The sequence below is a fragment of the Uloborus diversus genome, chromosome 2 (genome assembly GCF_026930045.1).
Source record: "Uloborus diversus isolate 005 chromosome 2, Udiv.v.3.1, whole genome shotgun sequence".
NCBI classification, from domain to species: Eukaryota; Metazoa; Arthropoda; class Arachnida; order Araneae; family Uloboridae; genus Uloborus; species Uloborus diversus.
Genome location: NC_072732.1, coordinates 140,947,831 through 141,008,778, shown reverse-complemented (window position 1 = coordinate 141,008,778; position 60,948 = coordinate 140,947,831). Strand labels below are relative to the sequence as shown.

The 60,948-nt window shown below is 33.3% G+C and overlaps 2 protein-coding genes across 2 annotated transcripts; one reads left to right on the top strand and one right to left on the bottom strand.

Annotated features, from left to right (window-relative positions):
* Positions 1–685: 685 nt before the first annotated feature.
* On the bottom strand, positions 686–1,561 carry LOC129217420 (gastrula zinc finger protein XlCGF8.2DB-like). The gene has a single exon (XM_054851719.1). The coding sequence runs from the start codon at positions 1,493–1,495 to the stop codon at positions 686–688; it is 810 nt and encodes a 269-aa protein (XP_054707694.1). The 5' UTR covers positions 1,496–1,561.
* Positions 1,562–2,269: 708 nt separating this feature from the next.
* LOC129217376 (protein odr-4 homolog) lies at positions 2,270–44,290 on the top strand. The gene is made up of 11 exons (XM_054851666.1): positions 2,270–2,523; positions 2,613–2,771; positions 13,338–13,433; positions 14,996–15,093; positions 23,343–23,379; positions 23,476–23,802; positions 29,895–30,017; positions 32,202–32,289; positions 41,499–41,681; positions 42,849–42,941; positions 44,076–44,290. Exons 1-11 carry the CDS (start codon positions 2,428–2,430, stop codon positions 44,144–44,146), a joined length of 1,371 nt encoding a protein of 456 aa, XP_054707641.1. The 5' UTR covers positions 2,270–2,427; the 3' UTR covers positions 44,147–44,290.
* The last annotated feature ends 16,658 nt before the right edge of the window (positions 44,291–60,948 follow it).

Here is a 60,948-nt window from a genome sequence, read left to right as displayed (position 1 = left end):
GATCCCCTCTCTTCTAAAAAGAACCAGATATAGTCTGCAATTGTGCTTTTCAAGTTTCAATTCAAAAAATAGCTGGGGGAGCACCCTCAAACCTTTTCTTCTCCAAATGTAACCAAAGAGTCTTAAATGCACTTTAAGCCTACAAATTAAAAAAAACTCCCTTGAAACTCTTCTGCCACTAACATTACCAAAGAGTGTCGAAATCTGCATTGTTAGAGCTACAATTTCAAAAAACAGATGGAAGAGCTCCTGCATATCTCTTCTTCCCCTAACATTACCAATGATTATCTAAAACGCCTTTTTAAAATCATATGCCAGAGAGTTGCATTATTAAATGGAAAACATCATGTATAATGATATTGCGCTATTCTAACACAGAAACATTATTTAAAAGCAATGTTTATATCATAATGGATGAACGAACAAAATTGATAATTGAAGGTTTAATACTATGATTGGTAACACAGATAGTTTTACAAAAATTTGGTAATAAATTATTCAATTATAAATACAGCAGTTCAGTCATTCTTTTCTGCTGACAGTAGCAAAATTTTCAATTATAGCTAGAGTGTGAATTACGTTTAACATCCAAAGTAATAAAGAAAATAAATCAAAAATCTTTTTTGTGAGGACAAACAGTTAATTTTTCAAAAATATGGCATGCAAATCAAAAAAGAAAAGAAATTCATAATCTATGTGTTAGTTCATGCTTCTGTAATTTTTCTTCTCTAATAAACTTCTTTGGACAGTGATGACAATAATGAAATTTCTTTTCTTTTAAGTGTGTTGTATAATGTCTTTTGAGATTACTCTTTTGAGTAAAACCTCTTGAACATATATCACATATGTGTCTTTGACCAGAATGAATTGATTTATGAACTTGGAAAGTATAGTTATCAGCGTAACTTTTCCCACATTCTTCACAAGTGAAAGGTTTGTCAGCAAAGTGAAGCATATAATGGCGTTTCAAATTAGATTTCTGGGTGAAACCTTGAAAGCAAACATCACAAACGTATTTCTCTCCAGTATGAATGGCTAGATGAGTCTCTAAAGTGTATTTATCCGTAAAACGCTTTCCACATAATCCACAGCCGTGAGGTCTGTATTCCGAGTGATTAGTATAGTGCCTTTTTAAATTTGATTTTTGAGTAAACTCTCGGTAACATATGTCGCAAACGTGTTTTTCACCAAAATGGATCGATTTATGCATTTGAAAAGTATACTTATCAGCGAAACCTTTGCTACAAACTTCACACGTAAATGGTTTTTCTGCACTATGAGTTAATCTGTGTCGTTGAAGGTTACTTTTGTTGGCAAAACCTTTCAAACAAATTTCGCAAACATGGGGTTTGATACCGGAGTGAATAAGATAATGTTCTTGAAATTTCTCTTCAGTACTAAAGCTTTTGTCACATAATTCACATACATTACTTCTTTCCCGGACAGTCCCTCGTTTTTTATTCTCTTTTTGACAAACTTGATTTTCATGCACCATATTAGCTTCATTTGTGCAAAGAGGACTTTCACATACGACAATAAGGTTTCCATGAGAATCAATTTGGCCCTCGGTTATAACATGAATTTCTTGTTGGCGCATTTGATTGTTAGACATTTCATTCAGTATGAGATAGCAGATAGCATCAAAATTCTATGATACCTTAAACGTAATTATGAAAATCATTCAGTAACCAATGATGAAGTTGCAGCACAATTTGATAAGGATATCACTACGCAACTTGAAGTGCTTCAAACTATGACAAAAACGGTACCGGAATAAAATTACTACTGTTTAAAAAACAATAGTGAAAAAACTACAGACAAAATATTATTTCAAAACTTTACTACCACGCCTGATTTCAATTCAGTTCCATAGTAGCTTCAGGTTCAGAATTGATGATTGCCAAAACACATTTGGCTATATTTATGCAAAAATAAAAAGTTGATGTGAATATTAATTTGCTTCCTACATTCATTGAAAGAACTTAAATAAAATGTATGTTACATTTTCAATTATTCTATTAACGTTTAAAACTCGTTAAAGCTAAAGTTCTTTTGTCTGTTAATTTTATAACCATACTATGGGAAAAGCAACTTTTGCAAAGCATGCTTTAAAATTAAATTAGGGATTAAGCTTTAAAAAATTGAAATGCCTCTTTATAAATTAATATTTAAAATGATTTTGGATGAATGTTTGTTGAAATATTTGTATAATTTTTCACTGCTTTGGCAACGCTACTGACCGCGACGTTGTTTCGTTATTTTTGTTTTTATTCTTGAGTTTTCCCGTTTTCCGCAAAACAGATGTTGGCTACAGTTCCTCTGTTGTGAACGTAAATTGCAGCTATTACGTAATGATTCCTTAATTAATTATTGAAATTTTTATACATTTCTATTGTTATTGTTATTTAATTTTTGTGCGAATACAAAATGGGCAGGCTTATTGTTTTCGATAACGTTGTGGAAGATAAGTTGAATATAATATTCCGAAATAAAGGTTGTCAAACGGGGTTGATTATTGGGCAGGTAAATTGCTCGTTATATTTCATTAAAGACTCGTTTTGCTGGTATAGTTACTAAATTGATTTTCTAATATATGCATGTCTTGTTTGTAGTGCACCGATCAAAAAGATATTGCTATTAGGTTATGTTCAACTCCAACTAAAGATGATGATGTTCATGCAAGCACTGCAGGTGATGCTGATAATTCGAGAAAAAGTAAAACTAATGTGCCTGATATTGATGAACAGTGGATCTGCCAGCATGCAAAACAAGTAAAGTAAAATTTTCAAAACGCCTTTTTTTTTCATGGGACAGTTGTAACAACATAAGTTGCACACAGGGGCGGATGGGCCCGGCGGGCAGCCGGGCATTTGCCCGGTGGGCCGCCTTTGTTTGGGCCGCGTTGACTTTTAGTATGGAATAGTAAAAAAAAATGTTTTTCTTTTCTTTTCCTTCTTTCTTCCTCTCTTAAAAAAAAATCTATGGTAATATCATAATAATTTGGTACATTTCTCAACGATTTATAAGGAAGCAAGAAAATCAAAGGTTGCAAAATTAAGATATAAAAAACAATAACTCTACAAACTCATGCTGTAAGTAATAAGATGATTTTCTGTGTGTCGGGCCGATAAGACAATTTTTTTGCATAACTATCCAGGACCTTCTAAGGTCTTAACAACTGCCTCTGGTTTGTATGGGATAATGAACACGTCAAGGCAGGGCCGTCACCAAAGGAGGCGGCCGAACCGAAGCTGCCAATTTGAATTCAGTGAAGACTAAAATAATAATAATAATAATAATAATAAATAAATATAAGGAAAATAGAAAACGTTCTCAGTTTTAAAATATTGAAATAGTAATAATAAATTAACAGGTAGAATTCCAGTGAAAAAAAGTAATTTTCAGCAAAATTTTAAAAGAAAATGAAACCTTTGAATATTTAGCAATTAAACCTTTGAATATTATTTAGGAACATCCACGTTTCTTTGTTGTAATTTACCTAACTGAAGGCCGCTGAAATGTATGTTTCGAACCTTTTTTTTTAACGAAAAAAAGTATCCAGTACAGAGTACATAGCACAAACCCATGATAAGCTTCAGCTTAATACAAGAAATGGACAGATAAATAACAATGACCATTTCATAGGGGCCGCCGAAGCATGTTTTGAATAGAAAAAAATTTAAAATGCTGTAAGGGTGATTTGAAATATAGTAATGAATAGTCACACCAGTAGTTCTAAGTGTTTGAATCTACGAAACGAAAGTAAACCGAAACTTTATCAAGAGATTTAGAAGACACGTTGGTTAAAAAAAATTAAGTTGGGAAAAGAAGACTTACGGTGTCACTCAAAAGTACCACATCAGTTCAAAATGGTAAAAGATTATTTTAATGAACCCCTAAAACTTTAATTTCAAACATGTACAAACATCAGACTGGAAGTTGGAAATTTCACTATGGAAAAACCTTGGAAAAAAAATACTGAGGGAGGTTTTCCCACAAAATTTGTATCAACAATTTAAATCAAAAAACATAGGGACTTAGCCAAGAATGGGGAAGGGAGGAGGACCTCGAACCTTATCCCTTCTTTTTACACCACCAAAAAGCAGGAAAAACGTGTTTTAAAACTTTTATTTTGAAAGAGTGCCGGGGAAGAGTTTCCAAATCGGAACCTTGTCCCTTCTTCTATCGCCTACCGCCATCAAAGACAGCCTACACTTTTTATTCAAGACTTCAAATTCGAAAAGTTTACAGAAGAGTGATCACCTAAATCCTGCAGAAACGTCTGTACCCCATCCTTAAAGATCACCAAAAATTTAGTTTTTACGACTTCTATTTAGAAGCTTTTCAGAGGTCACCTACCCTGTCCTCCCTCTTTTAACCTAAAAGATGGTCTGAACTTTCGTTTTTAGGGTTCCAAAGCAAAGATTATCTACAACTTCATTTAAGAATTCAAATTTCGCAAAATTACCAAAGGAGTATAATCGAACAGCTTCACCCACTAACATTACCAAAAATCGTCTAAAAACTGAATTTTAAAAGATATAACTTCGAAATATTTTCGTTGGAGCATTCTCAACACGATCACCAGCATCATTAAAGGTCTTCTTAAATTTCTTTTTATGGGCTTCAATTTCGAAAGATTTCAGGGGAGGTCTCCCGAAAACTCCTCCCGTTCACGTCATTGAAAATCGACTTAAATAACGCTTTTTAAGCTTTAACTTCGAAAAATTGTCGGTCCCTTTTACGTTATTAAAGAAGAGCTGAAGTCCCATTTTTTAGAATGCAATTTCAAAAAATTTCCTGGGGAACATCTCCGAACCTCTTCACTCCATAACATTACCTAAAATCATCTAGAATGTATTTTTAACCCAGAAGCTGAACTCATTCTTTACCTCTGTATTTAAGATAAGTCTGAAATAATTAAATGACTGCCCATTTCATACACGGGAAGTGTAAAAACGTAGAAGGTGTTTTTTAAATCTTGCGACGGGCATAGTTCAGAAGATATCTGCTGATCTTAACACACAGGGCTTATGTTTCCATGATGCCTTAACATGTCCTCCACTTGGAGCCCTACCTTCCTTTTGGCTAATATAAAGCCCTGGATCCTTCTCTTAAGTGGCGACACACTTTGATCCATGCACTGCGCGCCGCTTTCGACTGCGATTGGAGGCGGGCAGTCACGTGGGTTCAGTCCGCCATTTTGTGTCGTTGCCTGTGTGATTTCACTGTGCGGAATACTATATATTTTTTCTTTGCTATTCATATTTTTCATCAAACGCTATCTTTAATGTGAAGATGCCTTGGTGTAGTGCATTAAGATGTTCTAACAATTCAAAATTTCTATATCGAAATACATTGAAAGATTATTTATGTATTTTAAATGTTTTTATCAATTACTGCTGTGCAATTCAGATACTTTTTGAAACTCTTGTTGAAATTGCAATATTTTTTACTTTTCATGAAACTGTCTGATGGTTTGTTAATTTTCATGGGATAATAAGGACATTCACTAAAATCATCATAAATAGTTCCTTCAAATATTGTAAAGCTCAACTATGTAACGGCACCTAATAAATTGCTAGCAGTAGTAAAATATTTGCCCTATTTTTAAAACTGATTTTTATGAGATTAAGATAACAAAGCCGTCAAAATTTAAATATACTGATTATTTTATTTATTTTTAATGTGAATTTTCAATTGTTTAGTTAGTTTCAAAATGTCTCATAAATGTAGCAAAATTATTTTAAGAACACGTCATTTTGCTTTTAATTGTGTCATAGCCATGAGTTTCAGTGTGTTGCCAAGTTAATTATTTATCTATTTTGCGCATAAAAATTAAGATTTTAAAAGTATGAAATTATTCATTACAAAATTAAGCATCTTTGAGATTATAGCAACATGTAACTCAAGCCAAGTTAATTATGTGAAGATTTTTTTTTTGTCCGGAAAATATCTGTTTTCGTTTAATTTTTACTTTGATGTGAAAACCTTTTCAATGATAAAAATATATATATGATTTATCCCAGTACCTGTTAATTTACTATTGCTATTTATAACAGTTCGTCACAGATGTAATCTGCACTCTTCTATTTGAATTCCTATTGGTATCAATTATTATTTTGTTTTATATTGATTTAAAACTGGTTAAAATATTTTATTATCAGTTTGAATTTTTAAGAACTAGTAGTATCCTTAAAAATCTGGTTTAAATGAAAAGCATTTTTTAATTCAAAATCGTCATGAGAAACATGAAAGTGTTGGTTAAATTAATGTAAAAAAAAAATAATAATTTGAATTTTTGGCATGTTGAATTCAAATTATGTTTTTCGCAATCACGAGCGTGTGTGTTTGTGTAGGTGCATGTGTGTGGGTGCGTAAGTGTATGCATGCATGCATGTGTGTGAGTGAGTGTTGTGTACGTGCATGTACGTGTATGTGTTCGTGTGTGTGTGTCTGTGTAGGCGTTCGTGTGTGTGTAGGCGTTCGTGTGTGTGTGTGTAGGCGTTCGTGTGTGTGTGTAGGCGTTCGTGTGTGTGTGTGGGCGTTCGTGTGTGTGTGTGTGTAGGCGTTCGTGTGTGTGGGACATGGACGCCACCGCCCAGCAAAAGTGGATTCCGGTGCACAGTGCTCAGGACCAGCCGCGCCGCCGCTGGTGGACGGTGGTGCTGCAGGCCTGGTCCAAGCTGAAAAAGGTACCACAACGCCAAAGACAGTCAAATGAAAGCAATAAGCAATCGTGATTGCTCAAAAAAAAATTGGAAAAGTCCTGCTTAGTTAAGACAAAAAGAAATTTTGCAATTTTTTAGAAGTGAATAATTTTTCATAAGAAAACTACACACATTGGTAATATAAATGATACTGCTTTGCATGAATAAGTTCAAACTGTTGCCCAAGTTACAAACAATTTATGACATAGTTAATTTAGCTCACTACCGTTCTACTCAGTAGTGGATTTAAGGGGGGGAAGGGCAGGAGCCCCATGTCCCTTCCAAAAGGATGAATTTATTGAACTGTTTTTTTTTTCACTATTTTTTATATAGTTAATTAAACAGAACACAAAACACACATAGAGCATATTTTGAAGAATAGCATTTTTGTTTGCTAAAGATTTTTTTATTGAATAACCATGCCCTCGTGCTATAGTCATTACGACATTGTTCTTAAAATTAAAGCTGCTCATTGTATAGCATTTCGGTAACATTATATTTGGTTTAGTATTTAATTGGCTTGAAACGTTAAAGATGCTTTACGTCCACATTCAAAGTACATTGGTACATAATATGTATGTACTTAGAAGTGGATAATTAGTTTAAGGGATCCTAAAAAAAAAAGACATTTTAAAATAAAGTAATGAAAACTTAGTTATGAAACATCGTATGTGGCAGGGGGGAGGAGGTGCTATTCAATTTCTCGGGCCCCCTCCGAGAGATTTTTTTGTATCTGCCCCTGGTTCTACTACATCTACTTTCTAATAATAAAACGCATATTTAAAACACTTCAAGTAATTTGCAATTCAAAAGGTCTATATGGGGAAAAAAAATTACTCTTAAAAATGGTCGAAAATTTCTTCAAAACACCTTTTTACTAATATTCGGTTTAATAATAAAAAAAAATACTTTAATAAGGTAAAAATTCAACATTAATTTGTATGTATATTGTCAGTTGCATAGGTTACGATTAAAAATCTGTTAACATTCGTTGATAAAAAGATACTTTTCAATGAGCAAAACTGTATTTTTCTACTGTTGAGATAGGGAGAAAGTTGCGGAACGACACAAAATGGCAGACGCCGGAGCGTGTCGCCACTTAAGAGACGGATAGGCTAATATACCATCTGCTCCTCGGATGATTCTTTACCTTATCCATTTTCCTCCGCCATCAAAGATAGCCTATATGTATGTTCTTAGAACTGAAAATTTCAACAATTTTCTTGGGGATCGCTTCTAAATCCTCTTCTAATATAATTAATAATCTTCTGAATTTTTGTTTTGCATGTTCATTACAATTATACATTCTGTTTTCACGCGATATCACATAGAAAGCTCCCCCTCTTCAAGCGTTATTGCAAGGTGTGACTACAGAGACAGTCTTGGGCGAGGAGGGGGAGGGGTTCAGTTTATCGTTAACAAACTTGTTAAAGAACAAATTTCAAGAAACACACCCTCACCCCAAAAGCGTCAATTATCTTCTAAATTTGCGCTTTGGGAACTTCAATTGAGAAATTTTGCTTAGAGAGAAATCTTGAACCCCACCTCTTCTCCTAGTGTTTCCAAAGATAGCATTACATGCGCTTTTAAGACTCTAATTTCGAAAATTTTCATGGCGAATTCTCCAATCCCCCCCCCCCCCAGACATCGTTCAAGATCATTTAAAAATAGTTTAACAGTGCGTTTTTAGAGCTATGAAATTTCGAAATTTTTCCCCGAATCCCCCATTATCTACATGGATATTTAACTTTTTACTATGCAAGTGTTTGTATTACTAATTCTTTTTCTCCACATTCGTAAAACGCAATTCTCCTAATTTGAGTCATCAGACTCTAGTGATGAATCCCTCCTAAAACTAGAAGCTAGATCCATTATTTTTTTTTATATTTGAAACAAACTAGAGAGGGGGCGTCTCCTCTTCAAAGAGGAACTCTTAAAAGGCCGGCCGGTCTGTACATGCCAGAGCCGGTTCATGCTGTCCCATCCGCCACTGGTTGCACAGGTCTAACACTTGTTCTTTTTCTGTATGTATTTAGACATTAATTTACACATATAAAACATGAGATACATTTAAAGAGCATTTTAAAAACAAATTCAAATAAAATTGAAAGAAAAATGAAAAAATAAATTCCAAAGTGTACACTGTAATGCCAGCGCAAAGCTGCTAAAAACATAAACAATGCAAATATATTCATGAATAAACAAGCAATATAAAATGGAAATTGCAAAAAGCAAGAACACGGAAACAACACCAAAATGAAAAACGTGAACCAGGGACTGATACTTTCTCAAGGAGAGGCAGGGCCGATCCTAGCAGGTGTGCAGAGTGTGCACCGCACAAGGGCGGCCGCAGGCCGAATCATATAGTTCTTTTAATCAAGCAAAATTCCTCAAGAATTTCTCAAAAGATAACTTATAATAAGTCAAATAAATGTGCTGAATTTTAAATGATTAATTATCAAAGTAAGTGCCGATTTCCCGACAGCATAGCTTAGTTTAAGAAAAATAGATTGTTAGGGAACATTGTGTTGGTTCATTGTCCATTAATATCTACTCTTTACACACATGCTTCATTTGGTTGCAAAATTTATGCCGGAACCGGTAATCAGGCATCGATACAGGGGAGGGGAGATGAGGGAAATGGCCCCCTCCTGAAGCATGAAAGGGTGCCTTCTAAAAGGAGCACTCAGGACAGGACCCAGGGCGGCCACTAATGTTTACCACCCAAGCTTTTATAGACCTAAACAATGAAGATATATTTTATATATTATATTTTTAAAAGCTATACTGATGAGATACTCTCGCAAGTATTTCAAACAACAAATTCTGTTTTCAACAATCGCGGCTGCGTAGAAAGACAGTGGAAAATTGCAACTCTCCTGTGAGTCAAACATATATGAATGAACTAAAATTTTGTATTTGTCCCCCTTACAGCATTGTTTTCGAATTAAAATCACGAATGAAGTGCCCGGTTTCAGATCAGGGCTCTTGCCCCGGGTAGTAAATTTAAACGTAGCTCCAAAACGAAGATGTAAAAGGATGCCAAGACCTCCTTGATGAGACTAAAGAAGGCTTAAAATGGCGTTTTTAGGACTTTAATTTCGGAAAATTTTGCTGTTTGAACCACCGATCTTAAGGACCCAATTAAATCTTTGATTCACCCCTTCCAACTTAACTTAATCACACATAGCCTGAAAATGTTGGCTTTAAAATCCAAAATGTGTTTTTAGAGGACAGGCCTTCTTAATGTCATCAAAAATTGCTTAATGGTATTTTTCGTATTTCTTTTTCGAAATTTTTGCGATGGAGGATCCCGAAATCCATTTCCAAACATTACTACCAAATATAGTCTCAATTAGCGTCTTTAGAGAGGCTCCTAATCCACCCCCTCAGTTTGAAATTGACTTCAGTTTCAAAAAACAGTTCGTGAGGGCACACTGAACCTCCGCCCGCTCTTTGTCCCATCGTAATCAAATAATGCCTAAAATACGATTTTGGGACTTCAATTTCTAAAAAACTCTAGAGGAGAACTGCCTGGCTTATGTAACTTTTCACGATGCTAGGGCATATATACCCATCAATTGTCGAAGTGAGGTGGACAAAAGTCTATAGTTGTGTTTTTCAGATATTAATATCGAAAAATATCCGAAAGATCCGCCAAAGCTTCCCAGTTTTGTTAACGTCACCAAAGTTGCATAAAATTGCGCTTTTAGACATATCCGCTTGGGAGCCCTAAAACCCTTCCCTCCCAAAAATAGCCTAAAATGGATTTTAGTTCCGAAAAATATTTCGGTTCGGAATTTTTTCACATTTCCCATATCGTTTTCAAACATAGCCAAAAATGGGTTTTTGAAACTCTTGCCGAGAAATTACCGGAAGAAAGCCGCCAGATCCCTTACAGTCACCAAAGACAGCCTAAATTTGCATTTTAAACTTCAATTTCGAAAACTTTCTATGGGAGATGATTGAATCTCCCTCCCTCTAGTAACGTCAATAAAGATACAGTAAAAACTGTAAAGTTGACCACCCTTGTAAGTTGACCACCTGTCTATGTTGACCGCTTTTGTCAGGAACGGAATTAGTCCTATCTCATATAAATGAAGGAAAACCTCTGTAACTTGACCACCTGTCTATCTTGACCACTAATGTTCGCCGAATTTGGTTAGGAGTATTGTAAAAAACCCTTTGTAAGTTGATCACTTGGTTTTTTTTTTAACTTTCTTCAGCAAATTATTTTATTTTATTATTTATTTATTTATTTTTTTTACTATTATTATTTTTCATAGCTTTCGAAGAATGTTTTTAATGCTTTGATGACGGAACAGCATTTTACTAACTAAACAGCAGCATAAAGCTTAACGCTGCTCTTTTTCTCCAAACTTGTTTTCCATTTGTTGTTCTATTTGAGATAGCTTTTTGTACTCTGTTCAATGAAAATAGGTGTGAGTAGTAAAGTTCAAAGTCTTTTCTTTCAGTTGCAATTGTTGTGACAATACAGGAACTATGCTAAAAAGAGAAGGCCCGGATCTATACATTTTGATTCCCCTGCAACAAAATATGTAGGGCCCATACTACAGGCCAGCAGTGTCTCTTAGTAAAGTGAAGAAGTCCTAGTACTAGTTTTTTCCTATTTTTTCTTCAATTTCTAGGGTCGTTAGCCCCTTTAAGGACGCGGGCCTCTCGCACTACGGGTACGCAGATCTGGGCTTGCTAATGAGTCAAGTTAAAAGGTTTCTGGTGCAAGGGATTAAGAGATAGGACATTTTGATTTTGCCTTTATGAATTGGGATAGTCGAGCTTGTTGCTCTTTGTGCTATAAGTTTTACATAAAAGGCTTCAAAAAGAAAATCAGCTGAACTTGAGATTAATAAAAAGTATGAAATATTAGTATTAACTGAAAATGGAAAAAGCCAGAGAATATTAGCTGGCATATAAGGAATTTCCAAAACTAAAGTGTCTAATGTAGTTAAAAACAAGGAAAAACTAACAAAATTATTTGAATAGTATTTTTAATTATTGTTTCACTTTCAATAACATTAAACTATGAAAATGAGTTGAACAGAAAGAGTAAGGGTGAATTCCTCAAAAAATGAATACATAGTGCAAGAAATGACAAAAAAAAAAAAGTATTACCGCCCTTTATAAGTTGACCGCCAAAGTACTGCACTGCGAGTGGTCAACTTACACAGGTTTCACTGTAACTTAAAACTGCTTGTTTAAAACTTCAATTTCAGAAAATTTTCGGGAAGAGCCCCGATCTTTCCTAAGCTACGGTCAAAAAAATAGCTTCGAATTGATTTCAATTTTGAAAGAATTTTAGGAGAAAACTCCATTACTTTTCCCCTGAAGTCTAGAAAAAGTTCCTAAAATAGCGATATTTGACGTCAATTTCGAAAATTTCTCCATGCACCTTGAGTATACCCGACTCTTTTCTCCTTGCAACCAAACACAACCAAAGATTACTAAAACTATTTTTCGTACGAGAATTTTGATAATTTTCTGGGAGCAATCCCCCCCCTCCTCCGTCCTTTCTCTGATGTCACCTAAATGTCACCGAAGACAGACTATAAAATGCGTTTTTACGACTAGTAAATTTCGATATCTATTACTTTCTTCAAAGATATAAATTGTACCTAAGAAGTTTCTTACTATGAAGCTTTTCTTCCTTTTTATAAGTTCATCATTCTTGTTTTTTTTTTCTTCTTTCGTAAATTAGAACTTGATATAGAAATTTGAAGAAATATTTATATGAACGTCAAAAATTAGTCAAAATATGCAAATTACTCTTGAGGGGCGGCACATTAGGTCTTTGCACAAGGGCGGCCGACACCCTAGGATCGGCCCTGAGGAGAGGACCAATCCCTCAGTTCACAAGACCCTTTCTGTTTAGCAAGAGGGAAGGTCCCAACAACATGCTACTCTTCCCGAGAGCCTTGGAGGAAAATTGAACATGAAAACATACCTGTAAATAAACGAACAAAAGAGTTTTCAAGTGAACCTTCGCGTTTGATTGTTGCAGGATTGTTATTTATTGTTTTCATGCTTGAGGTTTCAATCCTGTTGCGTCCTGAAAATATTTCTGTTCTTTTGGAAGTTAGAAGAACAGTAAAACCTGTAAAGTAACCACCTATCTAAGTTGACCGCTATTTTCAAGCACAGAATTAATCTTTATCATATAAATCAACGTCTATAAGTTGACCACTAAAGTAGTGCACCGCAAGTGGTCAACTTACACAGGTTTCACTGTAATTTCAACCAAAACTACTTTAAGTCAATTTATTTCAAGCTTTATTGTAGGAAGAAGTGTATTATTATTATTTTCCTGAAACTTGATGTAACATTGCTTTTTATTTCCGGTGTTGAAATGAATGTAAAAATAAACAACATACCAATACAATGAAAATCAGTTTACAATGAACTAAGCAACTGTGTCATGAGAAATTACTTGTTATAGTAATACATTGAGTCTACAAAAAGTTTGTCACCTAAAATCTTTTTAACTGTAAAATGAAAGATGGTAGAGAAAGAGGAGATGTGTGCAATTTGATTTTTAACATTTAAAATGTTTAAAATTTTGTATCACACCCTGCTTATTTAAATAATTAATGTTTTCTATATTTCTTCTAGCTTATCAGAGCTCTTCCTGGAGGACTTGATATTTTAGGCCTTTTTATTGTTGCTCCTTCTGAATTTACTACAAAAAATCAACCTCTTCTGAGACAGGTTAGTAAATATTTTTTGTAAATTTGTTTAAAAAATTACTTAATGAACATGAGAGCTAATGCTTGCTTTCATCACACGAGCTGATGAGTGCTAATAAGCACGAAACTGCAGTCCTTGACTGGAAATGACTGAGCTGGCGGTGTATTTCATGTATTTTTGCTTTAGCCCTGGCTGATGGGCGGTAATTTACTGAAGATGGAAAGTCTTTGGATCAAGGACCTAATTCTGTTATTCTTCTGAAATTATTTAAGTCAATGCCTTTGTTCAGCAGGAAGTATATTAAAAAAAAAAATGTCTTTTTCATTTTTTTTAATGATACTTTTTCTCCTGTGCTTCTCAGATTTTAATTGCCACCTCTGCTACTGGTTCTTCACTTTCAGGTTGGGAGTGTAGCACATGGACTTTTATAAAGAGGTTTTTGGACATTATTTTCTCTTACCTCATTGTATTTTTTCCTTTTAGCCTGCTATCCCATAAAAACAGAAAGAAGAAAAATGCATAAAAAAAAGCATAATGCATCTTTAAAATGTTTCAAAAAACGAAGAGTCAAATTCAATTAAATTAATATGTAAAATTAAATTAGAAAGTAGGGTTTTGAGATAAGGAAAATGTATGTCAGAAGTTGGTCTGCCCTGCTCCTAATAACTTTTAAGGAAATTGTTGAAATCAAACTTTTTTTGTTCAGATGGACTTCAGTGATTTTAGAAATAGGGAGATTGAATGTAAAGGAATTAAAAGTGAGGGACTCATTTGTAATTTTTCGAAAAGTGGAGAAAGTTGTCACTCCACTTCTACCCACACTTCTATCTCTGCATATTGTTATATGTACTCACACTCAACTACTAAATTGTCAGTTCAAAAAATCTATTTATAAAGTTGTCATTATATTGTAATTATGCTGGCAATACTGTGTTACAATTTTCATATTTTTAAATACAAATATAAATATGATGACCAACAACAGGCTATAGTGCCCAGCTAGGCTGGTCCTAATCAGTTTATAGTCCCAATGAAGATCAATGAGCCTCTTAAGGCTATCTACCCCCTTACAAATTACAGCATCTTCCGATAAGATGTTCCAAGTGCCCACAACCCTACTAAAGTAATCATTTTTCCTAACTTCAAGATTAGCCTGAGATTTGAATAGCTTAAGACAATGTCCCCTTGTTCTGCTTTCCACACAAAAATTTAACCTATTTATATCTTTCACATTACTTTGTAAATGACTCATATTTTGTTAATTGTCTTACAATTTTTTTTTTTTTTTTACTTTAAGGTTTTTCTTTTTTGCAGGATGTTTCAGACAGGGCTTTTCTACTTTGAAATGACTTAATACGTCTTTTCCATTTCTACATAACATGGCATAGATAATGTTCGCATTACAACTTATGAAATTAATTAAACAACTAAATTAATAAAAATCTGGTTTGCTTCTATTTTTTACCAATATTGGAAGAAAATTTTATTTTAAAGATGAGTTAGTGGTTTTCTTTTAAGTATAGTATTTTTTGTATTTTTATGACATGTTCTTAAAAATGTATTTTTGAAATATTTCCTCACAGGTGTTGTTTTCAATTTTCAAAATTCTTGGGAAAAATCGAAGTTTCAATTTGTGCTCTTCTGAAAGAATTTTGCTATTTATTTGTCCTGTCACAATGAAGTATCCTTTTTAAATTTTTCTAAACTTTTATGTATACAGTCTGAGTAAAAGCTTTAAGGCTAGTGCACTTTTTTGAGAAATTGGACGCACTCTAATCTTAGGATCAAAAAGTCATATGAGTGATAATTATTAATCTTAAATGCAAGTAAAAAAGATAAAAGAAATACAATTGTAAGTGTTTCATTATCAGAAAATATTACAGATCAATATTTGAACCTGAGTAAAATCCTTAAGGCCAACATAGAAAAAAGCAGATGAGGACAAAAATTCAAACATTTGTAAGCTTGTGTAGAAGCCAATTCTTGAAATTACTTCAACGTGAAAGAAACTAGTTTTTGACAAAATTCAGGATGTATTTTTCCAATTCATCCTGGATAGTCGATTTCAGCTCTATTGATGAAGCAAAATGTCTGTCATTTGCATAAGGGCAGTTCTCAAAAGGTGGGAACAAAAAAGTTAACTTTGAGCAATTTCAAAAATTTTCAAATTTGACATCAATTTTGCTTTTATTCTACAGCATGCATACCTAGAACACAATATATGAACATGAAAAGACAGCAGGTATTTGTAAAAATTGTTAATTAGCAAATCAAATCAGCAGTCTGTAGGTAACAGATTTTGGACATTGTTGTCCTGTAGGTAACGGATTTTGGACATCATCATAATGTAAGTTTCACCATTTTTGACAATTGTTAATCTGATTTTTAACTTTTCCAATGAAAATTTTATTTACTACTTTTTGAATTTTGAAATTTAATAATAAAGAGGATAATAATGAAGTACTTGAATGGCTATACATACTGCTCTTTACATATAATAAAGTTGATGAAAGGTAAAAAAAAGCTTCATGGAAATAACTATACAAACTCGTAGCTTCTTTTATTAAATGACATTTGTATTTCTCTGGATTATTAACTTTAATTTCTGCAGATATTTTCCAAACTTAGTACTTCTACCAGAACCTCACTTTTTGTTCTACTTCTAGGAGACATAATCTCGTGTGAGCATTAAACTTTGCAATAAATCCTTTTGCAAATAGGTATTAAAAATCAATAATATCAATCAATAAAATCAAAAGCATATAAATACAACACAAATTCCATAAAAGAACTTGATTAAATTGTTTAAAGCACTTTTTCAAAACATGTTGTTAATTCAAAAGGCTTACTATCTCTGATATTTGTTTACAAATCAACTGCAGACTTTTTTTTTAGCTCTAAAAAATTTAAAATAAAAAAATTGCTAGCGCTGGTGATAAAGTCGCCAAAACTGGTGCAGCTGACGATAAACTACATTTGTCAAACTGGAATTCTCCTCTGGTAACCTTTAGCTTATCGTATACTGTGTTGTCGCCAATGGAGGTTTGCTTGGCGATTTTAGCGCAAAATGGCTTTTGTTACGAACATAACCAGCCATGTTTCTACTGTAATTTATGTATTGTTCAATGTGTAACGTATTAATTAGGCAAAATACCAGTGGATTAAAGAAGATAACATTATAATAACCTTTTTTATTGAGGTTAGAAGACAGTGGATCATTAAAAATTATGAATAAACGGACAGAATTATCGGTGTCAAGATCGTAACGCCATTTGGACATCTCACATGTATGTTTAAGAAAAATCATTTTTCTTCTAAGATACTGCATAAAAGCTTATGAAAACACTTTTAAACAATTAAAAATTGATTCTGAGGATCGATAAATACCTTTAAAACGAAAACATCATATACTTAGTTCTCAAATAATAGCATTGTAAAGATCGTAACTTTTGGACATACATCAAATTTCAAACTTAGGTTTTTTTTAAATCGTTTACAAAGTAAATAATCTATCTTTACTTTTGTTATTTGTGTAAAATATTTACAAAAAGTTATTCAGTGTAAGATTCATACCTTGAATTTTTTTTTTTTGAAACGTATGGAAATAATTAAAAAAAAAATTTTTTTAATGGTACATTTGCTCAGTTAACGTTTTGGTATGTCCAAAATTATGCCTTTTAGCAAAGAAAATATTTTTTTAAGGGCATTTGAAGAGCATTTTTTCCGTAATTTATGTCCATTCTTGTCTCTATACAGTATTATAGTTTAACTAAAAAAATTTTGAGTTAATTAAAATGAAAGTTATTTGGTGTTGAAGCTTCAAAGTTGAGGTCTGTGTTTGCTCCCACCTTTTGAGAACTGCTCATAAACTCTTCTTGCTAAGTCACCCCATAAGTTGTCTATTGGGTTAAGATTTGGAGATTTAGTTGGTCATTTCAAAGTTTAAACATTGTTAACTTGGAACCTATTTTTTGCACTGTTACTTGGATGGATAGATGCATTGTCTTGCTTATATTTTCAGTTTTTTCCAGCAATAAATTCAGCATTTGGTAAATATGACTCAGGAGGATATTTTGATATGCTTGTGAGTTCATTTCACCTGAAACAAACTCAACTGAGCACACACTATTGTAAGCAAGGCACTACCAAGTTCTGACAGAGCCTCCATCTAATTGGCGCTTGGAGAATATTTCTTTTCCTTTTCGTAAATCATGCCAATAGTACTTCTATCCGTTTGATCCATCCAAACTCCACTTCTTTTGGTTAGAAAAAGTTATTTGTGTCCATTGGTGTTCCCTGGTCATGATTTCCTAGCTAAAGTTGAAACACTCTGTATTGTGCCCATTCAATAACAGATGTTTAAGCAATTTTACAGCATTAATAAAACTTCCACATCTTCTAATTGTGCTATATATCGTGTTTGACAAACATTTAAACCTAGTGTCTAAAGTTTCCTGGTTGAGTACTTTTCGGGTGATGTAAGTTTCCAAACTCTTCTTCCATGACGCGAGGACAAAACTTTAGGTTTTCCCGGGTTTTCTTTTTACCCAAATTGAGTTTCAATCAAACAAAAATATTGACTTCAGTCTTCGATCTTCCTATTTTTTTGCAATAGTACGGCTACTTGTCCTTGTTGAAGAAAAAGCTTCAAGCTGCCCTCGTTCTTGAACAGTTAACTTTTTACCTTGCGATATCTTCACAAAGAGGACAAAAACTGTGAAGAAATTAATAACAAAACTGCTTGTTGAAGGGTTTTCACAATCTTGTTAACTGCGGTGACATTTATTCCAGTATAAGTACTTGCAGTTTTTTAGAAATAGTGTCCTTAAAGTTTTTACTCAAGCTGAAATACTAACTTTGAATAAACCACTGCTTTTCTGGTTATTGCATGCTTTACAAATCCTGTCTGCTGCATTATTTTTTACCAATACAATAAAAATTACAATACAAATACAAAAATTACAATAATGTTAAAATCCCTTTAATTTCATTTTCCTTTTTTCACAGAAAAATTATACTGGCCTTAAAGTTTTTACTCAGGCTGTGTATATATGTATATATATATATATATATATATATATATATATATATATATATATATATATATATATATATATATATATATATATATATATATATATATGTGTGTGTGTGTGTGTGTGTATGTATGTATATAATGGTAAGTAACAAAAAATTGAAAAAAAAAAAAAACATTTAAAAAGGGGGGAGGAATTTAATATATATAAACAAAGCCTAAGAAAAAGAAAAGAAAAACTGCCGCTTCAAAATATGGATTATTTGGATTTTATAGTGCGTTTGCCTAACTATCTATTTGGTGTTACTTTGTAGTTCTGGTAATTTATACTTTAGATTTTCCAATGCTGATGAGTTCAATCTTAAAGCAGCCTTTCTTTTTCTTTGGCTTTGTTTATATATATATATATATATATATATATATATATATATTTTTTTTTTTTTTCAATTTTTTGTTACTTACCATTATTATACTTAACTTTTGACTTTGAAATTGGTTATGCAACCTCTCTATTGTTTGTTTGTTTTTAATTCTATAAATTATTTTTAAAGTTATTGTACTTATTTTGTTGATACGATTTGAGTTCATTAAAAATGTTCTGAGAACAATGTAATATAATAAGTATGAAAAGATTGTGTTGGGAAAAAATGGATTTCTACTTTTGTAGAGCTAAGCAGTTTTTTTAAGAAAAGTCAAAACGCTTTTGAAGCTCCCCCCCAATTTGAATATTAAATAAGCATAATAACAGGGAGAGGCGGGAGATCAGGGAAAAGTCAGGAAACTTTATTAATCAGGGAAAAGTCGGGGAAATATCAGGGAATTTCGAAAAAATAACGAAAAATCAGGGAAAATTGATTTCATGAAGAATTTTTTTTTTTGTTTACAAAATTAAGTATCCTAATTCCCTACAAATTTTCCACCAATTATCTGTCAAAAAAAAAAAAAAAAAAAGTAAAATGAGGTGCAATTATACACTGCCGCATGTTTGTGCATCTTTTTTCCTCAACGTCTAAGTATTGAATCTTACTTATTAACCACAGGATGATTGCTTCTGTGTCTGTTAGGTTTTTTATTTTAACTAGCTTGAAATTTCCTTTCATGCTTTCAATGTGACGTAAAATAAACAACCATACAGGCAAAGAGGAAGCCTTCATTATATCCTTAGCTCCTTTGCCTTTATTTCATTGTCTCCAAGTGATTAGCATACTGTAATCACGATTTTAAGAAGAATGATAAAAGCTTAAAAGTTATTACTTCATGTTTTTCATTTAATTACTGAAATTGAACTTTCAATCAAAAAACTTTTTTTTGCCGTTATATTATTTGCTGTCGCCGCAGATTATAAAGGTTTTCCTTTCTTCAGATTCAAATGATTCTTTTATTTTATAACCAAGTTGTATTGTTCTTTTATATATTTTAAAATTAGCTATTTGCTTTTTTTTTTTTTTTTTCATTTCAAAGTTGTTTGTTACAAAAGCAATCTAAGATTTTTTTTGTTACCTGCTTTAATCATTTGAAATAGAGGTAACTTGTGTACTTAAGTAAAGATCTTAATTTTTTTATTGTTAAAATGCTGTATTCATTCATTAAAACCTATGTTCTTGATTAGAGAAAAGCTCCCTATGAATGGATGTCAAAAGGTTTCATCTGTTTTGCATAAATATGTCAATTAGTTATATAATAGTAACTACATTACTTCTATTCTTTCACTATTACTTGTTATTCTTGCAACAATTATTATACTGTTTGAAAATTTAGTTCAAAATAATTTCAATTACTTTTTAGTTCAAGCATAAATACACATATGTTTTTGAGAGTGATTTTAATAGTTTCCTAAAATTCTTATGCTAAGTGGTTTCCGGAAGTAATTTTTTAAAAATTTTCTATAATCTTTCCATGTAGAAAAATTTAATATACTGTTTTATGTTTTTTTTCCAAAAAAATTGACTTGATATGGTTTTTTTTTTTTACAATTTTGTTAAGAAAGTAGCATTTTTTAAAAATACATCTTTAGTTCGTCAACTTTACACAACTTAAAAAATGTTTAAAACACTGCATTTTATACAAACATACAATGGATTTCAAGTAGAGCAAAGAAAGGAAACCATTATCCTTGGTAACGTAAGTCAGGGAAATTTGGTGAACTTAATCAGGAAAAAGTCAGGGAACTTTTTTTCACAGTTCCTGTCGCCACCCTGAATAATAATGATGTCTATCACTTATAAATTTGTTTTTATGGACTAAGCATAATTTAAAGAAGATATGTACGTATATGTATGTATGTTTGCATATATATATATATATATACAGTAGAAGATCGTTATAACGCACACCTTGGGACCAGAGCTTTTGCATTATACAGGTTTTTGCATTATATAGGTTATTTCACAACTTTTGAAGCTAATATTCAGAATATATATATTAGCACTTCAGAATGAGTTTTATCTACATTGAGTATTAAAGCACTAATATTACAGTTACATTCACAAATAAATAGGTTTTACAATCAAAAGAAAGCGAATTATCCTGCACTTCTGCTAGCTTCATGGTTTGCATAATAGCTGCAATTTAAAGAGCCATCTGGTATTTTCTGTTCACTCTGAGCACTAATTTCCTTTAAAAGCTTTGAATTAAGATGGAAAGATGAAAAACGGTTTCAGAATTTAATTTGCCTAACAATTTTTATGTTTGCAAAGAAGAACAGGGGGATTTTTTGAAACTTCAAAACCTATTGTTTACTTTTGAAAAGTTGTGCTGTTTATAGAGAATTGCATTATATAGGTAGGTGTTATAATATTATTCTACTATATATATATATATATATATATATATATATATATATATATATATATATATGTGTGTGTGTGTGTGTGTGTGTGTGTGTGTGTAGGGTATCCCTGAATGTCATGTACAAGCTTGGAGAGGTACAGAATACCATAACAAGCAAGAATTCAGCTCTTTCATTCTAGGTCTGTAGTTTTGTGCTTTTTAGCACTCACCAACCTGGATTAGGAAGTAACTGAGCTGGAGGTGGAAAACCTCTCAAAAGAGCCAAGAGAGACAAACAAAGTGGTAGCTAATGTAGAATTAGCACACCATAGACTTAGACATGGCTTAGGGTAAAAGTAAACTTACTGCAAAATACCTGGCTTTGCCTTCAAGGTTTGAATTGAACCGTACCATTACTTCGGTCACTTGTCTGGTGTGCTAATTCTACATTAGCTACCAGTTTGTTTGACTCTCTTGGCTCTTTTAAGAGGTTTTCCGCCTCCAGCTCAGTTACTTCTTATTCCCGTATCTCATGGCGAGCAAGGTTCACACATTAAGGGGTAAGCTCCCAGCTGGGCTGACGCCCAGCACGGGGACCTTCCCTGGCGCAATAAGCACCAAGACCGTCTGTGGCCCAGACGACTATTGATCGTCGCACCCAGCCTCAGCGGGCCGCCCACTACGCGCACCCCCGGACGGTGGAACCTGAGGCTTACAGCTAAGTGGTGGAATGTGTGCGGAGAAAAGTTACTTCCTATTCCAGGCTGATGAGTGCTAAATAGCACAAAACTGCAGTCCTCGGATAGAATAACTGAGCTGGCGATGTATTTTATGTATTTCTGCCTTAGCCCTGGCTTAGGGCAGTAACTTGCTGCAAAATAGCTCATAAATTTGTTACCAAAAGACTATTTTACTCAACATTTTCGATTTTCAGAAAGGTTTAAAGTAGTTGTTAAAAGTTGCAACTAATAGCTCTAATACACACAACGCAGTGACGGATGAAAGCTTGTCAGAATGACTCGTAATTGCGACGATCGGTGTGTTGTCATTTCGACTCACGTGTTACAACAGCAGCCTCATGTATTACGAAAAGCCCTTCTAAAAAACTAAAATATAGTGTAAAATGTAATTTGTGTAATAATATATCACTATTTGTCACCTGTTTGTGCATCTTTCAATGTCTGACTTTGTGTGCATGTAGCGTGTCAGGATTACGTTTGCGACCATACCTTTCTAAGTGATTCTTGCTTGTAATCCTGTTCTTTAACTCCCCTCCAATCCTGTACACGACACTAAGGGACACACTGTATATATAAACGTTTTCGTAAAATTTCTGCACATTGTAGTGTACGTTCTACATTGATGTGTACTGTAGGTAAATTGTAAATTTTTAGAATAACTAAAAAAACAGTTCTAGCTTTTTATCCTTAAAAATTTTTAAATTTTAAAGTCAAGGATGTAGAATGTGTTCGGGGGGGGGGGGGGGGATTTAAACTACAACTTAAAAAAAATTTACGTATACTCAAGTGTTTGTGTATATATATTTTTAAAAGCAATTTTTTTAGCTAAATTTTGAAGTGTTACAAGGAATTTCATCTCAGTTCAGTTCCAACAGCATTGCTAGCCATTGCCATTGAAATAAAGGTCCACTTTTGAGAGGAGATTTTCAATATGTTTTTTGCAGATGACTGATTTTTGTTGATACGCTTGTTATACTGCATATGCTAAGAATCCTACTAACAATCATAGACTTGCATAGGACTGCTAATGCTGTTGATGTTCTTTTACTCAGTATCGTAAAAAAAAATTAATTAAAAAAACTTTTAAATCTGGGGGGTTTTTTTCCTCTGAGAATTTATTCAATTATTTTTAATCTTTTTCTCAATCAGTTAGCCTAATGTATTTTTATCGATTTCCTTTTTATACTTCGATATGCTTTACTTTGGCGACTGACTGCTACTGTGCACATTGAGTGATTCATGGTAGGTCTTTAAATTATATGCAAATACAATTGAGATAAAGGAGGGGGGATTTCAAATTAATCTACAAGTGTTAAATTTTCTGCACCCCTGATAAAATTTTTAATCTTTTTCTGCCAAGAAAAACTTTTTCTTAATAAATTTTAGAACAGTTTGTAAAACTTATGACGTCTCTGATTACAAGGTATGTATCTTTTTTATTAGTTAGTGCTCTTGAAACAATATTAAACTTCAGCACTCAAAGTTTTAAATTTATTTTATTTATTTTTTTCTGCAAAAGAGTTTTGCTAACCCTGCAGAATGGAAATTGCAGTCTGGGTCAATGAAGTGGCATCGTATTCGCTGTCGTCTTGCTGTGGACATCAAATTTCCTATCAAGAGTGAAGATGCTGGCTTGAGCTTGCAGAAGCAAATTGAAATTGGGTTGCATCCTTTCCTTGAAAATGTTAAAGAAGCCCATGCTATTTGCAATGGTTCTCAAAGAGAACTTGTTGAGCCTTTGGACTGTTCTAATGAAGGCAAGAAATCAAAAAAGAAATCTCTTCATGAAAGTGATTCTTCATCAACACCATCTAAGTGGCATGATATTGAATTATTCATTCCATTGGTAAGCGAGTATTTTTTAGCTTTTTGCTTAAAGTCAGTTTGAAATGTTAGACTTTGGAAACGTTTGAATAGAAAGCCTGTCATTATGAGTTTTTTGAGATTTATAAATCTTTCTATTATGTTTGGCTTTGAATAGAGACGTACCGAGTAGCACTTTGGCCGAGTACCGAGTACTCGGCCTTTCACTACTCGGCCGAGTTACCAAGTACCAATTATGTTTTAAGAAGAACTATAACACACATGTGATGAATTTTGAACTTATTGGAATAGTAGTATAGACCTCCTTGTCCATATAATGGTTTTTTAAAACTAAATTCCTGCTGAAATTTAATCATGCATTATATAAACAATTTTGATTGTGTCTAAAATTTTACAAAAAAATTATTTTTAAAATTAAAAATAAATAAAAGGTATGATTAATCAAGTTCTAATTAAAACAAATTACAGTAAAATCCCTCTAATGCGGACACTAACAGGACAATTTTTTTTGTCCGCAATAGAGAGGTGTCCGTAGGACAGGGGTTTAAGAATGTTATTTGCATTGGAACTGGGGAATTAAAAATTGTCTACATAAGAGGAGTGTCTGCCTTTGAGGGGTGTACCTGAGGAGGGTTTTCACTGTATACCAATCAATTATAGTTCTAGTCTGCCAAATATAAATAATTTTTAAAAGCAGATAAAACAAATGTGCAGGAACAATGCAGACACGTGTTTCTGCCGCCCCCCCCATTACAAGGAACGTCTTTTTCAGTGCATAATATGTGAACTAAAGAATGAAAAGACATTCGACAAAAAAAATCCGATTGTTGTCTTTAAATCCACGAGCTCCCATTTTGTGCATTGAAAAAAGAATTCCTTGTAATGCCAAAACATGTGTCTGCAGTATTCTTGCACTGTACTTTTAACGTTGTTTTATTTCCTTTTATTTTTTAAGCAAAGATATTTTTATATTTTTATAACTAATTTTAAGCAAAAATCCATTTTTAATATAAAATTCCATATTTTCTATACTTACCTTTTTTGCATATTTTTTTTTTTTTTTTTGCAAACTTCATTATCCTCAAAATTTATATTTGACTTATAAATTTTAATTGTAAATGATTGCAGAATATAATGCTTGCTCTTTTTTTTTTTTTTATAAATTTTAGTATCTGTCTTGGACAATATTCAATTTTTTGCAACTATTCGGTATTGGCCGAGTATCTGATCAGAATTTGGCCGAGTACCGAGTACTCGGCAAATTGGCCAAGTAGGCCGAGTACCGAGTAGTTACCGAGTACTCGGTACGTCTCTAGTTGTGAAGTATGATGTGAAATGATATACAGTAAAATCAAGACCATATTCAAGGGGGTGAGATTTTAGGGTTCAAAAATGTTCAAAACTACTACAAAAAAGTTTTTTATTATATTTTTTTGGTAAAAAATCATAGTTACAATTTCATTTTTTACCTTCATTAATTGTTCAATTTGAGTTCCAAAGGGAAATAATTATAATTGAAGAATTTTACAAACTCTGCGCTTTATGTTTGCAGTATTTATTTTTTTTATTGAGAACGTCCTTCCCTATATAAAACAGTACATCATTTTCTTTCACATTTTGAATACCTGACGTTAACCGAGACATCAAAATTTAATTACATTGAAAAGTGCCAAACTCTATAATAAACATGTCTTATAACTGTCAAAAACTAGTAATTGAAGAAGTATTACTTACATGCGTATATGAGTGTACGCATCTATTCTTTTGAGTTGTTAAAAAGTAATGTGACCAGATTTTTCAAGCTAAAAATCAGGACACATGATGGGGGGGGGGGGGGTAGAGTAGTTTTTTTTTCCACAGGCTTAATATTTTACGTAACAGAAAAATGCCAAGAAATAACTCAAATGTACCAATAAAGAACTCAAGTTGAAAATAATTTAGTAGTATTGATGTAAAGAATATTGCATCACACAACAAATTTATTAATCAAAATTATTATTTTCAGTTATACTTGCTGTTAGAAGCAATTTTAAGAAGCAAATTCTTGTTGCCTTTCAGAAAATCAAGGAATTCCTTGCATGAATAAGAAAAGTTAATTTTAGTTAAAAGAAGACTTTTTAAAGTGGCAACTGATAATTGCGTTTTCTCAGATGTCCAAATTTTATTCACCAATTAAAATGTTCTTTCAACAACTGCTGTTGTGCTTGGCAAACTGAAACCAAACTCAACAATCTTTGTTAAACAATTGACTTATATCGCCTGAGTGCGAAAATCGAAAAAAGCGTTTAAAAAATCTAGATTGTATGTTATATTTCTTGTGAGACAGAATTTAAACAAAAAAGCGGGACTCTTTCGACAAAGCGGGACACTTTGGCGGGACATTCTCGCAGCGGGACAGTAAGACAAAAAGCGGGACTGTCCCAGCAAAAGCGGGACGTCTGGTCACATTATAAAAAGACATGAAATGTCCAATAGGAGTGCAGTTATATAGTGTACACATCAGGTTTTCCCCCTTCATTTAATAGATATCATTTTTTACATTTGCTCATATTGATGCCCTTAAAGCAGCACTCCCTTATTTAAATAACCTATTGTAACAAAAAATAGCGGAATATACAAAAGAAATCAAAATTTTTTGATCACATATATTTCACGAGGAAGGTATTTAGCGAAACCCACAACAAAACACAAGTCTTATGACCCTGAGTTAAATCTCACTATGGCAAATACCAATACAAGGAAATATCCATATACTTGCCAACTCTACTGTTTTTAATGAGAGACTCCCTTTTTCCATCCCCTGATTTCCCTTTTTTTACCATTTTCTCCCGTTTTTGCAATTCTTTCTTCTCAATAGATGTCGCCCCTTTCTAGTCATCCACTAGGTGCCAGCAGAATGCAGAACTCGATTGTGGTGCATAAGAATATGGACTATAACCAATTTTCTTTGCAGGGATAGGAATTTTATAACAATTACGCTTTAGAGCTCCAAAATAGGTTTTCTGCACCAACTTGCAACAAAGCTACATTCATGGGTGATTCTACGCTATTTTTTTCCTAATTATAATATGTAGAAAAGAGTAGCTGCTAATCACACCATTTTCCCTCCTGATTTATTTGTGTGCTGAAAAAATTCGTTTTTTTCCCTCTGAAAAATCGGACTATTTCCGCTTCAAAAAAAGAAAAAAAAAAAATTGGCTCCAATTCAGTGAAGGAATTTTAGAGTTTTACTCAAACGAATTTTTCTAATTAATAACTCATTTAGTCATTTGGAATTTTTCCTCATTGCTTGTTCAACCAAGCACGTGCTTTGGTGAAAATTGAAGCAATTTTCAATTCTTTTGCATCTTGAAAATATTTCAATTATTTTGAAAGTTGGAAGTTATTTCAACATATGCTGTCTTACACCTACTTATTTTATACTTTATTTCAATAATTTATTTACATTTTCTCCCGGATTTTAATAGATTTTTGTAGCTACTTTTTAGGTGGAGTCTGGGGAATATACGAAATTTTAAGTGATTGCACTCCATATTATTTGATTTTTCAGTTGTAGTATTTTGTATTTTTTTGCTGCTACCAACTAGCTTGCATGTGAAAAATCCGTATTTGATTTTAAATTTAATATTCATGGCATTTAATAGCGTTATATAATAATTTTGATGTGAAATTTGTCGCTAGTGAATCATCTATATACCTCTAGCAGAATCTCCTGTTTTTTTTTTCCTTTGAGGGTTGGCAAGTATGTATCCATTTCAGCAAAATAAATGTTCAGCCCCATTTAAATTGCCGTTGCATTGTTTGAATTCCATTACAACCAAATTCCTTTATAACTAACCAAACTTGCTGTCCCTTGAAGTTTATTTTAATGGGATTAATAATAATATATAATTGGATTTTAGATAAATGAATTTGAATTTTTTGTTGCTATGTACAATAAGTCATTTATTTATTTCACTTCATTGCATATTATGCTGCCTAGCAGATATATTTCAATTTCCTTTGCTTTAGTTTAATTAGTTTTAAGTACATCGGTAATTAAACTTTGTAAGAACAGATTTTAGACAAAATAAAATTAATTTCAATGAGAAGTTAAACTAAACTAACGATTTCTTTCAATAAATCAATCCTATTTAGAATAAAAATGTAAAATCGCTGTTCACTTGGAAAATATAAGCTTTTCATCTGAGTACCAATTGCAGGGGAGACGAGAGGCCATGTCAGCCTAGTCATAAACTGGGGCCTAGTTTAGAATGGGAACAGTATGTTTTATTGGTTTTATGGGAAAGAGGGATCATGGTAACCAAACTGACAAGGGACCCCGACCAATGAATTATTGTATATGCATATCTTCTAATTTACCTGTAAACTATGGTGTCTGGTGCTCAATTCCAGTGAATTAATTAAAATTTGATTATTCCAATTGAAAGGAATATGCTCAATAGAATCAAGATGTTGAATAAAGTCTTTGTATTTTTAATATTTTTTAAGAACTTAACCTTTGGACATCCTCTTTTTTCTTTCTTTCTAAATTGAAGTAATCGAGGGATTTCAAGTCTAAATTAATTGGTATGTAAAATGCTTATATTTTGCTAATGTTTAGTTTAGAAGTCATTCAATAAATGTATATTTGTTTCCTTAGACATTAGTTTTTCTTTGACTCAAATCTTCTTTTGTTCAAATTTCCGGTTTCTTTTAATTCACTAATGTTAGAGAATATTTTTAATGGAGACCAACATCCATATGCAAGAAAAAATATGGATGATTATCAAAGTTGATTTAGATAAGAATTGCTACTAAATCAGATAAGAAAATCGTAGTGTTTTTCTGTAGTCTTTTTTACACAGAAAAAATCATGCAAAATTATTATTAAGTGAAGTTGTATCAAGTTTTCATAATGCCTAACCATTTTGCACTGATGCAAGACTTTCAAACATAAAAAGAAATTCAGTAAATTACCGCCCTTTAGCCAGGGCTAAAGCAGAAATACATGAAACACACCGCCAGCTCAGTCATTTCCAGCCGAGGACTGCAGTTTCGTACTTATTAGCACTCAACAGCCCAGCATAGGAAAGTGACTGAGCTGGAAATGGAAAAACCTCTTAAGGAAGCTAAGAGTGCCAAACAAACTGGTAGCTAATATAGAATTAGCACAGACCAGACGAGTGACCGAAGCAATGGTTCGGTTCAACTCGAAGATTGAAGGCAAGGCATGGTATATTCAGTCTAAAGGGCGGTAATTTACTGAATATACCATGCCTTGCCTTCAATCTTAGAGTTGAACCGAACCATTGCTTCGGTCACTCGTCTGGTCTATGCTAATTCTATATTAGCTACGTTTGGCACTCTTGGCTTCCTTAAGAGGTTTTTCCATCTCCAGCTCAGTCACTTTCCTATGCCGGGCTGATGAGTGCTAATAAGCATGAAACTGCAGTCCTCGGCTGGAAATGACTGAGCTGGCGGTGTATTTCATGTATAAAAAGAAATATTTTTGTAGTTATATTGATATTTTATAAATGTTTTTTAGCTGAATAGTCAAGTTGCCTTTCCATTTGAATAAACATGCTTTAGCAAATTTATAATTGTTGCACATGTAAATTATGATCATATGATGAAGTTAACATGAATAATCACCATCATAAAAAAGGAAATCAGCTCATTGTTGAAGGATCCTTTTCTAAAATAATTGTTATGCACTTCTATTCAGTTAAAAATAATTGAAAAGGGTAGTAAAAACTCTAAAATGTATTTAAAAAACATTCATACAGAAATTTTTTTAATTAAGTATTATTTTGGAATACAAATGATGAGATAAATAACTTGTTGTAACTTATATTTATTGGGGTCTTCTATAAAAACAAAGAAATGATTTTGACTTATAAATTTCCTTTTTTGAATCTGTAGTTATTTTTTACCTAACTAGGCTTTTGTTGAAACAAATACCCGAGTCTGAGTTGTTATTTAAGCTTACTTGATTGAGACTAAATTATTCAAAATAAAAAACTAACAATGTAATCTTTTTTTTTTCAGTCTGATGATCTAATAAAATGATATTAAATTAATAGAATTTAATGAAATGAATACTTTAGTACTTTTTTTTACATTTTCCTGTAGGAAAATAACAACAATATTTCTAACCCTGAAGTATGTGAATGCATTTGTATGATGACATTTAAAGGAGCTGTGCAGTGCAGAGCATATGTTCACAGCAAAGCAACTGTTCAAGAAGCCATTAACGTAAGTCATTTCCAATTGTGTTGGATATTGCCAAACTAAAGTAGCATTTATAAATTTATTATTCCAAACTCTTTGTATTATTATTTTTTATTTATTATTATTGTTGCACTACAGTTTTGCTTTAATATTTTTACTCCATATTCTGTTAAGAGTCGGAAGTTTCTACATTTTTAAAAATTAAGGTTTGTATTTGCCGTGATGTCCATCTTTTTGAATTTCACAATAAGCCCTCTTCCTGCCCCACCCAATATATGTTTTATTCTTTTTTATCTCTGCTACCAATATTAAAAAGTCACAATAAGTTAGTAATATGTATTGCCTAGCATAAAAGTATCTAACATTTTTTGGAACTTGCCCTTTGGTCTTAAGTAGGGTTAGTAAGATGTGTATACAGAATGATTTATATGCAAAAATCCTGTATACCGCTTGAAAATTAGTTACACTATTTATAGGAAAATAAATTGAAAGCCTAAATTTCCACCTCAAAATACTTTCAAAAAGGGGGGGGGGGGGTGTCTCATAATTTTGAATGCAAGATGGTCCACTTTTCAAGTAGCACAGCAGAAGATGTTTTGGTATCACTGCTGGTGAGAGCCAAGTTGGATTTGGATATGAGAAAGGTTTTTTTTTCCTTGCATGCTATACCAGCAATGTGTTTATAATAAAATCAAAAAATGCTTAGGTATCTGTTTGAAAAGGACAGATTAAGGTATTTCAATCATAGTAGAGATGAAAGGATTCTGCCGTATAATATCATCACAGTAATTAGATTATCAAAACACAGGTTGAAGTGCATAGTCATGTCCTCTACATTTTTACAGGGCCTCTTGTCAAATCTTTGCTTTGGGAATGCATTTAAAAAATAGGAATTCAAGGAAGCATTTTTTTAATGATCAAACACGAGTAAAACTTCACAATTTCTTGGCAGAGGATTATCCAGTACATACATGAGGTTTGAAGGGAAACCAGAGCATGTATTATCCAGTACAGTAAAACCCCTCCTAACAGATACCCCTCTTATGCGGACAATTTTCAATTCCCCAGTTCCAGTGGAAATAACATTATTAAACCTCTGTCCTGCGTACACCTCTTTATTGCGGACAAAAAAAAATTGTCCGTTAGTGTCCGCATTAGAGGGATTTTACTGTAGTTGTGGATTCTAATGCAAATATGGGTCAGCCTTAAACCACAACTTTATCAATGGCTATATACAGTTTTTTATTAATGTTAATGTTATTAAAGGTTGGTGTATTTTTAGCATCAATCATCTGAATTTGAAGAGATACAAAACTATCTTTAAGTTTAAACGTAAAACCTCAAGCAACAGCCAATAGAAGCAAAGTGTTTGAAACATGAGGGTACAAAAAGAAAATGAATCTAAAAGAGACTTGTTTGTACTTAATAATAGATGTCTTGATCCTAGCAGTGTGCATGAGGATACCTGTGGTACCATAACTCCCCTATTAATTTAAAAATAAAAAAAAACAGAGAGTGAATGGAGATGAGAGGGATAGAGGGTGTGGAGAAACATAATGAATATTTCAGGGGTGACCCCAAGAACTATTGTGCATCTTCCATCCTCAAATACCATAAAGATCCCCTTGAATGAGAGCTTTTTAGAGAAAGATACCTGAAAACACTACCGCCCCCCATCTAAAAATTTCAATGCCACAATCTATGCTATGAATTCCCCCTTGGTTGAAACTCATGATTATTTTTAATACAAACATTTTTTTTTTTTAGAAAAATCAAAACATAAATTATTTGGACTCACACAAACTAAGCAAAAATTTTTGTTCTAGATTTACTCATTTTATACACAGGATAGCTTTAAAATGATGTTTTTTTTTTTTTTCCGCTTGTTGAATTCTTCAAAATTTTCCATGGTGGCGCACTTGGAACCCTCAACTTCTCGGAATAATCTAAATCTCTGGGCCATTAGTACAGCATCAATACTTACAATAGTGAAGCTCTGCACCCACCTGATCTCAACAATTATAACTATCTCTGCTTCTCTATATTGTTATTAATTTTAAGGGGAGAATATGCAATTATTACAGTTAATCAGTTCCCATAAATTTATTATATATTTTAATTATTTATGAATAGCTTTGGAAGGATAAGTTTTATTAATTGAAAAGTCATTAAAGTCAAATGCCTAAATGTGCACTTTTTTATCAACAGGCTCTGAAACAAGATATTATGAGAAGTATAACAGCTAGATTTGAAATACATTGTGAAGATTTATTATTAATTGAAGAAGAACAGCAAGGTATTACAATTCAGGGGTTAACTCAAAATACTCCTATAGTTTATTTCAAATTTTGAAATGTAAATAGCCTCATGCATGCTTAAAAAAGTTCATTTTCAAAATTTTGTACAATTTCTTTTCTTTTCTTTTTTTTTTTTTATGATAGATTATCAAATTTGTCCATTAACTATGAGCTCTTTAGATACAAAATGGAATAACATCAGTAGTGCTCCTTGGTCCTTAATTTGTATAAAATATTGCAGTAATAATATCATAGATTTCAAAACTATTCAATGATTAAAATATAATAACAATTAAAAAAAAATAGTTAGAATTTTTTTTTTAATGAACTGTAAAATTGTTTTTACTGACTACCAAACGGCACAACCTTGAGGGTCACGGATCTGGATGAAATTCTGGATTTAGGTCAATTCATCCTTATCAATCCAGTTAAAGCAGTTTGACTACATAGGCCTTAGCTCGTGCGTAATGGGGTCCAAAGTTTCTCGTTTAGCTCCAGAAAAGCAATGGCTTTTCCTTTAAAATTAACTCTTTACTTTTTTCTTGATATTGCAGTGCAGTATCACCCAACTAAATGCATTCGAAGTATAGAATAAATTCCACCACCCCTACACTGTACTAACAAGAGATGCAACAGATGTTAGCAGAGCAAATCGTGTGCTAAAATTTCCAAAGAAAACGTTATTGCAGTTCCAGAGCCAAACAAGCACATTTAGACCCACCCTGCAGTCAAACTAGAGCCTATGGACTCAAACTATTTTACCTGGGATCATATGTAGTACGAATTGACTTAAACCTAGAAGTTTATGAAGATTTGTGACCCTCATTTTTTTGTCTTCTGAACTAGATTGATTTGCAGGATTTCAGAGTTGCAATGGTGTTTTTATTGGAATTTGAAACTTGGGTACAATATCTACCCTCCCAGGACATTCGACTTCTCTATTCAGTATAACAAAGGGAGGGGGAGGGAGGTTTATTCTATGTTGTTAATGTATTTAATTGGCTCATACTGCAATGCAAATGCAAGGAAAAGGAAAAGAAGTTTAATTTCAAAGGAAAAACCATTGCTTTTCTGGACTCAAATAATAACTTCGGACCCCCATTGTAGCCAAACTAGAACCTATACAGTCAAACTGCTTTACCTGGGTTAATTCTTGTGCAAACTGACCTAAATGCAAAATTTCATCCAGATCAGTGGCCCTCAAGGTTGTGCCGTTTGGTAGTGAGTTTAAATTAATGAAAGACTTTTTTTAAACGTCAGTAAATGATTTGTATAGCATCAGAACCTCAAGTCTTGATGTTTGTTGCCGTCCCAAGTATCAAAATTAGATATTCTAATTTCAGAATTCTCCAAAGTCAAGATGCTTTATGTGGTGGTGGGGGGGGGGGGGGGGACTACACAATGTGCTCCAAAAAGTATAAGGTGAGTTGGGGGAAGTGCTGCCCTTAAATTATACAGTTCGACTTTATTAAGGTCTAGACATTACAAGACTTGATACAAATTTTTTAATTTTTATTTCATATGTTACCTGTTTTAGTGTGTTTCCCGAGACATGAGCCTGTTAAAATCATTGCAGGTAAAAACGTTGAAAAAAACATTTTAAACTATTGTGCTCTAGGGCCGCATTTTCTCAATAAAAGTGGGGCAAGAACATCGCCTATCTGAATTTTTTTTTAAAAACCGTTTGAGAAGATAAGGGGCAAGTGCAATCAATAGAGTATTTTTTCCTGATTAAAAACGATTTTTTTATTTTAATTTTCACCTATTCATTGGGAAGTTATTACATTAACTTTTATTATGCTAATAAACTTAAAAAAAAAAAAAAACTTGCATACCAAGGAATAATCTTTAAAACTTGAATATCAATGAACTTATAAAATATTAACTTAATAATACAAAAGGTAACTATACAACTGACAAAAGGTAACATGTCTTTGGCGAACTTGAACATATTTTTTTGTATAAGTACACTTAGTATAGTAATTAACAATAAATAAGTATAGTAATTAACAATAAATAAGTATAGTAATTAACAATTTAATTTATATTATATTCTGAAAACGTTACTTAAAATATCAAATTTCCTCTACGATCTGAGGAGGGATTTGGAAGGATTGATGCAATGTCGTCGTTTTGGATCTCTCTAACATCGTCTCTTGAAGGATAACTAAACACAGTGCTATAATTTCCAGCCGCTTTTAACTTTAAAAATTTAATTTCAGGGAAATTATCATCATTTATATTAGTAATTTGTCCTACAAAATGTTTAGTCATCTTTTTTGTAGAAAACCTCACAAGAACCCAGTCGCCTACCTTTCTCTCCGTTGGATGCCTTCCCCACTGAATGATATCTTCTTGCTGTTTTTGCTCTGTGGCAATCATTTCTTAGACTGTCATTTCATCATGTAAATCTTCCCTTCAACTCATATTTTCATTATCGTCACTTTCTTCCTCCTCGTAATTTCGGAAGAATTACAAATTAATTACATTGCTTCATTAAATCGTTGCGAACAAATTACATCTGTCATAAAATAACATTGCCAGATTAATAGGAAAGTGCAGCCCCAAAAAATGCGAGGCTGCACTTGCCCTTTTTTTCGGGTCGCACTTTCTCAGTCGTATAATTTTCTGGGGCAAGTGCAGCCCTAAAATTAATTGATTTGAAAGTAAAAAATAATAAATCTCTGCTTCAAAAATACGAAAAGCAGACATGAAGTAGTTGTACTTACGTTTTAGAAGCATGAAAAAGTGAGAACAACAACAGAAGAAACGATGATTTCTCGAACCATAACAACATAGCACTGTAGTGGGAATGAGAAAAGTTAGGAAACCAGGGAAGGAGTAGAGTTACCATTCAAGTAGCGCGATCTAACACACGCAGTGCAAAGTAATAACGTTTACCAAGCTACCCAGATGACAGCAGCCTTGCAGATATTCCCGGTTTCTGATTATTAACCTAAGCCGCACTTGCCCCAAGACCGCACTTACCCCAACTGACCTTACTTCTGTTTTTCTATGTTGGTTATGCACTATTTCATAAGCCCACAAACCTGCTAATTTTGCTTAAATTATCAAATATCTGTGTTGTGCTGTGCTTAAGTTTTTTACTGTGATGTCTTCCAAATTACCATTTTATGTGTGTCTGTGGAAAATGCTAATCATCTAAAACTTCTGTACTACTAAGTTGTGAAGGATTTTGGATTTTGTACTATGCTACTGTTCTTTCGTTTTTAATGTCTTTTCGTTACCTTTTATGATTGTTTAATAGTTAACAAGTGCTAACTGCTTTAACTTCTTTTTGGGCTGTTGTTTATTACATATTGATAATCTATTTCTTAGCTATTCATTTTTTGATAATAATATGCAGTAGTCTCTGCTAAATGTGATGCTGCTTTATGCTTTCAATTTTTTATTGCTATCAAAATCAAGTGGTCCCAATTTTCTCTGTTCATTTGTATGTTAAAAGGATTTCGGCTTTTGTGCAGCATTGGGAAGTGCTGAGTAACCCTGATCTTTTTGCATTTTATAAAGACCTTTTAGCTCTCTTATAACAGTAGGCGTACTCATCACAAAATATTACTTTTATGTTCACTTTAAAAATCATCATCATAATAACTAGCCAAACAGCCCAGTTGTTTTTTAAGATTTTTTCATAATGACTTCTGATTAATCTTTGATTTCCAGTTTTTTTCATTAATTGCGAGAAAATCGGATTCTGCCAAAGCAGCCCATCCCCGCTTCCGTTGTCTTCCCCAATTTCTGCTTCCAGTTGATCTCAAAGCAATGCCGTTTTTATTGTGCTGTTAACATACATTCGGATCATGTTGGCCATTTAGTTTGTTCGATTTACTTCAATATACACTACTGGTCATTGAAATTGCTACACTGAGAAGAAATTGCCAGAATGAAGTTTAAATTTTGCACATATGATAGCGAAATTGACATTAGAAAGTAATAACAAAATGAAAGCAAATTGATCATTTATGGTTGTAAAATTCTTGAATGGAGGTTTAAGTACCCTGTTAGGCCACCTCTACCATGAATGTACGATGTACGAAGCAATACAATTGGGGCATTGAGACATAGCAGTCTCCTATGATATCCTACGTCATCTTGTACCATAGTTACTGTTAACGTGTCACTCATTCAATCAAACTCTTACGCATGTGTTAGCACTCACGACAGGGCTCCCAAGATCCATTTTTTTAACATGACAATGCTCGGTCACACATGGCAAGGGTGTCAAGGAACTGCCTCTTCCACGTTATCACGTTCTCTGGTCTGTGGGATGCACTGATTTGTCACAAATCAAGCATATCTGGGATCACTAGAGACGGTAAGTTGGACAGCCTGTAAGTTTGATCGAATTAGTGGCCCGTTTACAGCAACTGTGGTATGAGAGGACGTAGGACATCGTACTGTACCTCAATGCTCAATCGTATCAACTCTTACATTTTAGCTAGAGGTGGCGCAACAGGGTACTTAAACCTCCATTCATGTGAGATTTTTCCAGTAATAAATGATCATTTTGCTAAATTTTGTTTCATTCTGACAACTTCTTCTTGGTGTAGCAAACTTTAATGGCCAGTAGTGTATTTAAAAATGTCAGATTGTTTATAGATACCATATAGTTAAAAATTGGATCTTCTTTTGGTATGTTTAAGAATATGAAATTAATATAGGATTAAATCCTGCTAAGTAAACTATGTTTTAAAAATCTATCTTGTTTAGAAAAGTTTAGACACTGCTTTTATCCTTTTATGTGTGGTTAAAAAAGTCGATGTAGTGCAGTTCTGAAGTTTTAATTCCAAAACCCCATTTGTGGTTGCACCACTTGTTTCTGCATTAACATAGTTAGAAGTTTGCCAGATTTTTGTAGGAAAACAGATAGATGAGGGAACTGACCAATGAGATGAAGAATGGCCTTGATATTCATCCATCTGCTCTTACAAATGCTGAAATGAGGAATGCAGTGAAAGTGCTAAAACGAAGAGTACAACACCACTTCGGTGACTTAAAAAAACACGTTAATTATGAATAAATTTTAAAAAGCTTCTAAAAACCTATGGACAATCAACAATTGGTGATTTTTTCGAAAATATATGCTTTCTATTGAGCTTTTTCTTTTTTTTTTTTCATTTTGCTTTGAAACTCAGTATGTGCTACTGAAGTTGATCAAATTATCTAATCTTTTAATCCATTTATTGTTATCAAAATCATCGTGTCTCAAAGTGATCACAATAAGCGAAGACTAGTGCATTATTTGCTGCTTGACAGAGATGAAAGTCATTGCACAGACAGAGTAATATATTTCCTCAATTCTAATACTGTAAATTACTATGAAAGCAGGGGTGGCTCGAACCTAAATTTTTGGGAAGAGGAAAATCTCAATTTACTAAATGAAATTCCAAATTTTACTGAATAATTTTATGTGTTTTCCTACAACTTGCATCCAATGAGAAGAGGCAGTAGGTGTCATAAAAAAGAGAGATAAGAATATAAGAAATAATTGCTGTACTGTCTCCGAAGATTCCAGTTGAAATTTGGCGAAATTTTTTTTTTTTGGTAGCTTACAGTAACCTCTTATGATCTGCATTGGGGCTCCCATCGGCGGATCCACTCATTCCAAACCGTCGACACTATTATGCATCCTTATGCATCCACATTTTCTTCAAACAATCTTTACTAATAACAAAGCTGAAAGTCTCTGTCTGGATCTCTCTCTGTCTGAATCTCTCTCTGTCCGGATCTCTTTCTATCCGGATCTCTGTCTGTCTGGATCTCTGTGACATGCAAAGTGCCTAAATTGTTCGGCCGATTTTCATGAAATTTGGCAAAGAATTTAGTTTGTAGCGTGGGGGTGTGCACTAGGGTGGGTCGATTTTGACTTTTTTTTGAAATCGAAAATGCCTGTGGTGGGAAAAGTTGTGTATTGGCATCAAATGCTCGCATAAAAAATGTTTTGGAAATCAAACTATATTTAGATCCCCCGCCAGCCCCTTAAAGTTTGGCCAAATATGTAAAAATTGACATTTTTTAAATTTTTTAAAAAAATCTTATGTATAATATTTTTAATCGCCTGTGGTGCGAAAAGTAGTGTATTGACATCTAATGTTCATTAAAAAAATTTTTTGGTAATTAAAATATATTTATACCTTCTGTCAGGTCCCTGAAATTTCGCTAAATATGTAAAAATTGACTTTTTTAAAACTTTTTTTTCTTTTCTTATGTATTTTTTTAATCACCTGTGGTGTAAATAGTAAATAGTAAGACCCTTTGTTTGTGAACAAAATAATTATCATATCATATTACATATACCACCCCTGCCGGGAATCTGAAGTTGTGCGTTTTGCCTTTTTTTCTTTGCTCCTTCTGCTTAGTTTTATCTGTCAAAGAGATAGATGGTGTGATTCCTCCGAATGTTTATTTTTTTTCTTCTCTGTGATATAATGAAACTATTTAAACACTCACCCCCAGTCTGACAAATCGGCCTTTTCTTGGCACTTAGCCAAGCATATATGAACCAAATAGAAATCGTAACAAAAACCTCAGAGCAGATGAATTGGTACAGCAAATGAAGTGTTATCAAGCATATTAGACTATTTAAAAACAACCCAAGTATCTACTGTGGATTTAATTGCAGTAGGATCAGATGGAACAGCAGCCAATACTGATGTGAAAGGTGGTGTAATAAGACTGTTTGAGCTGCATTTAAAAAGGCCATTGCAGTGGCTCATATGTCAATTGCACGCCAATGAGCTACCTTTACACTATCTGTTACAGCATCTTGATGGAAGCACTACAAGTCCTTTTACATATAATGGTCCTATAGGGAAGCTTCTTGGCACATGTGAACAGCTTCCATTTGTCAACTTTAAAAAATCGCTTTTGATTTGCGAACAGTTGATACAGACGGACTTTGCACTGACCAAAACTACTTGTATCAAATATATCAAGCAATATGTTCAAGAAATTGTTCAACATCACTGTCCATCAAATCACCAGGAAAGCTATCTCATGCTAGGTGGCTTACAACAGCAGAGTACTTTGTTTGTATGTTGGTACAAAAGAGCCATCGCTGGAAATGGGACTATTGTAGAATACATTATAAAAGTATGCAAAAGTTAGGTTTTTGATTAAAACTGAGCCTTCATGAACAGCCTGTGCACAGCATGTTTGGGAAGTTATTCACTACTCAAGATATTTTAGCGATGATCTGAAATCAGTAGTTGACCCTGTTATATAAAGAAATGGATTTTTTGAACATCCAGAAAACCTACTGATAGCCATGATCAATGACACACGATCCTCAGTAAGGAAATTAGGTTACCGAACAATCCTTAAGGCCCGAACTCTTACTAATGAAATTGTTCGTGATTTTGTCATTCCACCTCTAAATTTTCAAGCAAAAGACTATACAGAATTGATAAATTGGCAAAATTGTGTCCTTACAGACCCTCCACTCACCAAAAATATACCCAATGCGGAACTTGAGAAAGTAGCTGAAATGGGTGACTTTATTGAAAGTGAGTTGTGGAATTTACCATGTCATACATGCACAAGCGGTAGAAAGAGCAGTTAGGTTGGTGACAGAAGCATCTTTATCTGTTTGTGGAGCAACACGCCATGATGACTTAATATGTACAACATTGGCTTCCCGAAAATTAATGCCAAAATTTGAGAACAAAGCAATGTATAAGGTGTAAAACTTCTTTATAACAAAAAACTCCGAGGTGAATTCTTAGTCATTTTCCCCTAATACTTCGGGAAAATGAGCAAAGAGCTGCTGTAAAACTGCGACGACGGACTTCTGGTACTTTAATCTTTTATACCTATGTTTTAATCCTAAAGAATTTTATAGTGTTATTATAGAAAAATCGAGTATAAAAAATGCTTAAATTAAAAAAAAAAGTGTTGGATAAATTTTTGCTTTGAAAAATCAAGATTTTAAAAATTATGAAAATATTCCAAATTTCACCGGTTGAGCGGAACTTGAATATTATTATTATTATTACTTATGAGTGAAGAATCTTACTAGGCAATCATTTTCACTACGGGTGATTAAAAAAATCAAACATGAGAAATTTAAAAAATAACAAATAAATGTCAATTTTTCCATATTTGGTGAAATTTCAAAGGACTGGTGAGGGATCTAAATATATTTTGATTTCCAAAAAAAATTTATATGAGCATTAGATGTCAATATACAACTTTTCCCGCCACAGACGATTAAAAATATTATACATAAGATTTTTTTTTTTAATTTAAAAATGTCAATTTTTACATATTTGGCCAAACTTTAAGGGGCTGGCAGAGGATCTAAATATAGTTTGATTTAAAAAAAAAATTTTATGCGAGCATTTGATGCCAATACACAATTTTTCCCGCCACAGGCGTTTTCGATTTCAAAAAAAAAGTCAAAATCGACCCACCCTAGTGTGCACCGTGAAGCGATTTTTCGAAAATTCGATTTTGTTCTTTTTCTATTCCAATTTTTTGAACATTTTCCCGAGCAAAATTATCATAAGATGGAGGAGTAAATTACCAAGTTATTATAACGTGGAACCATAACATGGGCAAGCCAATTGGCGAGAAATTCATCATACATTATTTGTAAATATACAGGCGAACCAAAAGACCTTTTAATTTTCTACTACGGACAAAGCCGTGCGGGTACTGCTAGAGTTAATGAATAAAATGAAAATAATTGCAGTAATCTTTTTAATTCATTAAAAAATTTTATGTAAAAGTTTGAAATACTACTTTTTTTTATTGCTTACGAAATTAATTAGTTGCGTTTTTGTCCTATTAAATACATTGTTCCTGGCCAATGTGGTACATTTTATTGATGTTAAAGCAGTTTTAAAACTTGTCGCACTCAAAACCGTAAGTACTTGTTGGGAAGGGGGAGGGGCATTCCTCAGATTGCACCCCCTAAAATAATAATCTGTATCTGCCTCTGTGGGCACACTTGTAAAAAAGTAAAATTAGACCAATTTTGTTTGTACCAGTTATGAAATAAAAGCAATTATATATTGCGTGCAAGCATAATTGTTGTTATGCTTGCATGAGTTATGTTCATACATATTTTCTGTCAATTGTAAATTGCTTTTCTAAATTTGTTCTTTTTAATTTTGTGATCCTATATTTAAATTTGTTTCATGCTTCAAATTTATGCTTGTATCTTTGACAAAAAGGGATTTTTTAGATCCAATTGTAGTTCATGAACTGCCTCGAAGAGTTTTTGCACCTTTACCTCAAGCAGATGTTTGTGTTTGTGACTATCAGTTTCATAGCGATACAGCTGTTGACTCCCTTGATGCATTTAAAGAATTGCTGAACTTGGAGCTTTCTGAACAGGACATTGACACTTCCTGCGAAGTATCTCCAAGTATGATAATTTTGTTGAATTTGTAGTTTTTCATAATTCAGTGTTGCTTTTTTTAACAAATTAAATACTGTGATTTTTGTTTATTTTAACGATTCTTAACAGTTTGACACTTTTTTTTTCTTCAAAAATTGTGATTATATGTAATAATTATACCAAACCAGCCATTATTTGCCTTTAAAATTAAATGTACAGTCGACTCCCGCTACAACACGATCCCACTTATGCGAAATGGCTATAACGCGATTTTTCCCCGGTAAAGAATTTTATTCCCAACGTGAATTCTTCACCCGCTTCATGAAAATTTTCCGAAGGGAATCGCATTTTTTTCATAAATGGACCTTCATTCCTTTGAGATTGCTGAGGGCGAAAGATCCTACACCGTACTAGTCTGAACATCGCTTATACAAATAACTACTCCTCATTTTCCATTTAATTTTTTCATTCTATATGGTAAAGTTAATGAAATATAATGATACCAAAGAGGGCTGTTTCATTTAAAACTGAAGATAGAAGGAAAAAGAGAAAGTTTCAACAACTATAATGCATTTGTTTTTCTTACTACATAATGTACGTACCTAGTGGTTTATTTTACCTCTTCATTTCCCATTGATCATTGACTTTGTGCATCGTAGCAGTTTTTTATGTTAAATAAAACGTTTTTTTTTAAAAATACAATAAATAAAAATTCAATTTTTTGTTTAAGATACAGTAATGTATAGTTAAGAGATGGTTTTTAACAGTTTGAGGTGGTGTTTACAAGTGTCTTTAATCATATGGGTATGTTTATAAAAGTTTTTACACATACCCTTTTCCACAACGCGAAATTTCAAATTACGCGAAGGCTCTTGGAACGTATCCCGCCCTCGCGTAAGTCGGGAGTCGACTGTACATTGCTTCCCGCTGTAGCAAAATATATAAGCCTGTGACAATTATATTAAGCCAATCATAAGTTGTTTTCCAAATTAAAACTATCTCACTTCTCACTGTAATGATTTATCACTGTATAATGCAAATTGTTGTGTGTCCTCATAGTATTTATTGAGGTTTGATTTAAGAAAGAGTTTATTTTATTTAAAACATTCTCACATTTAATTAAAACGCATAAAATGTTTTAAATATTTATATTGAAACTTCTTAACTTTTAAAAGTTTATTTTCAATTATTTAGCAACCAGTACTTTGATTTTACCTGATGCTGTTGAAGAAAGGTTGTCTGAATTTGGTGATGCTCCTACACATTCCTCCATGAATAAATTATTTGGTAAGTATCTTTAAAAAAAATTACTAGATGTAACATCAATATTTATTTTATTTATTTTTTTTTCCAAAATGGAGAGTATTTTAAAACTAAATGGTTTTTAGGGTATTCTTAAATTTTTATAAGTTATTTTGAACATATTCTTAAGGTTAATTTAGAAAATGGTAATAGATGGTGCTGGGTGTAGTAGATATGTGTAAAGGGATTGTTATTTTTGTTTCTTATTTGCTTTAAATGAAGATTAAACCAGTTAAAAAATCATCTTTTGAAGGTAATGTCACTCAGAAAAAAATTCCAGTACATACTTGTTCGGCTGGGGTGTTCACGAGGGGTCAGGGAGAGCTATGGCGTGGACACCTGCCGCATTGAAATGTTTAGGGGGGGCACCCCTATGTTGTGTAGGGACTCTTGGAGCTTACATGACAGCTTTATGGATATGCTTAGATAACAACCTGCGTTCTTGGCATGAATTAATGTGGCGTGTATGATGTCGTAAAATTGAGAACATAAAACGTTAGAATAAAAATTGAAAAATGCTTGTATCTTGTATACATCATGTAACTTTCTTATCTTCAGCAATGTGTTGTTCATTATAGATTGGAAATCTTGAATGTTTCAGTAATAAAATCTGGGTGGGGTAGGGGGGAGGGCAGTATATAGAAGTACCCAAGTCCTAACATTCACTGACCTGAAATTGACTTGAAAAGTATTGGATGGACAAGAAGCTGTACAAAGTTCTTCTGAGACAACTATTTAGGGATCCTATCTGTACCAAGCTGTTAAGTGTGGCTTACTTGCATTATATTTTACAGAGAAACCATTGCTGACACAAAAAATATAGCTACTCATTTCAAATCAACAAAGAAAGATAATAAGTGAAGTAAGAGATTGGAAAAAGATAATGTTATTTCCATTGAACAAGAGTTTAATCATAATTTTTCTAATAAGGTGTATAATCTGCATATTTAAATATTGTAAAAGTTCCAGTTAGCTTTTTTACAAAATTTGTATATTTGTATATTTGCGATGTTTCCTTTGTGTAAAGGTCACAGAGTTCAGTTATTAATATGTATATTTATTAGTTTTATTTTACAAATTATTTATATTTATCGAATCAATTTCTCTTTTTATTCCCAGTTCCCGTTGCTGGTGTTGCACTAGCAGTTGCACTTGCAGGACTTTCGTTTTTCCTAAATTCAAGCAGCTGAAGATATAATTTTAGTCTAAATAAAAAATTTAAAAGAAAGTTGCTTTGTTTAATCTGTTTTAAATATTTCTGATCATAAATGTTCTATTGATATGTTTACATTATTAAATTGTAATTTGTTGTAATATTTTGATAAATATTTTTTAACATATGGTTTATAATTTTCTTTCCACTTAATATAAAAAAAGCATTTTACATTCTTTGACTGAGCAGTATTACACATAGTTCTTTCTTTTAAGTCTGTTTCTTAAATATAGTTTTTTGTTTTTATCTGGATTAATATTTCACTTGAATAAATTACTGCCATGTATACCATACTTGTTTACAGTTTGGCAACTGTTTTCTTTACCATTTTTTTCTCGCTTTTCAGTTTGTTGTTTAGTTGATATTCAAATATTTTTGAAACTTATTTTCATTAACTTATACAGTATTCTTAAATTAAACAAAAACATAATAAAATTGGAAAAGAAAGAAAAATATTATGCATTTGTCTTCAAATAAGAAGGATTTTGTTCAGTTTCTTCTCATTGCCATTTTCTGATTCATTTCAGCATCAATCTTATTCTCTTCCTGGAATGATTCCATTATGATGCATTGCTTAGCATCATTCATTCACAATTTTTTTGATACTCCTTATAGAGGGAGGCTCGAAGACGACTTAATGACATTTTAGCATGACAGCATTAAATAGGCGTCATTGGCCATCTTTACTCGGCACTTGTGCCGACAAGTCTTGTTTGAATCTCCCTCATATTGTTAGGCTTGGGTACCTTACGATCTTTTTTTAGGCTCTTAATAGATTTATTATTTCACATGTCCCTCATAAATATTTTTAAAAATTGGCAAATGTAGAACAGTTTTTCCACCTTAAAAAGTTAATTTTCGAAAGCATTTTTTTTAATGCGATGTTTCAGGTGCTATTAGAATAAAACCAAAAAAATAAATAAATCAGTTGAAGATGATTATACAGGGGTATCAGTACAGGGTTTACACACTTTCAGGCTTTATAGAGTACATCTAGACGAAAGACGATGGGAAACCACATGGCATTGCATGGTCGGAAAGACTTTCAAGGAGCTGTAGTATTAACACAAATCACCAAACAGACGACATGAATAAGAGAAGAAAATGTACACCAAAAAAATATGAAAAGAACATAAAGGAACCAACGATCGTCATCAAAGTATGTGTTCGAATCTATGACTCTCTCCGGGGTATGATGCATGCCTCAGATCTCCAGCGCATTGAAAACCGAACGTCAAAGTGAGTGTGGTAACAAAAACCACATGTGCACATGCACTGTCATCTTATGCTTTGGTTTACGTAACGACATCTATCGTGTACACCAGACAAAAACTTGCCAGCATTTTTGCTGTATTAAAGATAATAAATATGTTTTCTTCTCTTATACAAGTATTGTCTTTCTTGTGCTTTGTGTCATCACTCTCACGTCAGGAAAGCATTTCCGACCATGCATTGCTGTGTGATTTCCCATCGTCTAGAATCTAGATGTACTCTATCTGCCCTGAAAGTCCAAATGCTGTAATAAGTAAAGAAATTATACGTATCAATTGGAATTTGTAGACTAACAAAATGGTTTCCATAAATTCCTCTTTTGAATAAGCTTGTTAAAATGGATTGTCAAAGGCAGTGATTCTCAACCTGTGGTCAGCGAGCAATTTTCATAAGGTCCGTGAAGAGATAGTAAATATTAATCCTATCATTTTTATAGTTATTAAATTTATAAACTTTATTGAAAACTTTTGGATTCATCTCATATCACCAGTGGTGCACACGGGAATTTTTCAAAGTGGAGGGGGTGGGTCCTGGATCGAAGGTCTATCATTCTCATATCATATTCCAACACGCTGCCAAACATATTATTTGGTTCAATGGATTGTTAGGAGCAAAAAGCATTTTTAAAAATTGAGTTATTACATAGCTAAGAAAATTAATTGAATAATAACATACAGGATGTCCCAGAGTGCCATGTACAAACTTGCTGGAGAGGAGAACATGGTGGTAAGCAAGAGTTATATCGGAAAATATGACCGGAGATGCAGTGCTGATGAGCTGCATGCACACGAAGCCAGAAACAGACGTATGTGAAACGGGTTAAAAATTTATGGCGCGTATGCGAAACAGGTTAAAAATTTATGGCGCAAAAACGATTTCATACATCATTTTAGTTTTTAAGGAAAGCTTCAAGTTGTTAAAATTGCTGCCAGCCCCTGTATTAGATTCGTCTCAATGACTGCAGCAGCTGTCGCAATGTCAAGCTATTTTCACAAGTTTTTATCCATTGCTGCGTTGATGTTGCGTCGCATGCATTATAGCTAGCTACAGGTCGTGAATTTTAACACCTCTCCCCAGAAAAATTTCTAGCTGTGTTAACAACAACGAAAGAGGAAAAGCCCGACTTTGAACCTTCCTTAAAACTAAAATGATAGGTGAAATCGTCTTTGTGCAATAAATTTGAAACCTGTTTCCCATCCGTCTGTTTCTGGCTTCATGTGCATGTAGTTCGTCAGCAATGCATTTCCGATTATATGTCTTCTTGCTTGACAGCGTATTCTCTACCTCTCCTCCCAGTTTCTGCACAGCATTTTGGGACACCCTGTATACTTATTTAAAACTAGCCGCCTTCGGCGACCAGCTGGTTCGCCTTCTTACGCCATTCGCCTTTTATGCAAGCAGCCACTTACGGCGGCTGTTTGTCTAACTTTACCTTTTTACTTAGCATTTGCCGTCTTCGGAGGCTGTTTAAATAAATTTGGCAGCAGTATTAATCAATCCATCTCTATCATTTTTTGTGCCATTCACATTTTTATGCCAAGATTGCCGCCTTCGGCGGCTATCTACCTTTACGATCCACCTCTATTTATTTTAAACTCCCCGCCCATTTCATAATAAAAACAAAGATCACTCAAAAAACCGCTTTTTTATTCAAGTTGAGCAAAAAAAAAGTTATCTCCAAAATTCCCCGTAGTGTGCAAAAAGTAGCGTTTGACAAAGAAAAGAAAATTCCGCTGTTTTTATTGAATTAAATACGCACAACTATGAAATGTTTCGTTTTATAGATACAGCAAAACGTCCTGCTCGGGGGGGGGGGATGGAAAAAGAAATAAATGCAATCCCTAAATAAAAAAAAGGAAAGAAAAAAAGCAAGCGCTGACGGAAAAACACGTGGTCATCACGTCATAAAATGTAAATTTTTAAAAATTTCGCCATTGAAATCCACCGAATAGTGGAGTATATTAAATCATTTCCCACAAAAACGTACCACTATTCCAGCAGAGAAAACATCTACGTCCCTGACAAATATGCATTGATTCTGGATACCAGAAAGGATCCCTTCACTGTCAAAGTGCTACGCCCCAAAGAAGTCAATGGTGGCCAGAGTTTTATGAGAAATCCTGCGTCCCTTTGAAAAAGACCCGCCCAGGCCAGAAGAGAGATTATCACGATTTATTCTCCGGGGGGGGGGGTCAGTTCCAACAAGATGTACGTGTTTGATTCTTCAACACCTAGGATCCTTATTGCTTTTGACCGGATTGACGGTCTTAACTACAACAGTTACAAACTACTGAAAGTCAAGAACATCCCCGATCTACCAACTACGCCAGCATACACTCACCGATCAGGTGCCCATCAATGAAAAGAAGTTGACTAACATTAGAAAGCTCCTCTTTCACATTCCCGAATAACACCATGGATTCTATAAAATGATCCTCTCCTGGGAAAAATACCGCTTCTAACAAGGCCAACCAATTTGTAACATTTATACAATTAAAAATATCTTTAAAATAAGTGCAAATAAAATATTATTTACTGCCAAAACCCGATTGATTTTGAAAAGGGCGTAAGTCATCTAATTTGTAAATTCGATATTTGATCCAAATTAAATCGGAAATTAACCAAAACTTCACTGAACATATGTAAAAGCAATGCCTTTGGAACGACTGCTATAGATTTATAATAACTAATTTGTTACTTGGGATAAACGGTTTTATCAAGTTTTCTTAAAATCAATTACTGGTGACTTACGCCCTTTTCAAAATCAGTGATTCAGTTATTTCTGAAAATAGTATGAATTTCACGTTCACGTAAAAAAAAAAAAGGCTTTAATATTCTATTAAAGCCTTTTTTTTTTTTTTTTTTTTTTTTTTTGCGTTTGTGTGGGTGGGGGGGGGGGTGACACCACAACTTACCGCCCTGGGTGCCATTACGGCTTACTTCAGTCAGAGGCTTAGGAACTTTGTAGAAGTAGGGGGAGCTGGGACACTGTATAAGAAGTGTCTGGAATCTAAGGGGCCGAAGCAGAGGCGCAACCAGAAAATAATTTTTTTTTGGGGGGGGGGGGGGGAAGGGAGGCTTTTAAACGTTTTTCCCCATAAAAAATTGGCTTCGAAGCTTCCATCTCTTATTGAATATTGTATATATACAATTGCTTATGGAGAGAATGAGGTGATTAAACTTCTGGTTTTGAAAAGGAGTTGGTTAGTACTCGAAGATGAGTACGTAGAAATAGAGGTGTTTTGGGTCTCTCCCGGAAAATTTTCAAAATTCTTGTTCGAAAATCGAACTTATAGGTGATCTTTGATAATGTTAAGGGGAGAAAAGGTTCGAATACCCTCCCTGAAAAATTTTCAAAATTAAGGTCTTAAAACGCGATTATATACCGTATGTGTTGCCTTTAGTGAAAATATGACTCGAAAGATTGTCCTCGATCGATTTTTCGAACGATTTACATCTCCGTCCCAATATTTCGAATTAGAAATTCTAAAAACGTAATTGTAGACAACCTTCAATGATGGCAGGGGAAAAGGCTGTTCTAGGGCTCTACTCTGGAAATTTTTCAAAATTGAAGTCCTAATAGAGAGCGCTTTTCATGAAATAATCAGATGATGTAATCAGAAAAAGTTCAGAGGTTTCTTCTTCTTAATTTTTTCGAAAGTTGTAGTTGCTGAAAAACGCGACTGTGAATCATATTTGTTGGCGTTAGGGGTCCAGCAATTTTTTGAAATTGAAGTCCCAAAAACGGAATATTACTTAATCTCCCATGTTGTTGGAGGGCAAGGCATTCAAAGGACTCTCTTCCGGAAATTTTCAGGGAATTGAGCCTTGAAAACAAAATTTGAGGCGCTCTGTAATAATTTTGGAGGAAAGGGGAGGCTTCGACAGCGTAGCATTTAGAAGACTTTCTTATTTTCTGAGAACTAGAAAACGGGGAATAGATGAAACAGGAGGGTGGAAAAACAGAACGTTGGATATGTGTTAAAATGAATTGTTCACTATATATTATATTGTTCAGATAAATTTTTAGTTTAAAGTCTTTGAGTCTTTGACAGAAACTATAAAATATTGTTGGCTTTTTTTCTGCAATAATAGATGAAAGGTAACAATTTTGGCATAAAAACATATCTGTAAGTGATGAAAAAATCGTAATTTTGAGAAAAAAAAATTAATTTGAATTTTGACATCTGGAATTCAAATTATGTTTTTCGCAATCACGAGTGTGTGTGTGTGTGTGTGTATGTAGGCGTGTGTGTTTGTGTCTGTGTGCAGGTATGAGTGTGTGGTAGTTGTATGTATGAGTTTGTGGTAGGGGGGGGGGAATGTGTATGTGTGTGTAGGAATATGTTTGTGTCTGTGTGCAGGTATGAGTGTGTGGGTAGTTGTGTGTACACTGTTAAAAAAAACCTGAAAGTTCAGGTAGTTTTCTGACTGATTTTAACAGAATATTTCCGTAATAGCTTCAAAACGTATTTTTTCCTTAGAAAAACGGAAATATCACGAAAGAAAATACGAAAACAGAATTTTTCCATTTTTAGGGTTGCCGCTGTGTTGTACTTTGTTAGTATTCTGATTAGCCTTCAAGTTATGATAAACGTCACTTTTTGATTATGCTTATTAAATCGCACTGTTACATGTTGTTAATTAAAAGCTTATTTAGAATAACATCTCACGTGCCGTAGACAAAGTAGAAAGCTTGCTATTTCCTGTCTGGAGAGTAATATACTCGTATGTCGAAATTGTTTTTATGCCTTTGGACTTTGTAGGTTTGGAAAAAATGTTCGCGCCATTTTCAGACAGGCCAGATGTGTTTTGATCCCCCTGGTGATTTGTTGTGGATTTTACTGAGTCAGTATTAGAATATTATTGCGGTGAATTATTTTGCTCAATACTTCGAACAATTCTATTCGTTAGTGATATTGTGTGTTCTAGCGGTGAGAAAAGTTTTAGGATCTCTTGTTATCCATTTAAAATAAAGGCTATTTATTGGATTACTTGTATCCAGATGCAATTTAGATACTTAAATTTAGCACCGCTGGTCACATGTAAGTATTGTTGAATATCTTTGTACATGTTAATATACAAATGTATTTTTCTTGTTACTATGCATTTGATAGAATTCCGATGGTAGCTGATTTAAACTTTATAGAACTATTATAAAGTAATTGTTTTTGCTCTAACGCATTGTATTCTTTTGAAAGTCATCAAAACATTAAATGCCAACATTTCGTATCAACCGGAGATTATCGTGGTGTGCGAGCAAGACAGAAAAAAAATCACTCAGTTTTTTTTTTTTTTTTTTTTTTTTTGACTGATTGAAAGTAAACATTTTAAATCTCTAAATAAAACTATTTCTTGCTGTTATATTTTTTGCGAAAAGGCATAGTAGATTGTTAATCTTTGAAAATACGATTAAAATTTTGACAAGAATAAGTTTTCTTGACTACTTAGAAATCTGGAAACATTCATTACTCCTTTCGGGATTTCATTTATAATAATAAATATAAATTACTTAATTTATTTTATTAGGATCTCATCCAACAACTTATTTGAGATTATTACAAGTTTCTTGTAAAAACATTTCGGGTAAAAGGAACTGATTGATATGTTTAGCCTAAGTATAATGATTATGCACTAAAAATTATGTTGCTATTCCAATGAGTGAAAAATGCGGAAATCACCGGGGGGGGGGGGGTATACATCATCTGAGCCAAAAATTTTTCACGTGTATTCTGCTTTTAAACACAGTAAATTGGTATACCCTCCAATCAGGTATATTATTCCATGATAAAGTCAACCGGTTTTTAGTGGTATTTTATTTGACTCATTCTTCAAATAAAAATATTATATTTTTCATATATGCTTTTCCATGCCACCCCAGACAATGTACGATGAAGAGAATATCGAACAGTATCAGCAGGGACAATTGGTGTCATATTCAAATCCATCAATTTTTCTGCTAGTACTATTTGATTAATTTGATTCACCTGAAGGTGTATAGTAGGTAAGTTATCAAGCAAAATTTTCACTTAAAATATATTTTAATAATAAATACAAATTAAAAAAATAATAGTTTTTGAATGGTTATCTATTTTTCTATTATACATATATCATTTTAAAGATAGAATAAAAAAACAAGAATGAAATTTCAGTAAAATATGTGAAAATGAAAAACGAAAAAATATCGCAACGAAAAATCAAGAACCGAAAGTTCTGTAAAGACACAGAAAATTTGAAAACGGAAAAAGAGATGAACGGAAAATTTAAAAACGGAAAAATAGATCAACGGAAAGAAGAGAAATGGAATTTTCGTTAAATCACGGAAAATTTATAAATGGATGAACAGAACTAAACGGAGAAATGAGAAATGGAACTTCTGTTAAGTCACGGAAAATAATTTAACGGAAACGTAATATTTACGGCAACTTTGCTGCCGGTACTTTATCCGTTATTTTCAGGAAATTTTTTTAACAGTGTATGAGTGTTTGTGGTAGGGGGGGGATGTGTATGTGTGTAGGCATATGTGTTTGTGTCTGTGTGCAGGCATGAGTGTGTGAGTAGGTGTGTGTGTATATGTCCGTATGTATGCGTGTGTGTGTATGTGTTTGTGTATGTGTGTAGTTGTATGTATGTGTGTGTGTGTATGTGTTTGTTTGTACGTGCGTGTATGTATGCGCGTAAGTGTAGGATATTGACGCTACCTGGAGATGGTTTTCGCTAGAGGAGCAGCATCGTGAGGATCCGGTCGACGGTGGTGCTGCAGAGGGTGCTGGCGGGAAAATAAAATGATAGCATATCAAAACAGTCAAATGAAAGCAATAAGCAATTGTGATTGCTCAGAAAACAAGAATAACTGTAACTTTGTAAAGTATAATCTGAGGGGTCAGATAACTTAAAAATGAGATACAGTGGCTCCCAAAAGTGCGTTCGTACACCTTGAAATTTTGTAGTAAAATCAAAATAACGCAAAACTGAATTCGAATATGAAGTCCATTTTTTTTTCACACCATTCCTATGCCATTCTGAATAACACCCAGTAGTTTTTTTTTTTTTTAATATTGCCTGATTTTATTTTTGAAATTTGTCAAAAGACGAAGGGTGAGAGAAAAAAATACACCACAAAAGTCATCGCACACTGAAATATTTTCGAATAAATTCATGATTAAAATTATCATAAGTTGTTTTTTATTATTTTTGCATTGTGATGACACACTCTAAAGTCATTTGGCTTTAATTTTTTGTTTATTTATGACCTAATATTCTGCTTATTATTTTAAAATGGCAGCTATGCGCATAAACCAAAAACACAATTCGAAATTTGATGTTTTTTCTCTCTCAGTAGCTGTAAATTGGTTTGAAATGTCTCTAAATTAGTTAATTTATACCATTCTATAGTGAAGTGCTTGATAAAATGCTTTAAAGACAAGAATCGGATCGAAAACAAGGTATAAGAAAATGTCAAATGCAAAGTTAACAAAGCGTAACGGAGATTTACAGTTAAAAAAAATTATGAAAAATACATCTTTGAGTGATGAAAAATTTTCTACAGAATTGAATGAAACATTTTCGTTTAATTTTCCTCTAAAATTATTCGCCAAGTTCTCTGATTACCTGGATTAAATGGAACCTCTTCCTGCAGAAATTTTCTTGTTCGTACGAAAAACAGAAAGCTTACGTTTTTCGCCGTAAAATCAATGATAAATAAGCTCAAAACATTTTGGAACAACGTCTTACTTAAAGATAAAAATTAATTCAACATTTTGAGTTAAATTGTTGCATAATTGTAAATAGAAAAAAATGAGAAATTAAATCTAAAGAACTTAGTTGGGATCAGTTAATCAGGACGGTGAAGGTGTTCTTGTGTGAGGGTGCAGGACTTGGAAGTTTTAAATTTTTCGATGAATCATGCTGTTCAGTGAAATATTTTTAAAAACAATTTTAAATTATTAGCCCAAAATTTGGCAATCGGAAACAACCTCGTTTTTTTTAAATCAAGATATTGATAAGAAGCACACGTTTTGCGTTTGGTGCCTCAAATATTGTCATTAAGCTTAGAAATATCTCCTCAATCGCCAGATTTAAACTTAATAGAATATATTTGGAGATATTTGGTGGATATATTACGAAAATACACTATTGAAACGGAAAACGAATTAGAAACAGCAAAACTTGAAGTGCTGTTCAGAAATTGTCAGTGCTCAGAAATTGTTCAAAAAGAAAGAAAAAAAAAACAATGAAATCTATTCCCAGGCGGTTAAAAGCTGTTGCTGATACTGCATGATATTCTACTAAATAATAACTTAGTAAAAAGTTAGATTATTTACTAGTTTTTTGACATTTTTTCAAAATGTACGAAGACTTTTGTGAAGTCAAGTTTCTGGCACTTTTTGATTATTGATTCCTTTAAAAATCAAGTTGTATTATGTTATTAACAATTTTCATGTAGTTTTGTTAAAAAATAAATCATAGATCTTATAATTAAATATCCGTTCCAAAATATTAATTTTAACGAATCGATAATGGCGTACTTCATTGAAAATCGTAAGTGTACGAATACTTTTGGGAGCCACTGTAAGTTTTTGGAAAGTTAAAATTATTTGAACAAGTTTAACATTATTTGAACAAGTACAAACAACTTTAGTAACCTTTTTTCAGTCATGTCTGGAGCACCTTCCATGTTATTCATATTTAAATGCCAAACTGGCTCATTATTATCTCTTTTTGTGATCATTGGACTAATGACGAATCCGAGGGGGGGGGGCGGCTATGAGGCTGCAGCCACCCCCATACCAGAAATAAATTCTTTCACCCTCTGTCTATGCATCTTAATGTTAAAAAATATATATATATAATTTCCTACATCCATTCTATCTTTATCAATTAATTTGTTTTCGCTCTTCTTAAGGTTGATACACAAATTTGCGATAGTAACAGGAGTGTTAGTTTTCCGAAATTTCCCTTCAAATTTCTGAACTTTTTCCTTACCTGTTCCAAATATTTATACATTTACTCACTGAAAGAAAGAAAGGAGAAAAAAGTGTAGATATAATAGCTACTTGTTTTTCTTTCTTTCTCTCTCTTTAATTTTCGTGTTTAATATCAATTCTTAAAATTTTGTCTTCTTTCTCGCTGTTTTTCACTATTTGTTTAACATCTTTCAGCTTTTCTTTCTTCTATTTCATTTACATCACCTTGTCAGCGTAATTGTTTTGCATCCTTAACAAGAATTGAAAATTTTGCCTTCAAATTGCATAACAAATATGTCTAAACGAATGAAAAAACTTTGAATATACATTTAAAATTTAGAGTTTTAACACTGAATACCAAATTTTAGATAATTTCAAATGTAACTCAGAAAGATTCATTAGTCATTAACACCCCTAGATAGCAGATAATGATACAGAACACTTTCGTTTACATCGATAAACTCTGGTAATGACAAGGAGACCTCAGCAAGAATTTTAACTACCTCAGTCGCCCCCAGAACAAAATTCTGGATTCGCCACAGCATTGGACAAACAAACCCGCATGCAAAACTAATAAGAATATGAACTGAACTGCAATGCCTCTCTCGAAAGCCGGAACACGAGCTCAAGGTGGGGAGCAAATCCATATTGGTACTGATGGTACTGATTTCCGCAGGCCGCGGGGTAGAGCTCACTTTTCCGCATTTCTGGAATCAAGAGATGTTTTAACAGTAAAAAAAGGGTGAAGGTGAATTCTAGTGCACTGACCACTCCGTCTGCCCCCTGCTTTTGTTGCTTATTGGGTGGAAATTCCGAAATTCCTGGAAAAGGCAGATCACATTTTTGAAATCAGGTTTGAGGAAATCAATGTATGGCAATAAGCTGCAGTGCTGGAATTTTCCGGGGGAGCTGAGCCGGTTTGATATATTCCAGGGGGAGCTCAAGCTCCCCCGGTTCCGACGCCTATGACTTCAGTTTCAGTAGACGCTTAACCTCTTCCCTTGCCCTTAACTCTGCTATCCAGGTGGTCGTTTCGAGCCCGTAAAACAAGACCCTCTGTTCTACTTGTTTGGCATAGCAGAAATAATGTTTCTCTGTTGAAGACGTTTCCCACACTAGTAAAATTTTCTGACAAGAAAAAGAAGCACGGAAGTTTTAACGTTTGATGCATAGTACAAGAAAGGATGTTTACATTCTTCTTACGCAACCGAAACGAAGAATTCTTATAAATATTTTGCTTCAAAGTGTGGTGTTTTTGTGCTTTAATTCGCTGTTACATTTTCAAGTGGAAAGTCGGTTCAACTTTTCATTTTTTCTTTTCTTTTCTTCGATGCTGTTGAATAGTCTGATTCTTTCTATCTCGGAAACCTGTGAAAAAAACATTGACAAGTTTTTGCCATTTAAACGTTCGCTTTTGTTTACTGTTTTTATCATAATTACACTATTTAAGCAAAGGAGGAGGGGGGAGGGTGCTCTTTCTGTGCTTGTTTCCAGGGTTGCCAGGTTTGGTCAATATTAGCCATTTTGGCTACTTTTGCTCACACTTGGCTAGAAAATATTCAACAGCATTAGCCAAACCAGTGTTTGATTGTTTTTTAGCCAACCTGTTGCTGATTGACTTTATTTTATCTGTAGCTGTACCCGCACGGCTTTTTCCGTAGTAGAAAACTAAAAGGTCATTTGGTTCGTCTGTATATTTACAAATAATGGATGATGAATTTCTCTCCAATATTCTATGTTAATGTGCTCGTCCTTGCCATGTTAATTTGTTCGTCCATGTTATGGTAATTTGCTCGTTCAGTTTATGGTAATTTACTTGTATATATTGTGGTAATTTACTCGTCCATAGTCCATGTTATAATAATTTGCTCGGTAAAATTAACTTAAAATTGGAATATAAAAAGAACAAAATCGAAATTTTGAAAAATCGCTTAGAGGTGCTCATTAGGGTGTCCCGTCCATATATGAGAAAAAAAAATTTGAGCTACACTATCACAAGAGGTGTCAAAATTTGCGAAATTTTTCACAGATCACGAAAAAGGTAAAAAAAATGGAATTGCGTGTAATCTTGAGGGCTCTACCGCTCTTTGAAGTTTTGCATATTTTACATTTTTGACAGACCTAAACGATATGATTTAAAAAATACAAAAATAAAGTTTAGAAAGCATTTTATTTAAGAAACTAATGAAACAAAGCACAAGAAAAAAAAAATAAACAAACTACAGTTTATAAATAATGACAAAAGTTTAGAATTTAAACTTATTTTTGTGTCCAAAATTTGGCATTTCTGCGCGAGATTGCAACTTGGTTCTAACGAAGCCATCTCTAGAAGTAGCGTTAATAACACTTTGTGAAGCCTGTGTTATTAGTTTAACACATCTTTCCACAGATTGTGAGTGGCAAGGAAAGTCAACGATTTCCAAGCTATTATCTTTTGCCATAATTTGAAGGTTCTCGTTAGAAATATGTCGAAGAACCGGTGGTGCTGTAACCTGACACTCTTGCCAGACAATTATTTCCGTATAATCTTTAGCAGAGAAGTTAATTTTTGGTGTTTTAAATATTCTGCGTTTAGTGCTACTTTCAGCCTCTCTAGCTTTTTTTATTCTTCGTAATGCTAACTCCCGAACGTGCTCCCTATCATCAAACAACATACTGACCAGCAAGTTTTCTGGGTGCGCAAAAAAAGCATTTCTTTCGATAACAGAATACACAACAGATTTCAAGTTTTCGGGTAAAAATCGAGAGTACACAATCATTTGAAAAAGATGTTTGGCTGCTTCCTTAAATATGCGCGTAACATACATCCAGACAGAGTTCCAAACTTTTAGCTTTATTATTAGTAAAGATTGCAATTTTCTTTTTTCTAATAGCTTCAAAAAAAATTTAAACCGCGTAGCTACATTTTATTGTGACTACATTATCAAGTCCTGACACTATAGTAAAAGTGGTCAAAAAAATCTTACATTTTCGGTCGCCTATTTGCAGGGTTGTCTAACAAAACTGGTTTCCAGAGTTTGTCTGTTCAGCATATCAGATTAAAAGATTAAATGCGAGATTCCGAATATTGTGATAAAGCTTCACAATTGAAATCGCAAGTCTCACACATCATAGATTTTGCTCTTAGTTTTTCATTCCCATAATGTTGCTCTTTTATGCTCTCGTGAGTTGTTATTTAGCTTAGTAATGTGGGAAAGTGAATCCACCCATAAAGATTTCCAAAATAGAAAAGCAAGGTTGGTTTTCGTGCAGGTTGGCTAATTTCACCACGCTGTTAGGGCTTCCTTAATTTTTCACCTGGAAGTCCTGTCTGTAGCTCGAAAAATGAATTGTTAAATTTAGAAATATGGTAGTATAGCGTCTATTAAATTAATTTTTAAAGCAAATCGCAACTCCAACGAACTATAGGGGGCATTGCAGTCACTGTCTAATGGCAGATGAAAAAACTAAAACAAACGCACGTGGTAACGAAGAAAATGCTAATAAGCCTAGTAAATTTTGTTCGTATGCTTGATTTTTTCGCTTTATTCTTTTTAAATTAATTTTCAAAGTCTTGTTGATATTCTGACCCATGTAGAAAGAAATGAGAATTCAAGAAGCATTACTAAACGTCAAACATTAATGTAAACTACGTAGTTCGTAGTTCTAAGCAGCCATTTTCACGATATTGAATTCGATATTTATCAATTCTTGATAAAACTAAATAATAATTGTGGCCTGACAAGAATAACAATTAATGCTAGAAAATTTAATATGACATTACAAATTATTACCAAAAGAAGATGATACTTCTTTTCTTGGCTAGCGCTTATTGTTTTGCATTTGTAGCTGAGTTATTTCTCTCGAATTCCCGAATCAGTTAATTTAAAATGTTTCTGTTTCGATGTTTCTAATTTCCGAGTTACGACTTAATTATGTCATGTTATGCAAATCATCTACAAAATTCTTACGGATATATGGTGGTAGTTTTCTTTTCAGTTGATTGACCATTATTTCTTTTTACTTATCGAATTCCGTAATTTTACTACCATTTTATTCCACTCATGATAAAAATTAAAAATGGTTAAACTAAAAACGCAAAATCTCGCCAAGGCTACTTTGCTCGCACATTACTAAAACTATAACCCTAAACAAATTTGGCGAAACCTTTCAGCTGAGAATAAAAGGAATAAAATAAATTCTTTCTCGGTTAAACATTTTTACTTACTTCTATATCTAATATATAGAAGAAAGTATTGGATTCGTGCAAATTTTCGAATTTCGAATTTTGATGGATTCGAACGTTTTGAGGTGTGCTGAGTCCATTTCGACTATTTTTGGAAAATGTCTGTCTGTCTGTCTGTGTGTGACCAGTTTTTTGTGGCCGCTCTACAGCAAAAACTACCGCATGAAATTGAACGAAATTTGGTACACATATGTGCCCCTATGTGAACTTGTGCCCATTGGTTTTTGGCGCGAATTCCTCCAAGGGGGGTGGAGCAATGAGACGTTTTTTGAGTTACGCGTGCTTGCTATTCCTCAAGAAGTAACTGGCGGAATCAAATAAAATTTGGTCTATATGTTGCCCCTAACAGGAGCAGGTGCTGATTCAATTTTGGTGTCAATAACTCAAACGGGGGTTGAGTTATAGGACTTTTTTTGTCGTCAATTGTGACTGCTGTATCTCAAGAAATAACGAACGGAATCAAACAAAATTTTTTTGACAAGTAGCCCTTAGTGGTTATAAGAGCTGATTTTATTTTGGTGTCAACAGCTAAAAAGGGGGTAGCGCAATCGCCCGTTCTTTTTTTCCATTGTGAGTGCCCTATCTCAAGAAGTAATGCTTCGTTCTGGTTGAAATTTGGAATATATGTGAATCCATACGTAAACTGGCTTTGGTTCAATTTTGACTCCAATCGCTTCAAGAGGTGTTGATTTTTTTTTGAGCAATCACGATTGCTTATTGTTCTCATTTGACAGTTTTGATGTCCTATCTTTTTATTTTCCCTCCGCCACCCTCCGCACCCTGTCACGGTCGACCGGCTCCTCACGATGCTGCTCCTATAGCGAAAGCCGTCTCCAGGTTGCATCCATGTCCTACACACACGCGCATACATACGCAGCTACACACACACACACGCACGCACACACACATACACACACATACACACAACTACCCACACATTCATGCCTGCACACTGACACAAACACATATGCCTACACACACATACTTATACCCCCCACACACACATACACACATTCATATACACAACTACCCACATACTTATGCCAGCACACAGACAAACACACATGCCTACACACACATACACATACCCCTACACACAAACACACATACCCCCACACACAAACACACACGCCTACATGCACACACTTGTGATTGCGAAAAACATAATTTGAAAATTCAAGATGTCAAAATTCAAATTAATTTTTTTTTTTTTTTGCGAATAAAAATAGTTTAATTAATGCAACAATAAGAAAGATAAATCGTAATAGATTGTCGTCTGCGTATTTCTCGTGATTTTAATTGTATGGAAATGATCGGAAATATTCATAGACTAATAATAAGAGTAGACCGAGCTTTCTCATTCTTGCTGATGAAGAAAATTGGTTCATCGATGTATCATGTGACTAGTGGAAGTGCTTGGCGAAGACTTTGGCAGCATAGTTGCTAGATGGCAGCATTATCTACAGTTTGGCACTCGACAGGTATTTTAAGACAATGTGTTTTCATTAAAAAAAACTTCCAGGTGCAGAGATTGAACTGTTTTTCTTTTAGTTATGCATTATTTTGACATTAGTAATAGTTTTTGATCAGTTTTCGGTAACTTTTATTTCATTTGGAGCTGTCAGCGTTGCCGTGAACGAAATGGCGTAAACGTTTTGCGTTAACGCAAAAATGTACTAATCGGTATCTTAAATTGAAACTGTAGGTAAAAATCTTACCGTTTGCTGATTCTTCTTGGTCGCTTGCATCTTTTATTGCTTAGAGAGTTATTGAAATTGACTAAAGAAAATGCACAGTACTATCTAAACGAAAAACTCACTATATTAACAAAATATTTACAACTTAGAATAGCAAATTTACAAATCGGACTCCATAAAAGATCATTCTTCCGTGTTGCATAAATTCTATTTATTTTATTTCGCGCTGGCGTTGATCGTCTGCTACGATTAACGCCCGCTGTTGCTAGGATATCCACCAGTCACATGGTTTGATTTATGAGCAGCAAAAGGGTTGCCATAGCTCGGTCTACTCTTATTTTTAGTCTATGGAAATATTATCTCAATGATTTAAAATTTTTAACTGTTGCCATCTTATGTTTGTTAAAAAATAAAATATTTGTAATTAATTGAAGTAAGGCTTTTAAAGTAACTTTCAATTTTCGCTCTTTGTTTTGTTTTTACAATAATTCAGACATTGGGATGGTCGTCAAGTTTTTGCATGTGTAATTTCGTTTTTGTTAGGAATATTGCTTCCTCGTCAAGCATGGGGAGGGATCAGAAAAAGGAAAAATATAGAAGAAAGTTTCGTCATAGCCGC

What these genes read in the sequence shown, in the direction of transcription:
- LOC129217420 (XM_054851719.1), bottom strand. Translation starts at nt 1,495, where the DNA reads ATGGTGCATGAAAATCAAGTTTGTCAAAAAGAGAATAAAAAACGAGGG.
- LOC129217376 (XM_054851666.1), top strand. Translation starts at nt 2,428, where the DNA reads ATGGGCAGGCTTATTGTTTTCGATAACGTTGTGGAAGATAAGTTGAAT. An exon ending in ATGACGTCTCTGATTACAAG is followed by an intron (nt 23,380 to 23,475) that starts GTATGTATCTTT and finishes TTTCTGCAAAAG; the next exon opens with AGTTTTGCTAACCCTGCAGA. An exon ending in CTGTTCAAGAAGCCATTAAC is followed by an intron (nt 30,018 to 32,201) that starts GTAAGTCATTTC and finishes TTTTATCAACAG; the next exon opens with GCTCTGAAACAAGATATTAT.